Raw genomic sequence first — 72089 nt, forward strand, 5'->3', positions numbered from 1 at the left:
ACAGATTCTTGAGTGAAACAACAATTTTCTTTTATAGGCCAAGTTCATCCTTTATTTTTATTTTTATTTTTTTTAGACAAGCAGATGTTATGGCACATTTTGGCAATTTGAATTCTCTTCTTAACTTTGAAACACTTACAAAACTGTCATTTAGGTTCACCTCCTCATCTTACCTAAATTTATGTATAACTAGGTATGGACCCAAAGATTTATTTTTATCTTGGGTTAATTAGCTTATGTTGTGACATGTATCTTATTGTGATAACCAAGGAAATAATGTTTGTGAAATATATTAAAAAAACTGCAGCTATAACAGTTGCCATAGAAACAACATTGAAAAGGAGGAATAATGTAGAAACATAATAATTTCTGTACAAGGAAATGATAGTACTAAATACAGGACATTATATTAAAGAAAGACATAATACTTTTCCTACTTTGTTCCAGATAGTAACAACCAAGATAATGGGCTATTTTGTACTATTGTCTATGTAGCAATCTTCATCTTTGTATCTGTATTATTTTCAATCATTTGTAATTTAAAAATATTTCCTTTAGTACAAATCTTATCTTGAATTTTGCTATCAAAAGAATAGAAATATATGGTTGAGTTCCAAATAAAAACTCTACTGATACATCAATGAGCAGGTATAATATTCTTTGAAATCAAAGAACCTGATTTTTCACAGTTGGAGATAAAAATTTTGCACAAAGAAAATAGATTTTTTGTCCTATGAAAAGAATAACATTAATTTTATTTTAATTTCTTTTTGAAGGGAGAGAGGCTTCTCCTTGAGACTGTGAAAACATTTGGATTATACTTGAACATAATTTCTTTCCTTATTATATTTGAGGATCTCAGATGTTTTTGGTTTCAGGGGAGGGGGGAAATAAAAGTGCTTTCACAATCTGGATAAAATAATACAGTGGTTACAAATTAGTGGTAAATGTCTTGTGGGATTTCACTGTTTGCTTTTAATGAGAGAATAGTGTGCTAGAACTACACGAAACATACTAGGCAACCCTCAGTTCTCCAACTGTATTGAAACTGGAGATCTGATATTTCAAATTCCTTAGCAAGTGTCAAACTCTAACCTTATGATCAATTTCACTAAATTAGGAGACACTATTAATTAACTTAATTAGATATTTATACAATGTCTTCTGAACAGTATAAACACTTTATCATTTAAATATGAAACCAATATTTGAATTTAAGACTATATTTTTTGATTACTTTTTTGGATTCATTATGGGCTTTTAAAAAAATATTCTATTTTTTAATACTTCAGACAGTATTTTTAATATGTGGTGCATTTAGAAAACCAATTCTTTATCACATAGATCTCTACAATTCTTTAAAAGCACTCATCTTACTGATCTTACATCTGATATCTGATACAAGAACTCAGCATCATCACAAACTGAAGACAAAACCATAAAGAATCCAAACTATATATTTCACAAGGCAGTGAGGCAACTCTAATTGTCACAGAACAAAACTGATTTGACATTTATTCCGCTTTGCATCTCTTTTACTCCAAATAATTATATTTTTTTCATTGAATTAAACAGACACTTGTGGAGTAATGTTCTTGTGAAAAAGTGCAGTTGTGGACTATCTAATATTCCCTTTAAAAAAACTTTTAATCAGAAACCTTCAGATACCTTTTCTTGAGCTAAAGGTAGTTCAGGTACTACTTCAGAAACCTTTACTGTTACTTTTTTATGATAATTCAATATTTTAATCTGTAATGTGAATCTTTGTCTTCACAGCTGTAGACTTTTTCTCCAGCATAATGATAATTTTATATAAGAAACTTCTAGAGAGGGTGTCTAGAAAAGTTACCAAAAGACTAAAGTGTCTTTTGTATCTCAGAGTGCTTGGCTTTAACTTAAGCAAGTTAAGGTTTGAATAAACGTAATGTAAAGCCAATGTAAAAACCTAGTTTTAAGTTATTTTTACATGTTCATTCTGAGCATTCAGAGTGTCAGTTCAGTATTCAGTTCTCTGTATTGTGACTTAAACAGGGAAATGTTGAGCATTCATTCCAGAGTGAGATTTGTTAGAAACTTGGCTTAAACAACTGCAAAATAAAAGGAAACTTTGCACTTCAACTAAAAGTTCAGATTTCTCAAGTTTCTTCAGTCTAAGAATTATTGATCCTTCTCTATTCACAAAAGACATCTGGCAGTCATCCTATTTAAGGTGTTCTATTGGCTCCCGAAAGATAAATAAAATGTTATATTTCATGGGTCCTGTATTTGGAAAAGTAAATATATATACATATTAATTGCATTCAAGTTTGAAATTATTCTCATATTCACCAATATTGGGATTTCACTTCCCCAGTATCCTTTGCTGTATTACTTTTTGCTTTCTGCACAGAACATTTGAATTTTAGTTCTTGTCTTGCTCACCCAAGTACCCATATTCATTGTTTGTTCTTCAGAGTTACTGTAGATAACAAATGTTGTTGCACCCAGCAAATGAAAATAGATTTACTTGGTACTGCCATACATAAATTTCTTGATGACATTGGTTTTAATATACAGAAGGACTGTAGCAGCTTTGTCAGTCTGAGTATAGAACTAGTCATTACCTAAACCCTGATCTTAATGGTTTTAATGTTATCACCACCAAAATTCATAAATGTGTACACACATGCTCACGCACACACAGATTCTAGATTCCAACATGTAATTTTACATTCCAGTGACTTCAGTCCTGTGCAAGAACAAAAGGTCTGCCTCATTTTAATGACTAATTCTAGTTTCCACAGAAATATTTTGAAGTGGAAAACTCTCTAAATAACTGCCACTGGCTACTAAAAGGTAATGGAAAATGTCATGCATGAAATTATAAAATGGATGGAAGCAGTTACAAAACTGACAAAATGCCTAGAATGAGTTATTTGAAAGAACATGCAAATGATATTTTAAGGAGGAAAAGAAGTAAGAAAAAAAGTGATTTCTTTTTCCTGTGAACATTTTGCAGCACAAAATCTGTTAGGCAAGATAGCCACCAAGATAGTCAAGCAGATTTCACTGTTAAAAAGCTCTAAAAGTTTGGTTTAAATACATTTGTTAACATTTTAAGGTAAACATTCACCTGTTTCTTTTTATTTCATTATTTTATTTTATTTTATTTTATTTTATTTTATTTTATTTATTTTATTTTATTTTATTTTATTTTATTTTATTTTATTTATTTTATTTTATTTTATTTTATTTTATTTTATTTTATTTTATTTTGTTTTGTTTTGTTTTATTTTATTTTATTATTTTATTTTATTTTATTTTATTTATTTTATTATGCATTTTGTTTTGTTTTGTTTTTATTTGTTTGTTTGTTTCAGAGATGCTTATGATTTGATGACAGTTTTCTCTAAGGAGGGTCTCTTGATAATATGGAAGATTTAGACATAAAAATCTGGAGCACATGCCTCATGCTGCACTGCATCCAATGATGCTGGGTCTTCTAGGAGTCACTGCTCCCCCTGTTCCTCCTTTACAGTTAAGTATCTTTGAAAAGATAAACGTTGTCATACCGCCAAACTGTGAACTTCATTATCTGAATTTCAGTGAGAATATAAACAAAGTATTAAACAATTATTATATGAATATTAAAAATCAGAGTAGCCCAAAAGAAGAAAAAGAACTGCAAACCGGTCACAAGTCTAACTGCTTTCAGTTGCTTCCAAGTGCTTTTATAGCACCAAGGAAAATGTGTTGTTGCAAGCCAGATCTGCCCAGTGGATGCCAAACTCCACCTGGTAAGAAAAGCAGTACAAGAGAACATGTGAAATAGGCAAGGTTTTCTCTCCTGTACATGTAGCAAGCAACACTTTGGAAGTGCAAGAGCTATCACACTGCCATCTCTGGAAGAAGCTTCTGGAGTGTCCATCTTGTACCTTAAGTTAATACAGGCTTTGCAAGTTTTGTGTTGAATGTTAGTGTTAATAAGCAGCTTCTAGGTTGTCTTTTATTGACCCATAAAATCATATAATGTTTTAGGTTGGAAAGAACCTTAAGGATCATCTAGTTCCAATCCCCTGCCATGGGCAGGGATATCTTCCATTAGATCAGGATGTTCAAAGCCCCACCCATGCTTAATAAAAGTGTCAAAGATCTTACTCTTCAGTAATTATTTGAAAAAGCATAACAATTTGGTGTACTACCATCAATCAGAAGCTGACTCTTTATGTGAAAAAGGTCCTTTGACGGCTGTATCACAGGATTCCCATGATCATAGTTTTCCAGAAGAGCCTATGCTTATCATTTCAGATGAGCCTTAATATGTAAATTCCTACTAATCTTAGCTGGATTATTTTTTTTTTTTTCACAGAGATATTTTCTTGTTTGAACTGAAGTTACTGTGGAGAATTTTAAAACATAAATTTGTTCTGCTCTGTTTAATAGGATTGGTTTAAATTCTGGCAGCTGTCCTTAGTTTTGAGTTTCTTTAAGTATAAAAAGCCCAATCACACAGTGCAGGATTAATATAACAGTTAGCTCCAGTGATTTGTACAGACAGGAACACCACAATCAACCTCTTGAAAAGGTCTGACAGCAGCATCTTGATGAAACAATGATTCGAAGGACAAAACACGCTCATTAAAGTAAGACTTTATTGTTAAAACTAGCAGTCTTCAAAACAAGGCCTTGCAAATAAATTTCACAGTGAAGTTATGCTAATGAGGAAACAGTTTAACTTGTTTGTTATTGTAAAAGATAGTAGGCCTTTAAGTGAAAGTATTTAGGGAAGATGGATGCTGTGGGGTCCAGCTCCAGTATGGGGTCCCTCCCTTCAGGATGTAGACTGCTCCAGCATGGGTCCTTCCCTCAGGAACTGTTCTAGCATGGGTGCAGTCTTGCAGGAATGGAGTGTGCCAGCATGGGCTTCTGTCCATGGAGTCACAGTGCCTGCAAGGATTCTGCTCCTGCCTGGGCTTTCCATGGGTTGCAGCTTTTTTTCAGGGCATCTCCACCTGCTGTGATGTGGGGTTCACTACAAGCCATGGTGTGGATGTCTGCACCAATGTAGTCCTCCATGAGCTGCAGACAGTCACCTTGCTCCACCATTTTTCTCTCCACAGGCTGCAGGAGAATCCTGTCCTGGCTCCCGGAGCACCTCCTCTCTTTCCTTTGTCACCAACCATCATGGCTGCAGTGCTGTTTCTCTCACATTGTTTTCTCACTTTTCTCTCTCACAGCTGCATGGCAGCACTTTTTACATTTTTTAAAAAACATTTTCCAGGGGGTGCCACAACCTTGGCTGCCAGGCTTAGCTGTGTCCTGTGGTGGGGTCATTGGAGCTGGCTGGAACCGGCTGTGTCCAGCACAGGGCAGCCCCTGCTGCTCCTCATAGAGGCCACCCCGCAGCTTCCCCACCGCCAAAACTTTGCCAAGTAAATCCAACACAATAACTTATGAAAAAATAACAATTAGTCTGAAAATGTTTTAGAATTTGCCTTCTGCGATTAATCTGATGCTTTATCTCTCAGTATTTATGATATATGTGCAATCTAAGTGAGATTTCATTACAAACTGACATAATCTCATATCTTTCATGCATAGATGGTAAGAAAATTAATGAGGATTCTTGACCTTAATTTACATTAACCAAACTTTCAGTACTGAATAACGATAGCTAAAAATTGTTCAGCTGATACTGAAATAACAGTAGTAAACTTTTTTTTTTTTTCTATTTTGGTCTTTGTTTCACTTATGTTTTTAGTATCCCTTTCTTCTTGAGAATTTTGTTATGAAAGCTTCAAACAAATCAATCTGTACTGGAAGGGTCTGGATAGGCTGGACCGATGGGCTGAGGTCAACTGCATGAAGTTCAACAAGGCCAAGTGCTGGGTCCTGCACCTGGGGCGCAACAACCCCAAGCAGCGCTACAGGCTGGGAGATGAGTGGCTGGAAAGCTACCTGGCAGAGAAGGACCTGGGAGTACTGGTTGATAGTCGGCTGAATATGAGCCAGCAGTGTGCTCAGGTGGCCAAGAAGGCCAACAGCATCCTGGCTTGCATAAGAAGCAGTGTGGCCAGCAGGTCTAGGGAAGTGACTGTCCCCCTGTACTTGGCTCTGGTGAGGCAGCACCTCGAGTACTGTGTTCAGTTTTGGGCCCCTCACTACAAGAAAGATATTGAGGTGCTTGAGCGTGTCCAGAGAAGGGCAACGAAGCTGGTGAGGGGTCTGGAGAACAAGTCTTACGAGGAGCGGCTGAGGGAGCTGGGGTTGTTTAACCTGAAGAGGAGGAGTCTCAGGGACGACCTTATTGCTCTCTATAAGTACCTTAAAAGAGGCTGTAGAGAGGTGGGGGTTGGTCTATTCTCCCACGTGCCTGATGACAGGACGAGGGGGAATGGGCTAAAGTTGCGCCAGGGAGGTTTAGGTTGGATGTTAGGAAGAACTTCTTTACTGAAAGGGTCGTTAGGCATTGGAATGGGCTGCCCAGGGAAGTGGTTGAGTCACCATCCCTGGAGGTCTTTAAGAGTCGTTTAGATGTTGAACTTAGTGATATGGTTTATTGGAGGACTTGTTAGTGTTAGGTCAGAGGTTGGACTAGGTGATCTTGGAGGTCTCTTCCAACCTAGACGATTCTGTGATTCTGGAAAACCACTGATGCTCATCAAACACATAATTGATGTCAGTGTAAGTGGCACTTAAAGCTTTTCAGAATTTCCTTTTAAAGTTCATTAGAACAAGGATTTCCATAATGCAGGAGCTTCTGCAGACTGTTGCAATGTTATAAATTACAGTCTGTGTTTAAGGGCTACTGTCAAAAACAAACAAACAAACAAAAAAAAAACAACAAAAAAAAACACCCTACAACCATTAACAGCCAGTTAACATATCCCAGGAGGCCCCAGTAGGAAAGCACAGGCTACTTTTTGTCTGTGAAGGAGGATGTTGGATACGGCCATTAGACCAGCAAGTGCTGCTATTCTTACAACTAAAAATACCCAAATTCTATTTCATACCAAAAACGTTGTTATAATTAGATAGTAATAAAAAGTAGCTTAGAAGGTATTTTATATGTATGAGTATGTGTGTGTGTGTGGGGGGTGTATGCATGCATATATGCTTCTAAATACCGTTAGCATGTAAAGGGAGGTATCTACATTGTTATAAATTTAATTGACAATTACAATTAAATAAAACATCAAAGAAGGACAGTGAAAGGCCAGACTCTAGTATTATATGTTACCAAAACATAATGTATAGCAAGCTCTATCAAATAAATGCAAGCTTTTTTTATAACACTATTTTCTTCCATATGCCTGGTTCTATATGCATGTAGCTGAACAATATACTTCAGTATATGTAACAGCTTGTGAGAAACACTTTGTAGCCAATAACTTAGGCTCAGGCAAGGATCTCAGTGAAGTAGTAATTTATTCGCGATTGCAATGGTGGGCGTCCCACAAGCAGGAGCTCACCTACTAGTCACACAGTACAGTTTATATACTTTATTTCTGGATGACCGGGACCCACCCCTGTTTCCCCATTGACTGGGTAATCCAGGTTCACAACCTATCTGATGCTTCACAGACAATACATGGCCTTCAGTTACTGGCCTGTTAAATTTCAAATTTCTTTTGACTTTTTTACTGTTTGAAGTGGTAATGTTTCTTCACTTATCTGACTTGACTTGACACCATGATCTTCACCTAATTGTTCTAAGGAGTCTGTTTGTCTGCATTTTACAAGGTCACCTGCTAAGTTTTCTTATCACTGCAAGCATATCTCGATACCCCATTCCTTACCTTTAAACAATGTAACTCTGCAAAAACAACATTTTTATTCCCATAAGCTTATTTATGCATGTACCAGATTTGTCTACTTTCAGCAAAAAAGGAGTAGTTTAATCAGAAACTTTGCATCTGTATTCCTTGCTTCGTAGTACTCATGTTCCAACACGTCTTTGGTTCTAAACTCAGAATTCAAGCAAACATTGACAGTATTAAAAATGTATTCTTCTCTCATTTCTCTATTAATAAAAACAACATGTACTAATCCCCAAGGGTTCTGAGTTTTTCCCATAACAACAAAACAACCTATGTTTATAAGATTTAAGAACTGGTGATTTTCAGTGAGTAATAATATGAGCAGTAATGATATTAGCATGTATTTTTTTTTAGTGGCAAAAGACATCTTCCTCTTAAATATCTCCTATAGGAAAACTACCAGCACAGAATGTAGCAGTAAACTGTGACAGCGATGGTTTGATCAGAGTATTCTCTGCACTGTTTTAAATTCTGTAAGGTTATGTAGAAGGAGAATTTCTGCTCCTTTAAGGGTATTTGGTCAAGAAAATTCAATTCAACAAAGGGATAATAAAGAAAGGGATGAAGTTATGGGAAACAAACATGGGCAGAAAACAGAATGTGGAAATGTTGACTCAAACAAGGTTGTCTGAGTGAGGATCTCAGGATCAGAATGGGTGAAAAAAAAAAAAAAAAGGTGGAATGATAAGCAAAATGCTGAGACACAGACCTGACAAAGCAAAAATGGAGACAAAGACAAGAAAAAAAACTCCCAGTCACACTACTTGATGGCTATCAAACTACAGGTGGAAGAACAATCTGGAAGAACAATCTGTATTTTGCAGGTGATAAGACTGAGAAACAGGGGTGTGGAATGGGAGGTTGCAGGAAAGTGCATAGCTCTGCAAACCCATGGGGATGTGCAGGGTGGAGGTGGAGTGGGAGGAGCAGTAGGGAGAGAGGTAGAAAAGGGTATAAAAACACTGGTTGCATACAGCTGTCTGGCCAAGCCCTGAACCTGATCATTGCAGTCTCTTCTACCTTCCTATATCTTTTCTCATTAATTCTTTTCTCAGCTATTTCAATTTGCACTCCCTCTCCTGCATGTATGTGTACTGCAAGGACTATGCACCAGTTACTGGTGAGACCTGTGCGTGTGCAAGTGAAACTGGTGTCAGCTACTGGAGTCAGGCCAGGGGTGTAGGCACCCCGCAGACTGTGGTGATAGCTGCTGGGGCAAGTGGGTGTCCTGGCCTCAACATTTGGAGGGGCATAGCTCTACAGATCTGAAAGAATCCTACAGACTTTGTGCCCAGAGTGCCAGCTGCTGGGGGACTGGTTTGAGTGAACTGGGAGCCATCAAATGGTGTCAGACAGGGGTGTATGGACCCTTAGCCTGTGGTGTCAGCTACTGGAGTAAGTGGGATCCTAGCATCAGCTCCTGGAGTAAGTGGGGTCTTCTACACCCTGCCACAGAGGTGGGAGTGGTGTGTTACACAAATCAGCTACTGGGGAGTGGTGACTGGCATTGAGTAAGGCAAGTGTGGGCTCTGCTACAGCAGCTGGAGCAGTGCTGTGGGTCACAGCTCATGACTGGTGCCAGCTGCTGGTGGGGCTGAGTGTTTGTATCTGCCCCAAACCTGATGTGTGTGTATTCGCTAGCAGATTTTAAGCTAGACCAGCTGGCAGGTCGTGGGGTCCTGGTGTCTGAGCTGGGGTATCAGGCTGGCTGAGGGTCCATGCTATAATGCACAAGGGGACTTGCAAATGTGGTGTGCCTGAGGGTTGAGAGTGTGAGTGTGTGCGTGTTTGCAGCAAGCTGGACTAGCCAGCAAGCAGGCAACCTGTGAAGTGGGTGTGAGTGACCAGGATCTGGACAGGGGTCCTGGACAGATGATGGAAGGGCTGTGTCGGTACTCAGATGATCCACAGATGTGTGTGTGATTGTGAACCTAGAGAGTGCTGTGTGTGTGCCTGCATTAGGGAACTTTGATCTCTACCAGATGGAGAGAAGGAAGGGGTCTTAGCTGTCTGTATCTGTTTTACATGAGTCTTGCTGAAGGCAGCCCTTGGCTGGGCAGCCTGTGTGAATGGTCGTGTAAATGTCCTGTCTCTGTCTTTGTGTGTGTGTGTTAGTGCATCTCTGGTAAATGTGCTCAGCTTTGCTACTGGTTGAACCTGCAAAAGGGAATGAAGCAGCTGTCATCCCCACAGCCTGAGCAGAGATCCCTATGTCCTCAAGTACTGTACTCTGCTTAGCACAAGCAGCTAGGCAGTAGCAGTCCTGGGCTGGACTCTGCTCCTCACCTGACCTAAGTTCCTGTACCTTTGAATACACATTCCTTTCTCCTTCTGATTTGTCAGCCAAGCCATGCTTAACAAAATTTCCAGGGGAAATATCTGAAGAAAAGTATCTCAAAGGATAAAGTCAGATTAAAACACTTCTAATGAAATGAAAGTCATAGTCTGTGTTAGTGGATTTCTGAATTTTCAAGTAATAAGAACTTTTGTGTTGATATCTATCACGCTATGCAACAAAGGGTTTACAGAACACCTGGGCCATTGAAAATGAGTCATTATGATTTTAAAATTCATTGTCATTGACTTTAATTAATTTGCTGCCAATTGTTTTATACCGTAACAGTCAAATTAGCAAAGAAAGTGGTAGCTGAGATTTCCAGCTCATTTTATATCATATTGTTTGATTTGTCTGAAAATTATTACTGTAAAATATTGGGTAGCATTTTCATTTGTTCAGCATATGGAAAAGAAAATGTAATACAATTCTAAATCCTTAACATACATACTATGCCTGTCAATCATCTACAATGGAAATTCAGGGTACCTTTCACAAATTTCAATCTGTTTTGAATTATTAATTATATTTCTGTTGGACTCTATTCTAATTGAATTGTTAATGCAGACAAAAATGATTACATAAAAATGCATATTCCAGAGAGTAGTTGGTCAAATAAGGCCAGTAATATACTTGTATTCATATCAGTGACCCAATAAACTTATTAAATTTGGCATAGACTTTCTTCTACCTCTTTCTCCTTTGTCTAAATCAACACTATCTTTATGACAATTGCAGTTCGGCAAAAAAGTGTTAGTGGTGTACATTTGATGTGATCTGACATATTCTTACCAAAAAGGGGTATCGGAGATTATCCGTTTGTGTATCCTTGAAAAGCAGGAAGTCTCCTTTCAGTTACATTTTTGTAATTATAATCTAAAAGCTGCAGTTCCTGGATTCCTTATCCTTTATTATTCCTTTATTATCTAAAGAAATAAGCTAAGCAGCTGATTGCTAAAACCATAAGTTATAATGCATTTTAAAGAAGTCTGCATTTTAGGTAATTTAAAACTTATAGAATAAAAACGTTTCATGACAAAACATAACCGTTTTAGAGCATGACAGTGAAGCATTGGGGGAAATGGCATCACAAAAAAATAAACTCTCATTTGCAGTCATTATTGCCTAAAGGTTTCAGCTTGATGAAAGTAATCAAAAAAGAAAGATGTCCTTTTTTTTTTTTTTTTTTTTTTCTTAAATCAATCCTAATCATTACTACTAGAAAAGGGGGCAGTTGCCAGCATAGTTTATCATAAAAAGGTCTGTAATGACTAAAGTCATTACATTAACATTTTGCTAATAACTTCAGATATATCACTTCTATTTAATTCAAACAAAATGTGCCAAATAATGATACTGTAAAGTCTGCAATTTCAGCTTTATCTACAAGCCTCTGGTTTAGGCAACCAGTAGCTTCCAGGAAAAACAATGAATATTAATTAAGTCTTCAGCTTGTGTTGAGACTTTTAATACATTCTATGTTTTGGGGAGGTATCAGACTAGCACATTTATCGTCAATTAACAGAAATGTCAGTTGGTGGATAAAATGAGTATAATCTGATGCTTATCAAAATTTAATAATCCCTTCTTATTATAACAGATTCTCAGTAGGGAACAGAAATTCACCAGTCAGGTTGCTCAGCAAGAGAGTACTTTTGATTAGAGAAGTGATTTACTTAATATGCAAAATAAAGTTGAGGGTCAGCAGATTAATGTACCATTCAAACGCATAGCTATTCACTTTCAATTCTACAAAAGCTTCAAAATCTCACCGGAAATTTATAGGTTTAAAACCTACAGGAAATACACGTTAAAAAACAAAACAAAACAAAACAGAAATCACTTTTAATTTAAGAGCGGTTGGTTGGTTTGGCAAGTATTAGTGTAATACTTGGTAGGTTCTTAAGTGTAGAGCTTGACTTCACTTGACGTCTAAAATTTGTGGTCATATTTCTGTGGAGAAGAGAGTCCTGTTTCACACTGAGGTCAGATGCAACATTTGTGTTGACTTAACTGAGGAATACTGTAAATGAAAAGGTGTGTTTCCAGTAAATTTGTTTAAAAACTGTATTGGAATGTGGAATATGTAACTTTGAAAACTATGATTTGAAAATTTTATGCCATTTCATAAGATTAAAAAAGTGTTAAAGCATCATAACTGTAAGATAAAAGCTCTATTAGATTTCAGTTTGGACTCAAATATAAACATGTAACAGAATAGGAACATGGGAATAATGAATTTTGATCCAATAAACATTTCCTGATGAGCAATAGTATATAGTAAAATGATACTTACAAAAAGCTCTGCGGGCTGTCCCCCTTGGGTCTCCTTATCTCCAGTCTGAATATCTCCTTTTTCAGTTTCTACATGTAGTACCTCATCCTCTCATTATGCACTGATGTGAAGAGACTGGCTCCAACTCCTCAGACACTTTCCTGCAGGTGTTGAGGATGGCCCTGAAGCCATCTCTTCTCCATGGTGAATAAGTCCAGCTCCGCACCCTTTCCTCAAGAGGTAAGTGCTCCAGTGCCCTGAGTATCCTGAGGGGCCTCTGTTGAACTCACCACAGTTTATCAGTGCTTTTCCTGTCTTGGGGGCTCAATACTGAATGCAGTGTCCTAATGATTGCAGAGTAAGTGGAGATAATAATTTCCCTTAACTGTGCTCATATAACCCAGGATATTGTCGGCCTTCACTGCTCCCAAGGCATGCTGCTGTCTCTTGTGCAGCTTGGTGCCTACCAGGACATCACACACTTTTCCACAAAAGCTCCTGCATAAAATATAAAATTTAAAAAGTGCTGTGTCTATTATAACATTTAGTTTAGATCCAGTCAGTCAAACAGTTGTATATTTAGTTAAGTTTACACACCGAGTAGACCTATTTCATACATGGCTATGTGATATCTAATGTTTCTGTCTAAAGAATAGAGTTAGGAGTTTAATATGAGTGTATGCTGAACATTTCTCCCTTCCTGTGTAAAGTATATATTTTTCTAGTATCTGACTATAATATGTAAATTAGAAGCTTACCTAAAGTGCGATATTTTGCGCAATAAAATTTCTATTAATACACTTTAAACTTACCCAGTTTTAATTGCATAAAGAAATCCAAAACAGAGGAAGAGAAAAAGAGAAAAACAGTCAACATATCAAAAGTTAATTCAAGATTTGGAAAATTTAATGAACTGAAACTCATATAGTGGAATTTGTGAACTTAGAAGATTTGAATAGAAATCTGCAAGGCAGATTAAAGCCTAATACTTCTTCCTTTAAAGAATAAGATAAAAATTGACTGTTCTGTGTTCTGTTCTGTTTTTAGACTGAGAACACCTTCTTTATTAGATAGATAATGGCAATGATGAAACATTTACTAAACTTACAGAAATGTTTAGGATCCATGCTGAAAACACTGTAGGTTCTGTTTATTTAAAAGAACTTGATGAAACTTCTTGCAGTTACTAATCCAAAGCAATTAATTGCCACTGTACCTATTCCCAGTCAAAAGCGAGTTATACGCAACAGAAAATTAAACTGTTTAGATGTTTGTTCTGTGTTTTAAATGTAAAACCTATTGTAATCATAGTGTAAGATAAGAACGAAAGATATGCTCCTTACTGAGTAATGTTAAGCATTCATCAAAGGGAAGGGTGTTTCGTTCTTCTAGAAGACAAAAAATTGCTTACTCTTTAGGTACATGCAAAAGATAACTGTCAGAATGTTAGGGAAACAGCCTCTCTTAAGATAGCTTTCAATGGATTAAAGGAGATTCTTTTCTTTCTCCTAAAATACAGAATATAAGGATTTTTGGAAAAAAAAAATAAATTAGATGGTACCATCTAGAAGGTTTTGAAAGGGTGATTGGCTATAGGAGCTGAAAAGCGGAAGGCCTAGAGACTTAGCTGAAGATCTTCCACCTAGAGCGGAAGCAAAAAAAAACTTGACTACCTACCTATCAGGAGGGGCTATGAAGTGAACTGAATGGTGCTACATTACTGTTAGAAGGTTTATCATACTTTTAAAAATATCTTAAGAGATGTCTTTTGTAAGCATTTATAGCTGTTCTCAGTCATGAATGGTATGAATTGATACTTTTATTCGATTTTTCATTATTTCCCTAATGTACTATTTACCTCTTTTTGTAGGCCTCCACAGTACTCAAGACAGGCCATGTAGAAAGACATATGTCTCTCTTTCTAACATCACTCTTCTTTATATGACTTATTTCTTGCTAAAAAGTTCTGTCCGACATCACAATGGCTGACCATGATGATTAACTGAAATATGTTCCCTAGATATCCTTTGATGCAAAAGATATTAAAGCATCAATCCATCAGCTTTTAATTGTGATTTCTTACCCTTCAATGATTTTGGAGTCTTATTTTCTTTTCCTGTCATGAAACAACTGCTACAGATCCATTCCCTAAAATAAAACCTGTCCAATTCGCTTCTCTATTCAGCAAGCACATATGTTTAATGGCTTCTACTAGTAGTGCAGTTAGGATACCTAAAAATCACATTCTCTAAATTCTTTGCAGGGAACACAAATACAAATTTCTAATGCTTGGTGCCACACTGGATTTTCCTCCCTCCCTCCCTCCCTCCCTCCCTTCCTTCCTTCCTTCCTTCCTTCCTTCCTTCCTTCCTTCCTTCCTTCCTTCCTTCCTTCCATCCTCCTTGTAGATAACATTTTTATTTCCCTCATAACAGAAATTTTGCCTGTAAGTACATTTAAATTTTATTTTAATTCACAACCAACAAGAAAGTTAGAGAACTGCTGAATATTCATTTTTTTAAGGATATGCAAAAGTCTTATATAAAATATTGTAGGCTTTCAGCTCAGAAATCCCAGTCCTTCACTTGAAAAATTATAATTTTATTGTTCATATAGATTGTTTATATGTTGCTTATATCAATTGTCTATGACTTATATGAGATATTAACTCATCCAATGAAATCCATTAAAAACTTTTAACTGGTAGGAGTGAAAAGTTAGGAGTCCTTGACCTGATTTATCCCATCTTGCTTGAGGCATGTAATTAAGCTATCTAGGACAAAAACCTAAAGGCTCTAATATTCTTTAAAATATGGATTTTTGTAAAGCTTAATGTTTAAAATTACTCTGTATATTCATTGAATAAATTATATTGATAATAGCTGAGTATTCAAAACTTAAAGATTAGAAAATACCATTTATATTATTTGTTTTGTTTAGCATTAGTTGATGCAGTTTCAGTGAAGTTGAAAGCTGATGAAAGATTTATATTCTTCAAAAGTTGAAAAAATCACTTGAATTAGTTTTGGAATGATTTTGAAGCAGTTTGATGCTGAGAAAAGAATAGCAAAAAAATACATGGCAAGAGTTAGGAAAAAAAAACTAATTTATGATGATAGAAAAACTCTAAAAGCTTGCTGTGACATTGCTTTCTTTTCAAACCAAATACTTTCTTTATAAGCATGCTGAAAGTACCTAGCACATCACAACGCTGCAGAGATCATGCTTTCTCATAGAATCTGTAGCTTTTAACCTCCTTTAACAGAGCTTGTATTTATCGTTTCACATTTCACACTTTAATTATTATGTAACCCGAGAGAAAGGTGATCTACCATAACAAAGAGAAATTGGAGAGTTGGAAATTAAAATATTTTCCTTGCATAAACATCTTTGGGAAAGAAAGAAAGAAAAAAAGTGTTTAGCATAAACACTTTCTTCTCTTTAAGCACAACATTCAAGCCATCAATGGTTTGATTACCATTTCCTTGACCATAGTCAATGAAAGTAGATTAGAAGTGTGGGGAAAGAACACAATTTTCACTCTTTAATATGTAGGTGGTGAGGTTTCCTTAGAACAAGGTTTGCGTAATTAGTCATATAATGGTTACAGGGATGTGTCTTAGTAGGTGGAATGACACTAAAGTGTGCAGGGGGATCGTTGGAAGACAAATTTTCAGGCTTACAAAAAGTTATTTATATTAGACAGGGTTTGGGATTATGCTGGATATGTGAGCTACATTTACAAGACCAAGTGAACTTTTTCACCATTATTCAATAATGTTTTCACGCTATGTCCAGTCATGTTGCACAGGCAAAGACCTTGGATAGTCTGCAGCCCTGGGCCATGAAGTTGTTATCAGTATCTCTGGAAGGAAGGACTGTGAAGCTGGCAAAATAAATGAAGGATATAAAATGAGGAATAAGGGTATTAATAACAAAAATGCAAAATAAGGTCGATTTCTCATAAACATGGAAGAAATATGTAAGTTTTTTGGGGTTTAGTGTTTAATAAAACTATGTAGTAAAAAGTAACAAAACATACATAAACATTTTACTTATAAAACATTAAATTGGATAATAACATTTATAAAGGATACTTTGTTGAAGATTGTCAAAGTCAGAAAAAGAAAAAAAAAAGATGCTGCTCCAACTAATAATACATATTTTTATTTTCAGTGTTCTAGCCCTTCAGGACTAGAGTTGTCAAGCCAGTCAGTGTTCATGGTTACAATCCACGAGAATTCTTCTCTCTTAGTTTTTTTTTTTTTTTTTGACAGAATAATAGAAAGATATCTAGCTAAATATAGCTTTCCCCTATAATAATGATAGCTGTAAACTGAAAGACCACGAGTAGTTGAAGTGCTCCCCAAACAATTGTAATCTTTAAGTTTAATGTACTACTGTGCCAGACTGGTCTGTTGCACAAACTGGTGTTTCTACATGATGGTGCTAAATGATTTATAAACGTTGTTTTGATTATCATTTAGCTACATTTTATTTGAAATAAAATATTAGTGAGTAAATCCATGTTTTTATTTTTATGATTTTAATATATAAAACAATAAATATATTGCTTTAATGTTTAACAGTGTTCAAGGGAAAATGTAATACACTAACATATGATCAATATTTGCAATGATATGTTCAAATTATATGCATATATAATTTCCATTTTTTTTTTAGAAATGACAAGTCATGAAGTATTCAAGCTAATTTGCAGAATATTATGCATAAAAACAGAAGTATTTTTCAAGTTGCTTTAGCGTTCTAGTAAACATGGCTATGTATAGATGAAATCAGAAAACTTAGTGTGAACTGATCAGTCACAGTACCTGTGTTATTGACAAAGCTGAATAAAAACACTATAATTACCATTATGCATAACCATTTACACAGTTTATTAAATTAAGATTATTTTTTTTCCTGTTTTTGAAAATTATTCAATGAATGCTGTATTTGCCTATATACTTTCTGATACTAAGTTTTAGTAGCAATACCTAATGGCTAGAATATGAGATTTTGACTTAATTTTCTGCTAATAGTTTACAACAGATAGTTTTCCACCTGGACCACTGAGACTTGTCATTTTTCTTTTCTTCTCTGTTTCAGATACCCAACATGATACATTTTAAAATAGACATGATTTTCAGAAGGCCCACTGATTGATAATTAATAAGTTTCCTCACAAGTCTCAGAGCAACATGCAGCTTACAACTCTGCAAAGCAAAACGTGTTGTTAAGAGGTCATACAACAAAATCTCCAGGTCTACTTTCTCTCTACGCACCAGTATTATTCCAATTGAAAATGTCTATCAAATTAAATAAACAGTTAAACTTTTAATTGCCTAAGTCATTTAGATCATACAGAGCATATACTAAGAACTGAAGAAAAATTTCTGTAAAGTTTAGAATTTTGCTTTTTTCTCTTGATGAAGTCACCTCCATCAGTTCATAAAAATTCAGAATAGAAGCATTAAGAAAGAGACTGGAAAATAGTCATATGAACGTGGTTTTTATTGTTATTATTATTATTTTTTGTTATTGTTCCCAAAACTCCAATATGTGCTTGCAATTTATATTTATATTATTATTATTATTATTATTATCTCAAAATAGTACTGTATCTTCTGCTTTCTTCCTACAAACTAGGGTAGATTTTGTAGAGGTAACTGGCTACTGACTAAAAATGCAGGACTAAGAATATGTTTGTAACACAATAGCAAAGATCTATAAAAGGTACCGGTTTTCAGAGAATGCTGATGGATAGAGACTGAAATATACATTAGTTTTGATTTCAGTATTATGTCAGATTTTCAGGAATTCTATATCTTTCAACATAAAAAGGTGCAGAGGGTGGAGATGGCCCTTGAACTGATGGCAATTCTTACAAGGATCTCATTACTATTTAAAAAGTGACATATAAGAGTAGATAGTCTCGATAGTCTTCTACTGTTAGGTTACACACTGTCCCTGTTCTTTGCACTTTGAATGCTATTGCATGCAGTATATCTATTATTCATCTATTTTCTTGCTTTCCTATTTTCAAGCCAATAATGAAATCTACATGCAAGCAGCCTGGTCCAGGGAAAGGTGTCCCTGCCCATGGTAGGGGGGGTTGGGACTAGATGATCCTGAAGGGTCCCTTCTAACCCAAGCCATTCTGTTATTCTAGGATCCTATGATTCTATAAAGATACGTGTTGAGTGTTCAGTGCAGTTTAGTCATAGCAACATTTGTTCTGCTGAGTTACAGCAGGTGAGCATTGCTGCACTCATATTGTTGTTCCTCAACAAAGTGATAAACTGTCCAAGGTCACAAAGCAAGTATAATATCAGACTTGAAGGTACAAGTAATTTCTTGTAGAGTAAGGTGCAAGTATATTATTTCTGACAGGTGTTCAATATAATAACATTAGCATAAAGCTAAAATAATTTTCCAAGTGACTTTTATTTCTAATAAACGTGGAGAAATGTATCTTGTGTAAAACCTATGTTCATTTCATAATCTTAGTTTGATTTAATTACAGACATAAATACTTGTAAAATTTATAAAAGTACTAAAAAATGCACACGAAGTTTTGCATCAAATTACAAAATATGAGCCCAATTCTATTTTTAAGCCTATTTGGGGGAAGGTTCATAGGGATGTGGCTGAAGTACTAGTAGAAGTAAATACATGAAGTACCTTGGACATTGCATATGCTGTGCTGCCGGAACTGGGCTCATCTCTTTCTATCTACTGGGTGCAGTACCTAAAGGTATGAAGTGGTCTATGCCTGTTAGTTATGCATAATGAACCTACTGTACTGCAGCTCGTTATCTATGAAGTTGATACATTATGCTTAATACCTAGAACTAGAGGAGACAGCTGTACCCTAAAGAGACAATTCAATGTACATTTTATAATGTGTGAATTATAATAAAGGATAACCCCTATTAAAAACTTTTTGCTCTATGAGTATCAGAGGAAGGTGTATTAAATTAACCTATGTTAATTCTAAGATAACACTACTTAAAAATTAATGAGATCACTTTAGCAGATAATATCTCAATGTTTGCATTCATTATAAGTGTAAGAATAGTTGCAAAATGCGATTTCTGTACTCTGAAATAGTGGTTACTGAAGCAAGTGGTACCTTGATCAAGCTTTAAGAAATAAAAATAAAATCACTTGCTGAAAAATTGTTCCTGTCAGGTTTACCATATGTTTTAAGGAAACTGCTAGTAACACATATGATCAGTAAGCTAAAAAAGGGAGGATAAATCTAACAACCAAGGTGGCAGATGGTCCAGTGATTCATTACAAAACTAGGTCCAGAATTATTTCTTTGCCATTACCTTGACTAAAGCATGATGGAAACTCAGAAAATTTTTCAGCATATGTGAATCAATAACTGAAATGCTGCAAACATGGCCAAAACCTGTGAATTTGAAAATGCAATGGTAAAAATAGGCTAACTTTACAAAACTAATTTATTATCCCAGGTAATAAAGTGGAATGTTAATACAATTAATGAGCTGTAGAAGAGGTCTAGTTCAATGTTCATGAAGTCATGATGAATTAAAGAGCAAAAAAAAATTGCTGGACATCTGTGGGTTACAAATCATTTTTTTTTTTTTTTAATGCATTTATAGTCATTACCAGTAGCAAATCTCATATGAAATGTAAAGGAAATTATTTTTGTAGCCCAGTGTTTTTTGCTATCTTCTAGTGATGTCAGTCAGCAGAGTCGGTGATTAACACTCATTTGAAAAAAAGTCATCAGTCTCTCATTTCTCAGAGCACGTTTGCAGAATGTTATCACAATTCCATGCTCTGAAGTTGGACTTTATGTTATTTCACATGTGAAAAATCTTAGCTATGAGAGCACAGAAACTTCCAAATTTTTCCTCCTTTTTTTTGCAAGTCATAAATAATAGCAGGGGCAGTCCAATATACTGTCACCATACAAATGTAAATAAATAAGTTGTCCTGAAAACATGGTTCATGAACTTCCCTTCTCGAAGTCTAACATTTAACCCATCCTTTTCAACAGAGAACTGGGGTGTGACAAGAAAGATGAAGTTATACTCTCATTCAGTGGTTACAAAAACAATCATGATCTTCTGCAACAGAAATGCAGAGTATTAGATATGAGCATCCGATAAAGTAGCCTTTTATATTTTGAACTGATTGCAGTACTCCTTCGGTCTGCATTCACACACATGTAAATATTCTTCTCAACAGCCAAATAGTCTAGAAAAGCACATTTGAGAAATCTTGTCCTATGTATTAAATGATTGAGTAGGTGGAATTCAAATTATGTTATGTATTGCTTGTGAATTTCCCCCTCCTCTTTTTGTTTATATATGAAAAAAAAAAAAAAAAAAAAAAAAGCCTGGTCATACTGTGTTTTTATTGCCATTACATTAGGATGACAATTATATATTTAATCAAAACAGCTAAAAATAGAGACTCATAGAGAATTGTTAATGCTCAGGATCTGTGGTAAAATGACACTGTTTTCACCTAGGGCTCATACAATCTCAAAATATTCAAAAGGCAAACCGGAAAAGAGGCCTCTACCTGGTTATATAAATGTCTGTGACATATTATGTGAGAGACTGAGACAGAATTGAGGAATAAATCAATTTAAATAAATTATTTTTGGAACAAAATACATGTCCATTCCTTCATTAGCACTACATAGAAACACAGATGCATGAAAGCACTCCACAAAATTGTAGAACAGAACCTAAATCTTCACAAAGCTATTAACCCTTTCACCTTTCTTTATTCATCTTGAATTCAACATCCAGTTGTCAAGATATTTCCCTTTAGGTTTTATCTACAAAGAGATGTTTAGAGAAATTAATCTAAATCAGTTAATAAGTTTGATTTCCAGAGGACTAGTTAAACACTACTGGCTCCCTGTATAGACATTCAAAATCAAAAGTGAGTTAAATTGAAAGGGTTCTAACTCACCTGGAAAAGAAGTGAGTTAAATTAAATAAAGAATACTTTCCTTAGGAAGAAAAGAGTCTCCATAAATGTTTAATGTATTCTAATTAACCCTTTTAAAATGTACATTTTTGATTAATTTGAATGAGTTTTCTTGATTGTCTTTATAGACAATGACAGCTAATAAGCATGGATCATATATTAGACTAGTTTTTGAACTTCAATATGTTTATATCTAAGAAAGAAAGAAATTGTATCGGGGTTTCCTAATTAAAAGGAACACTTCAAAACACTAATTAAAATGATTAGGAGTGATAAAAAGCAGTGCCAGGATCTCTCCAAATATTATTTACAGTTAAATTATATTATCTGAGGAACAGAAATACATATTAAGTGTGTAAAAAAGATATACCATTTTGGATTAAATAATAAATTTTGAAAAAAAAAAGTCATTTCTTCTGTTTTATTTGTTGCATTTGTTATTGTATTTTTTCTTGTTTTACTTGTTGTTGTGTTTTTTTATTGTAACTGTATTTTTTCTTCTTTTTTTTTCTCCTGATTCCTTAGTCCTGCCTTCTATTAGCTAAATTGCAGCTTAGCTTCTAAACTTTAATTAATAATATTTTAAAATATTGCTATATTTTAATATATTAATATTTTAAAATATAATAATATGCTTTACCAAAATGAAAAACAACAACAACAACAACAACAAATGCCCTTTAAAGTTTATTTCAAGCCCACAAAAATAATAGAGAATATTTTCAGGAATTGTATGAATAGTAATTTTCCAAACTGCTTTTGAGTAACACTTTTTGTTGAGATTTGTGATCCACACAAATAAATTTATCTCTAGAGAAGGTTTGCCAACAGTCATTGCTACCTAATTCCAGTTTCATGATTAAGAAATTAGAATTCAGGATGTCCATGTTTTATTGAGATAATTCTCTTTCTTGGAGCTATTCTGCAATACTTTCGGGGGCTTTTCCCAGTTTTGTTTGTAGATTTAAAAATGTATATATATATTTAGGAGAGCTGAATATTTGTGGGGAATCTTGAGAATAATAGCCATTTTATTCCCATTGCTTCTTCTAGTCTTACAAGGCTTTTCATGAAAGGTCTGATAGTTCATCTAGTCAGTTTCCCACTTCATCATTATTCCCTGAGTTACAACTACTACAACTACTTTTTTTTTTTTTTCTAGTCACAAAGCACCCTTCCACACATACATCTCTATATATTTAATTTTATTTTTTTCCTATACCAGTAAACATGACACTATTTGAATATCTCATATCTTCATATAAATATATCCAATCACCAAAGTTAATCACTTTGACAAATAAGGAAGAAGACATGAAGAAATTATCCGTATGTGGTGCTAAAACCAATGTGTAGAATATAGAACAATAATAGGGAATGTTACTGGCATGTACAGGATTCATTGCTTCACTATAAGCATTTCCCATTATATGAAGTTTTTCTTCTTGAAAATATAAATTGATAAATTCCTTTCATACACTTAATAATTTACTTATCTTCTTAATTCACTGTTTTAAATAATCATGGACTAAATTAACAACAATTACAAAAACACAGCAGAATTAATGAAAATATACTACCTCCTTTCACTGATCAACTACTATATTCAATTATAGTGAAATATTTTACCACTTGTGCAGAATTCAAATATTCATAAATCTCCCAAATGCCAACAGATACTCTACATAACACTCCATTCAATAACAAATACCTAAATAAAGAAAATATGTCATTTAACACACCTTGACATCATTAATAAGAAGAGTATCTGGGCTATCAAATAAATAAATGTTGAATATGAGAAAAGGAAATAAGAAAGAAAAAAAAAATGGAAGGGCTTGGTTCTGATTTTATCAAACACAATATAGAATTTTGTGAAGTGAAAAGTGAAAGCAGAACTCACCACATCAGACTTTCCTGCACTTGGAGAGTGACAAACTAGTAAAGGGGATGACCAGAACAAACCTAACACAGAAACAATGTAGGTTTCCTTTCAAATAGACTTTTGCAATGACAAATAGCTGTAGACTATCATGGAACAACCTTTTTTTTTTTTTTTTTTTTTTTTAACATACTTCTCATTTCCTTAATCTAAAATTGCTTCTGCTTTGTTTTGTTCTAACGTTTTACATAGGTTTTGTTCTAACATTTGATTTCTGGAAGGATAGTTCAAATACAGTTAAAAAATAATTTAAGCAGACTGGCCTAACTATGCATGGTTCTTGCAGGTTTTACTGTCTTCTCTTACACAGTTTTAATTTTTCAAAAACGTATTAATTCATAGAATCATAGAATACCCTGAGTTGGAAGGGACCTAGAAGGATCATCAAGTCCAACTCTTGGCTTCACACAGGACAACCCCATAGAGCTTTGTTTAAATGCTTCCTGAACGCTGTCAGGCTTGGTGCCATGGCCACTTCCCTGGGGAACCTGTTCCAGTGCCTGACCACCCTCTCAGTGAAAAACCTTTTCCCAACATCCAGCCTGAACTGCCCCTGTTGCAGCTTCATGCCATTCTCTTGGGTCCTATTACCGGCACCAGAGAGTAGACCAGTGTCTGCCCTCTGTTCCAACTTTGTGAGGAATCTGTAGGCCACCATGGCACTGTACCTCAGTCTCCTCTTCTCTAGGCTGAACACACCAAGTGACCTCAGCTGCTCCTTATAAAGCTTCCCCTCTAGACCCTTAACCATCTTTGCAGCCCTCCTTTGGATGCTCTCCAATAGTATTATACGCTTCTTATATTGTGGCACCCAAAAATGCACACAGTGCTTGAGGTGAAATTGCACCTGAACAGAGCTGAGTTGGGTGGCCCTTCTAGCTTTAGGCTGCCAGGGCACGCTGTCGACTCATGTTCAACTTGCTGTCAACAAATCCCTAAAGCTAAAGAATTTTACAGAATCACATGCACCCTTTGACTCAGCAAATCTGAAGGGTCCCATTTCCTATGGTGTATTTAAATCTTTAAAATGTTTGCAGACAATTCTGGTAGGAAGCACAACCTGAGTGGCATTAAGAGCACAGGCCTCAGGCCAAGAGAAGTGATTATTCCCCTCTATTTCACACTTGTGATACTGAATCTGAAGTACTGTGTGCAATTTTGGGCTCCCCAAGAGGAGAACGAAAAAGGCAGGAAAGGCTGGAGACCTAGCTTTGTTTTACCAGCAGACTAGAAGACTGAAGGAAAATATAATTGCCTTCTTCAGTTCTGTATTTCCCAGTTATGGGAAAGTTGGAGCCAGACTTTTGTCAGAGATGCAGAGTGAAGCTGACGAAAAAGAAATTCCCATGAGGCTGAGGTAAAAGAGTTTTCCTCAGAGGAGTCTTTATTAGGGTGGGGGCCTAGAGAGGTTGTGGAAGTTCAGACCCTGGAGGGTCCTTAAGAAAACTTAACTGACATGGTCCTGGGCAACCTGCTCTAATATTACCTGACTTTTACCAGGCCTATGTATTAGACAACCTCCAGAGCTCCCTTCCAGCCTAAAGCATTCAATGGGTTTATGAATTCAAGAAGGACATGTAGGTTTCAGACTGGTTGTTGTATTTATTCATTTCTGCAAAACAAAACAAAATAAAGCAAAACAAAAACAAACAACCCCTCTCCCCCAACTAAAAATATACACTATATAATAATTCCGTGATCTTATTTATAGAACTCAGGGCATTTTATTCACAGACTTAATTCAATTTGTTAAAGTCAAATATTTTATTCTGAGTTTTTGGGTGGAGAAACTCTGTTCTGCTTATATGACTAAAAATGTTGTACAGTATAGTGAACCAGGTTTATGCAATTTCTATTAAATTTTAATAATTCAATGAAAACCTATGCTATTTCAACAACTCATCCTGGAGCATTATTCAAATTGTTCTCTATGATGAATGAGAAAATTAATAATTTCCCTATCTTTCTTAAAGCAATTCTTCTTCCTCTGTTTTGACCATTACTTTAAAAAATATATATATAAATAAATTTTTAAAATGAGCATTGAAATATATCTGGAGCTTTTTTTACTTGTCATAAAGTTTTATTTAAATGGAAAAGCATTGCAAAAGTACATAGTATGTTGCTTCAAAAGAAAGCAGATCAGAAAACAAATCATTGGAGGATGAATCTTTTAGAGTTTTAAAATAAAGGTGAAGTCTTTAATTTGGCATATATATATACATATATACATACAATATCAAAATAAGTTATAAAAAATGTTTGACTTTGACTACTAAAACCATCCTGAGAGTCTTTAAATAATTCAATTTTCTTTATTTTCCCTCTATGACTGAGGACTCACAACATCTTTTTATTTTTTATTTATTTATTTATTATTATTATTTAAGTTTTGATCAAGTGCATTGATATTTCTTTCTATCACAAACAGAACAAAACAATTGGAATACGGGCACATTAAGAAGTCCCCCAGAAATCTTTGGAATAGATTATCTTTTATTGCTGGCTACAGAGCAGAAGCTTTTAGTTAACTCTGTTTTTAATACTTTTATTTTATTTTATTTTATTTTATATTTTATTTTATTTTATTTTATTTTATTTTTATTTTAATTTAATTTAATTTTATTTTAATTATATTATATTATATATTTATTTATTTATTTATTGCCAAAATGCATGTTTTAAATATGGGAAAACAACTTTTCCTGTAGATTCTGTTAGCTTCTCTCATACTTTCAAATAAGCGCTAAGACCCGATACACTATTTTTAACAAGGATGATTTGCTCTCCTGTCATTTTATTTATTTATTTATGAAGTATCATGCTTACCTACAGTGCTAAAAAAGAAATTAACATTATATAATGAGTCATAGTGAAAAGCTGACATGCTCGATGTTATATGAATTCCAAATGGTCTTGATTTACAAATCTGGTTCATAACTTCCCTTCTAGTGATTAATCATACCCTACCTTTTACATACAGTTGTTATTAAAGGGGGTCTCAAAGCTCTTCACATCAAATATAGGCAACTATATCTGCTTTGCCAGTATCTTGAGATTTAGTATATACACTCACTATAAAAAAAGTGGTGAAAATGATAAAGGGAAGGTAGAAATGATGCTCAATATAACTGTCTTGAATGTTGACATGGCATTTTAGCTTATCTCAAATAATGACAAGGTATACAGTAGAAGTTAATGGCAACTGCAGTGTTCAGCTAAATCATCATTAATTTTTAAGGATATATATTTTTCCCATTATATCTTTGAGATAAAAGAATCGGTAATTTGTGAATAATTCATTCACATCACTGGCTTAATGTGTTGCTTCCCCTCCCTCCCCCCTTCCATCTTTTCCAAGCCTACTTTCTTTTTCTTCTCAATTTCAAATTAAATTTCTTACTGTTCTCTCTTTCTCTTCCTTTTTCTCTTTTGAGCATTAATTGTATATATCCACGCTAATAACTTGAGTCTGGAAGTAATATTATTCTCATGCTCCAGTTTACAGAGACTACTCAAAAATGAATTGTGTGTAAAATGAGGCGCCCCTTTCAATAAAATGGATTTTTTCATTATACTTGTATTGTATATCAATTCTGCACTATATGTGGCTATTGTTCAGGTGAAGTTCAATGTGCCTCATCTTAAAATCCATTAGTAATAGAAACAATAGAATGTCCTTAAGCTAAGTAGCTACTTAGTTAATGGAGACTTTGCTCACCTCCTCTGCCATACTGCCAAAATTTACACTGTCAGAGGTACTGGAGATGCTATTTCTGTGGTCCAGTTGAATGTACTGACAACAAATCTTTCCAGGCTACAGGTTCTGAAATTCACTCCCCTGTCTGCAGGTTGCATAAATCTAGTGATTTTAGAGGAAACTTGGAATTCTTTCCCTTTCTTAAATTTTTGAGGAAGACTTAAGTATCATTGGAAATCTATTTGTAAACAGAGAACTGAAACATATGATAACTTTACATATATATATATATATATTTTTTTTCCTTAACTAGTTTTGGTATCCTTGTTTATCCTTGCTTAAAATTGCAATATGGACAATATATAGTGTAGGTGTTATTTCCTGATGATTAAAAAAATCTAAGCCTTCCTTCCTAAAGTTTTACCCCTTCTCTCTTAAAGCAAGATATGTTAACTCTGTAGTCATACAATTGTTTTGTTTTGTTTTATTTTGTTTTCATGAGCTTGAGGTAGAAATAACTGAGGACTAAGCACCATGTGTTTCTGAACCCTAAGTCAGCAAAATTACAATCTGCAGAAAGTTCCAGTATAATACCTTTACAAAAAAAAATAAACCATAGGATATAATCATAGATTCATTAAGGTTGGAAAAGACCTTCAGGATCATCTAGTTCAATGTCTCCCTGCCACCAATATTACCTACTAAACCATGTCCCTAAACACCACATCCAACCTTTCCTTAAACACCCACAGGGACGGTGACTCCACCACTTCCAGCACCTGACTACTCTTTCTGAGAAGAAATTTCTCCTAATTTCCAACCAGAACTTCCCCTGGTGAAACTTGAGGCCATTCCCTCTAGTCCTATCACTAGTCATCCATGAGAAGAGGCCAACCCCCAGCTCACCACAGCTTCCTCTCAAGTAGTTGTAAAAAGCAATAAGGTCTTCCCTGAGCCTTCTCTTCTCCAGACTTTACAACGCCAGTTCCCTCAGCCGCTCCTCATAAGACTTGTGTTGAAGACCCTTCACCAGCTTTGTAGCCCTTCCCTGGACATGCTCCAGGGCCTCGATGTCTTTCTTGTAGTGAGGGGCCCAAAACTGAACCCAATACTGTGGTGGTTTTACTCAGCTGGGCAGCAGAGCTCCACCACAACCGCTCTCTCACTCCCCCTCCTTGAAGGAAAAGGGGATGAAAATATGATGAAAAGAGCTCAAGAGTTGAGATAAGGACAGGGAGATCACCCAACAATTATCGTCACGGGCAAAACAGGCTCAGTGTAGGGAGATCAGAGAAATTCATTGCCTATTACTAACAAGCTAGAGAACTGAGAAACAAAGAAAAACTAAAAACACCTTCCCCCCATCCACCCACTTCCACCTCTTCCCTCAAGCAGCACAGGGGAACGGGGGAATGCGGATCACAGTCAGTCTACAGCACTTTGCCTCCGCTGCTCCTTCATGGTCATTCTTTGCCCCTGCTCCAGCCTGGGGTCCCTCCCAGAGGATGCTGTCCTTCCCAAACAGGTCCTGTGTGGGCTTCCCACAGGCAGCAGCTCTTCAAGAACTGCTCCAAATATGAGTCTGTACCATGGGGACCATCCATCAGGAGCCAAGTGCTCTAACATGAGTCCCCCACAGATTGCAGCTCCTGCCAGGTCGCCTGCTCCTATGTAGGCCCCTCTCCACAGGCTACAGAGTCTGGGGTTCTCCACAGACCGCAGCCTCCTTAAGGTCAGATCCACCTTCTCCACCATGCACTCCTCCATGGGCTGCAGTGTAGAGATCTGCTCCGCCATGGTACATTATGGGCTGCAGGGAGACAGCCAGTTCCACCATGGTCCTCTCCATAGGCTTCAGGGGAACTTCAGCTCCAGTGCTGAAGTATGTTCTCCCCCTCCTTCTTCACTGATCTTCGTGTCTGGAAGGCTGTTTCTCACTCCTCACTCTCCCAGCTGCTGTTGTGCAGCAGTTTTATTCCCTTTCTTAAATCTGCTCTCACAGAGGCACAAACAACATCACTTATTGGCTTGTCAGTGGGCAATGGTGGGTCCCTTTGGAGCCAGATGAAACTGACACTTATCTAACATGGGGCAGCTTTTGGACTCTTCTCACCTGCAGCCACCCCCGCAGCCCTCCACTACCAAAACCTTTTCACATAAACCCACTACAAGTGCTTGAGGTGTGGCCTCACCAGAGTTGAGTTCAGGGGGACGATAACCTCCCTGGTCCTGCTGGCCACACTATTCCTGATACAAGCCAGGATGCCATTGGCCTTCTTTGCCACCTGGACACACTGCTGGCTCATGTTCAGACGAGCATCGACCAACATCCCCGGATCCTTCTCCTCTGCACAGCTTTCTAGCCACTCTCTCCCAAGCCTGTAGTGTTGCATGGGGTTGTTGTGACCAAAGTGCATGATCCAGCACTTAGCCATGTTGAACTCTTTGGCCTCTGCCTATCAATCCAACCTGTCCAGGTTCCTCTGCAGGGCCTTCCTACCCTCTGGCAGATTGATACTTCCCCCCCAACTTGGTGTCATCTATAAATTTACTGATGGTACACTCAATTCCCTCATCCAAACAGTCAATAAAGATATTCAAAAGGATGGGCCCCAATACGGACCTCTGGGGAACACCCTCAGCAAGTACACTGGGGGTATGCAAGAAGTTGAGAGAGCTCATATCTAACCTTGGATATCACAGGATGTGGTGGTTTTACCTTGCTGAGCAGCTGTACTCTACTGCAACCGCTTTCTTACCCCAACCCCCTCAATGAAAAAGGGGGAGAAAATATGATGGAAAGAGCTCAGGGGTCGTGATAAAGACAGGGAGATCACTCAGTGATTATCGTGACAGGTAAAACAGACTCAGCATCAGGAGATTCATAGAATTTATTGCCTACCACTAGTAGACTAGAACAGTGAGAAACTAAAAGCGAACTAAAACCACCTTCCTCCCCCTCCCACCCCCCACTGCTGTCCCACAGGTAGCAGCTCTTCATGAACTGCTCCAACATGGGTCCATACCACAGGGTCCATCCATCAGGAGCAAACTGCTCCAGCGCGGGTCCCCCAGAGCTGGCAGCTCCCCCCAGACCCCCTGCTCCTGCGTGGGCTCCTCTCCACGGGCTGCAGCTCTGGCCCGGGGCCTGCTCCTGCGGGGGCTCTCCATGGGCCGCTGCCTCCTCCAGGCCACATCCACCTGCTCCACCTGGGGCTCCTCCACGGGCTGCAGCATGGAGATCTGCTCCGTGTGGGACCCACGGGCTGCAGGGGGACAGCCTGCTCCAGCAGGGGCCTCTCCACAGGCTGCAGGGGAACTTCTGCTGCGTGCCTGGAGCACCTGCCCCCCTCCTTCTGCACTGACCTTGGTGTCTGCTCACACCTCCTTCCCAGCTGCTGTTGCCCAGATTTTTTTTTTCCCTTTCTTACATCTGCTCTCACAGAGGCGCAAAGAGCACTGCTTATACGCTTGGCTGTGGCCAGCGGCAGGTCCCTTTTGGAGACAGCTGGAGATGGCTCTATTCTGACATCACAGATGGCTCTGCTCACAGAGGCCACCCCTGCAGCCGCACTGCTACCAAGCCCTTGCCACATAAACCCAATACACAGGAACATCTTTGTAATGACTGTGCTGGCAGCCAGGTTCTAGAACCTCATGAGTTTTTTGACGCTCTGACACTTGCTAATTTTTGTACCTGTAGTGGTGTTTGCACAGCAAGTATTAATTTTATTTAATTCTGGCTAATGTTCTGAAAAGGAGCTGCTCTGGCTGCTCTGGAGCTCAGAACACTGATCCAAAACACTGAGAGGCTTGGTGGAACTGCTGTCAGGAATGCTGGCAGAAAGGTATATGAAGCACCATTTGTCTTTCCAGATAGCTGTTTGAAGCAATGAAGTTGCGTATCCTGCGGTGCAAGGGGAGTGAAGCCTGCTATTTTAGTTTAGGACTGAGAGTCAGGAATTGGACTTGATGATCATTGTGGGTCCCTTCTAACTTAGGTTATTCAATAATTCTATGATTCTAAGGTGCCATGCTTAGCAATAAAAGCTCAGGAAAGGGAGGATGAAGGGAGGATATTCAAGGCTATGTCGTTCATTTTCCCAAGTACCTGCTTTGTGTGTTGAGGCCCTGCATTAGCCCCAGTAGCCCCAGTTAGGCCCAGCATTCCCTGCTGATGGGAATTAGTGAAAATTCCTTAAATGGCTTTGCTTGCATGCACAGCTTTATTTAACCCATTAAACTGTGTTTACCCTGGCTCATGAGTTTTATAACTTTTGCACTTCTGATTCCCTCCCCCATCCTGCTGGGGAGTGCTGAGTAAGCAACACAGTAGGGGCTTAGAGGCTGGCTAGGATCAACCCACCCAGTGTCATTTTACAATCTATGTTTTGAAGTCTGAGCAGTTTATAAGACTGCAATGCTAGTATTCCTAGCACAGATATAAGCCAAGTATATACTAACGTATCTCCTCACTTCCCCAAAGCAAATGAAAAGCCTCTGTACTTTGAATAAGCTTCAGTAATTTAAACTTTCTTCAAATCTTAAGCAGGCTTAATCAAGGCGGATGAAGAAAGTTGTACTCTATGCATCACTGAAAATATCCAAGGGAAAGGGAAAAGAAATACCAGCTTATATAAAAAGACAACTTGGCCAGAAGAAGATATCAGGAACAATATCAGGAATCTTTCTGGAGCATTTCATAGAATTACATCAGAATCTGATATGGAAAGTTTTTTTTTATTCATTTTCTCTGTGTTAGATTTATTTTCTGGAATTCTGTCGAATGATAAAAAAAATACATTTTCTCTATTGTTTTGTTCTTATTTATAGAAGTCATTAAAATTTAAAAGGTTTGAAATTAATTAAAATTAATCAGATAGTTGAAGATCATTTAAAGACCTTTCTTGGAAGGGCACTTCAAATTGTGTCTGAACTACTTTGGCCTTTTCAATGATAATTTAGGAGCAAGAAGTAATATCCTTATGTTCCACTCCTAGATGGAATGTTAAACAGTGTCGTCTTGGGGAAGTAAAATACATCCTTTTTGTAGGAAATAAATTTTCTTTCAGGTAAGTAAAACTTTTAGATATGCATACGGATCGTGAAAACAACATTAAAGAGTACATTCTTTATTCTATTGTGAAGATATTTAGAGAAAATGAGCTACTTTTTCAGTGCCAAAACAATAATTCGTGTCTGCTTACTGTATTATTTAAATTATGCACCTTTTATTTTATATATATATATATATATTTATGGATAACATTCCACATACAAGTTATTCACTAGCTTCTGCTGTATTTATGGTACTGACAATGGGTTATTTTAGTATGTGTCCTTTGCAGAATGTAGTAAAGTTGTATCCACAACTGACTATGATAGAAGAATAAAACACAAAATTCTTACAGGTAATAAAACATAGTCTTGAACTAATGGCAATAAAAGGAACATAGAGAAATTAAAAGATGTGCTGCATAATTGCAGGCATACCATTCATGCCTGTCAGTCCAGATTTTTGTTCCTTCATTTAGTGAACAGAATTTGTTATTGCTATGGATTTCTGAAACATGCCAAATTTGGGGCATGCTAAAAAAGGATGAGGAAATCAGAAGAAGGAAGGAAGGAAGGAAGGAAGGAAGGAAGGAAGGAAAAGAGAAGAGAAGAGAAGAGAGAAGAGAAGAGAAGAGAAGAGAAGAGAAGAGAAGAGAAGAGAAGAGAAGAGAAGAGAAGAGAAGAGAAGAGAAGAGAAGAGAAGAGAAGAGAAGAGAAGAGAAGAGAAGAGAAGAGAAGAGAAGAGAAAAAGGAAAAGGAAAAGGAAAAGGAAAAGGAAAAGGAAAAGGAAAAGGAAAAGGAAAAGGAAAAGGAAAAGGAAAAGGAAAAGGGAAAGGAAAAGGAAAAGGAAAAGGAAAAGGAAAAGGAAAAGGAAAAGGAAAAGGAAAAAAAAGAAAAGAAAAAGAAAAAGAAAGAAAAAGAAAAAGAAAAAGAAGAAAAAGAAAAAGAAAAAGAAAAAGGAAAGGGAAAAGGAAAAGGAAAAGAAAAAAAAAGAAAAAGAAAAAGAAAGAAAAAGAAAAAGAAAAAGAAAAAAAGAAAAAGAAAAAGAAAAAGAAAAAGAAAAAGAAAAAGAAAAAGAAAAAGAAAAAGAAAAAGAAAAAGAAAAAGAAAAAGAAAAAGAAAAAGAAAAAGAAAAAGAAAAAGAAAAAAAAGAAAAAAAAAAAGGAAAAGGAAAAGGAAAGAAAAAAAAGAAAAAAAAAAGAAAAAGAAAAAGAAAAAAAGAAAAAAAGAAAAAAAGAAAAAGAAAAAGAAAAAGAAAAAGAAAAAGAAAGAAAAAGAAAAGAAAAAGGTGTTTAGAAAAGTAAAATGAGACAACATTAAATGTGTAGAAAAAATCAGAGAATAATTGAAAGGAAACAAAAAAGGAGATGTGGCTGATACACCAGAGATTTGTGCTGACATCCAAAGGGACCTCACCAGGCTGGAGAAATGGTCTGACAGGAACCTCAAAGTTCAACAAGGAGATAAAAAGAAGCTCTACACCTGGGGAGGAACAACCCCATGCACCAATACATGCTGGGAGCCATGTGTCTGGAAATCAGCCTGGCAGAAAAAGACCTAGAGGGTCCTGGTGGACACTACGTTGGACATTAGTCAGCCACTAAGAGCCCTTGCCACTGAGAAGACTAAAAGTATTCTGAGCTGCATCAGGCAAAGTATTGCCAGTGGTCAGGAGAGGTTATCCTTTCCCTCTGCCATGGTTTCAGCTGGGATAGATTTAATTTTCTTCCTAGTAGCTGGTATGATGCTGTGTTTTGGATTTAGGTTGAGAATAATGTTGGTTACACACCGATGTTTTAGTTGTTGAGCAGTGCTTACACTAAGTCAAGGACTTTTGGCTTTTTATACCGCCCTGAGGAGGCTGGGTGTGCCCAAGAAGCCGGGAGGGGACACAGCAAGGACAGCTGACTCAAACTGGCCAAAGGGATATTCAATAACATGTGGTGAAATGCTGAACAATGAAACTGGGGGAGTTGGCTAGGGGGTCTGCCATTGCTTGGGGACTGTCTGGGCATCAGTGGGTGGGTGGTGAGCAATTGCACTGTTCATCACTTGCCCTGTTTATTTTTATTTTTTTTTTCTTTCAATTCCTTTTTTTTTTTTTCTTTTTTATTAAACTGTCCTTATCTCAATTTTCACAAGTTCTTGCACATTTCATTTTTCTCCCCCATTCCACTGTGAGGGCTGGGGGGGGGAGCAAACAGCTGTGTGGTGTTTAGCTGTCTGCCAGGTTAAACTACAACACCCTCTGTTCAGCACTGGTGAGGCCACACCTGGAGTGCTATGTCCAGTTTGGGGCTCCACAATACAAGAGAGACATGGAGCTACTAGAGAGAGTCCAACAAAGGGTCACAATTAAAGTACTGGAGCAACTCTCCTATGAGGAAAGGCTGACACAACTGGGACTGTTCAGCCTGGAGAAGAAAAGGCTCAGGGAGGATGTTATCAAAGTGTATCAATACTGCAAGGGAGGGTGCAAACAGAAAAGGGTAAGACTCTTTTCAGTGGTGCCCAGTGACAGGACAAGAGGTACAGGCACAAAGTAAAACACAGGAAGTTCTGTCTGAACATCAGGAAAGACTTTTTCACTGTAAGGGGGCCTGAGCATTGGCACAGGTTTTGCAGAGAAGCTGTGGAGTCTCTAAGCCTGGAGATATTCTGTCTGTACATGGTCCTGAGCAACCCACACCAGGTGACCCTGATTCAGCAGGGGGCTTGGACCAGATATTCTCCAGAGGTCCCTTCTAAACTCAACCATCCTGTGATTCTGTGAAAAGTCATTAAATACACGAAAACATAAATAAAGGGGAAAACAAACAAACAGACAAAAAACAAGCAAACAAAAAAAAAACCAAACAGTTGAGTAGAAGAACAAAGTAGAAGAAATGATATAAAAGCTGACAATTGTAGCTGACAATAGTCAGTAAATTCTATTAATCTCCCTATGCTGAGTCTGTTTTGCCTGTGACAGTAATCGGTGAGTGATCTCCCTGTCCTTATCTCAATCCTTGAGACTTTTTTTTCATCATATTTTCTCACCTTTTTTCTTTGAGGAGTGGGAGTAAGAGAGCAGTGTGATGTTTAGCTAGCCATTAGTGTGAAACCACCACATCATGTGATTAATTTTCTCCTTTAATATTCTGTACAACTTAACAAGAACCTCAAAACAGACTTTTTCTTCTCTTGTTCTTGTCTTCATCTTTTTTTTCTGTGTGTGTGTGTGTGTGTGCCTAAACCTACAATATCTGTTTATCACGTAACATGCTTTCACTGTTATGTTCTTTATGAAAGCTCACTTCCATTGACATATACAGAATACTGATATTAGCTTTAAAACTGTCCAGTGAATTTATTCCCCAGATTCTTCAGTGTGTCCTTTTGACATCCTTGTTTTTAAGATTTTAAGTTCTTTGGGGCACAGATTGCAGTTGCTCACTGTGTGCAGCTGTTAATGTTTCCAGTTAGGAAACAATATTAGAGTCTGATTTCTGTTTTCTATTTTCATGCTAGGCATGCAACTAGACAAGAGAATTTATGTATTAGTATGAGGACAGGAATTAGTGCTCTCATTTTTTGATTGGCTAACAGCACTGTAGACTGATTTGTAAACCTGATTATACTTAATGATTGATAATGGTTAATTTATTTCTAAGACTAAAAGGAGAATCAGCCAACAAAAACATCACTTTATCATGCAGATAACTCTATCCATATTTTTTTTTTTCACTTTCAGCTGTATTAAAACATTTTAAAAATACAGTCCTTAAACAAAGAACATCATGGTGCTGATTCAAGGCTCTATTTAGCTGAAAATTATTCATACCCAATAGAAATGACATTTTAGTTTTAGACTGCCAAAGTGAACTTTATTAGTATGTCATTAATCATTGTCTTGGAGGTGACACCTAGGAAAAAAAGATTTAGTGGAGATTAGAGCACTCAAATGTAACACTGAAAATATCACATTTATTTCCAGCATCAATCAGTCAATGAAACACATATTAACAAAAAAAATGACATTTATGTATATTTAAATCTGCTCATAACAAAATGCCCTGCTTTCTATTCAGAAGCATTTTTTTCCACATTTTACATTGAGTTTATAGTTCAAAAATCTACTGTTATCAATGTGTTCAGTTTTAAAACTCTGTAATAAAATAAATTTGCAAGAATATAGAAATTGGAAAGTAGAAATAGAAACATTTGTTGGAAAAAAAAGCATTTAAAAAAAGAAAAAAGAAAAGAAAAAATCAACACCTCTATATTCTACAAGTGTTGCTGAAGACAATATTTAACTCCACAGATTTTAAATTCTTTTCACTTTCTCAGACTTTGCTAATGTTATAATAACACTAATGAGAAAAACAACAGCAAACAGAGAAACACACACAAAACAACACAGGTTTTATATCATGTGGGAATTATTCCATGAAACAGCTGGCATCAAAGTAAGGGTATACTTATTATCCTTTGAAGAACAATAACTTTTATATAGTTTCCATAAAGTCATATGACTTGACTAGACAGTAAAAAATTGCTTCTTAAATTGCTTTCTTTCTTTCCATTTCACCCTGTTAACACCTATTTTTATCCCATCTTTAAAAGACTCAGGGCGTCAAAATCTTATGGTAAACTTATGGTTTCTAAATTAACTTATTTCCCCTAATTCTCCCTAGGAATCCATTGTTAAAACTGCAAAAGTCAGGAAATCACACTTTTCTACATGAGGTGTTCTGATGGTTTGCAGTAGAGGAAGGCAAAATCAGCCGTTTCCTGCTCTTTAGTCTTTTTAGAATGAAATACTCTCCTGATAGAATTAATCAATCAATCAATAAATAAATCTGTTACTAAAAAATCAAATGTACCATTAGAATGATTTATGTCTTTCTGAAAGTTTAGGTCACTGCAATTTAAAAGCAAGCATATTTAGTAGTGATAACAGTTTTTATACATAAAGCTAGAAGTACTCAATATTAATATATGTTTTATTCTAAAGAGTTTTTATTTTTCTTCCATATTAATGAAAATTATTATCATCTGATTCTTAATGGAAATATTTTCCCAAAAAAATCTCAGTATGTTTTACTGTATATTAAAAGCACACAGTAAGAATTAGAGACCTTTAGAGATTTTTTTTCACCATTTCAGAGAAAAACTGAACTTGTTCATTTTCAAAATGGGTGGCTGCTACAGAATCTGGAAAACAAATACAATTCAGAACTCTTAGAATGCAGAGGCAGTTCAAGCAAGTGCAAATGAATTGGTGTCTATGACATCAATTTAAAAGGTACAGACAAAAAATAATAGCACCCATCTAGTTTCTCTAGTCAATAAAACATGAGCTCCCTAGAGCTGCTGGCAGTCCAGGTGTATTTGCTTCACTCAACAATAAGCATTGTCTCCATACATCAGCAATCCACAACAGGGAGAAAATATGAATAACTATGGCTACAAATAAAAAAAAATATATATATTTTACAAGCTAGTAATTTTTCTTAAATAAAGATAGATACTTGTAATCCACAAGCCTGTTTTTTTTCATGCTGGCAGCAATGGCACTGTGAGAAATAAACATTTTTGCCACAATAAGGGCTTTGGGAGTAGAAGATGAAAGACAATGAGAGAAAGTGTTAGAAACTGTAAAGAAAAAATGAATGACTTCAGAACTGAGTCATTAGGAGTAGAAGCTACAACCTGAAGTCTTATCTGATATGAAGCACATACTTCCTAAATGTAACTTTCACTCCTGCCTTTAAAAGAAGATTGTCCCTGTGCAGAGGCAACTTACTGCTGAGAGCTCAGCAATGTTTCAGGATAAGGTGAGGGCAGAGTAATTTCTGAGGAGCAGCAGCAGAGTGCAAAGCTAGATTTAGTTGTCTTTTCAACCAAACACAATCTTTTTATTGATAGACTATTTAGTCCTTCACCAGTCTAGAAAAGTCACAACTGCTCACAGAAGTAATGCCCTTTCCTTTACAGAGTGTTGCAGTATTTCCCTCCATTTGCTGCACAGAGCACACCTTGAACAAGTGATCCTCACTGTCCTGTGCCCCACTCTCCTCATTGATTATAAGAGAACTACAAAGTCTGTGAAGCGCAATGCTCTTAAGTAAAAGGTGATTTATTAACACACAGTAGAGCTCAGAATTATATAAAATGAGAAGTAACCCCAGGAAAAATGTTTTGTTTTCTTCAAACATATATGAACAGTGGTAACACCAAGCCCCTTTGGACCAATCGCTTGAATTTTTATAGTAGTACAGACTGATTATAAATTAAACCAAACAAAACAAAACTTAATTTAAGGCTCTGTGAAAGAATTTTGACATTAGTCACTGTATTTTGACCCTCATGAGAACATATTCGTACAGGAAAGAGCACATGCTACTAGCAGACAGAAACAACCCCTAAATAAATGATATGAATCAGGGATATCTCAAGGTACTACAAGTATTAATGTTTGGCAGAACCTATTTTTCTTCAGATAAAGGTCAGGAATTCATTTACAAAACCATTACTGCAAATATGAAATTTAGCATGGAAGGAAAGTCAAACTGCAGCTGGCTGCTATAGGTTGCTACAGCAACCTGTAAAGGTTGAAAACTATGTTCAATGAAGTCAAAAGTCAGGAAGTTGAAGTCAGAAGAGACTTCATTGTTCATTTTATGTTATTTTACTAGGCTAGTATATGCTTTATATTTTAAACACAGTCAAACCAGAAATGGTTGATTTATCTGTGTGATTTTGCTTTGGGAATATTTACTATTTAACACATCAAAATGTATTTTGTTATACTGGAAGCTGTGGTAACTTGTTATCATATCTTTAAAAGAAGAAACATAACTTTTTATTAGTGAAGCAGTAATGCCTCGGTTCCATGAATGGTAACTATACATTTATTGAGACATGGGAATACTAAATTAGCTTTTGAGTGAGTATTGAAGTTGAATGATGGTATGCAAAACAGAGAATATTTTGCCTTTAGGCTCTATGATTTTTTTGGTATTAATAAAATAAAATAAAATAAAATAAAATAAAATAAAATAAAATAAAATAAAATAAAATAAAATAAAATAAAATAAAATAAAATAAAATAAAATAGCTGCCCTGTTCATATGTGGATGAAGATTTGGTATAATATGGAGATAAATTATTTTCATAGACATTCCTGGATGGCAGGAGGTCTCTTCTAGGAGAGAGATTCCTATTAAAATGTACATTTTTTAAAAAAAATATACCTTACAATTTCACAAAATTTTAAAAATTCTTTGAGAGGCAATCTTTTCTGAGGTCCCTTTAATCAAGTTAACCAAAATTCCTGATAAGCATAGACTGCTAGGTCAATAAATAATGATGGAAAAATAACTTGTGGTTTGTTTCTTTTTTTTGTTTGTTTAGTACATCTAATAGTTACCTTTATAGAAGAACTTCAGGAAGTTCCACAAATACTCTTATTTTTAAGAAACTTGTCTTAAGAAAAAGGATTGTCCTAACACACCTAATCATTTTGATGATTAAAAGAGGCAGTTATTCCAATGACAGTAAATACTAGTAGTAGAGCAATCATAGTGAAAAGCCATAGTAATATGGCTTACATTTTTTTTTCCCCGAATTTCTTTTTAGGCATTTGTTTAGTTCTCATTTTGTTTTATTTTCAGAAAGTAATTATTAAATATGACTCAATCTACCATACTGTCACTGTTTGTTTTTCCAGCCTTCTCTGTTTGCATTACATGAAGAACAATAATTTTCACAAATGTCTTTTTATTCATTAGTCCCCTAAGATGAGACACTAGTGATGCCTCTCTCCTCTCTCTGCCTCTCTCAATAATGCTTTTTGTCCATTGGTCTAAATTATTACAGGCATCTCATATAATCCAATAACATCTGAATAAACCTTTTGCTGTTTTCATAAGTTTTGTCTGATATGGGCCCTGCTATCTTGGGAAAGTTATGGAGGGAACACAGAAGGCTTGTGAGACCTCAGAAGAAATGATTGTGAGTATGGAATTCATATTAAGATTGAATAGTAAGGTTAGTTTATATTAGTATGCAAAGAAATATATAAAAGGACACAAACATACACAAACCTTAGAAAACAAATGTTGCTTCATAAACATCCCAGGCCCTGATTCTTTTTTTTTTTTCTTTCTTATTTTTTACAGCCCGGGATTGCTTTCAACAGTGATTCTGATTTGGACTTCTGAAGTTATTGCTTTGTTTTCTCCAGCATCCATAGGTTAATGTCACTAGTACACTACCGAGAGCGTTCAGTCCTCTCAATAGAAATCTCATTTCCAAAACCTATTTCACATATCCAGCTGGGAGAGATCAACAGACATATCTTCACCACCATGTTTTTCTAAACGTGGGTTTCACTCAAATTTTCTGAATTTACTGGATGATATCTTGACAGGGTGATAACACTATCCTTTGGGTCAATAAACAAAGTTATCTGTATAATTTCTCAGAAAATTTGAGTAAGTTAGAGCTGATAGAAATGTATCTTACTTTTACATTTTTTCTCCCTAACTCCTTTTGTACCATTCTTTTCCCACATAAAAGTCATGAATCTTGTTTACTGAGAACAACCCCCCTCAGCGACTCTTATCTTTTTAAGTTTCAAAGTTGTAGAAAACTTTTGAAATGCAACAGATGAGTAAAATGTAAATTTATTATTGCCTTCCCACTCCTAATACTGTAATAGTCATAGCCATCTTTGACCCTCCCTATGGCTAGTAACATACTCTACACACTAAAAATGAGCTTTGCTAGTCTAAAAGTTGTATATTTGTATGACTAGAAACATAACAGAAAATGCCAAAAAGCCAGTTCGTGTACAGCCATGGTATAATGATCTTTATAACATATAATTATCTGTGTTATATAATTATCCAAAGGCCCTTTAAACTGAGACTCCAAGTTTGTACAAAATGTACCGAAATACGTAATGAAATCAATGAAATCACGTATTGCAAATAGTAAGAAAGAAGAAATCAAAAGAGAGGGAAGACAGGGAAAACAAACTGGAGTAATATGCCTAACGAATTATTCCTCTTTAAACTATTTTCAAATAATATATTATTTCCAATCAGAGTACAAACTCATTATTGGGAAAAAGAGATTTAGGGCTGGCTGAACCATTTCTCAGGGATTATTCAATCCCTATGACGGTAATAGCTTACTCATGTATTTGTTCATCCATATTGGAAAGCTCAAGTTCAACTCACTTTCTGTAGAGTAGCTTTTTTTTTTTTTTAAAAAAAAAAAAAAGTGAGTCTTTCCTGATCTTATGATATTTTTGTTGTCAAAATGAAATATATAGTGCATTTACCATTAAATTCTTCACATGGCTCTTGCACATCTAGCCTTTACTTAATAAGATCTGTGAATTGTATAGTCAAACTTCATAATATAGAAAATTCCATTAAGAGCATGTCTTTACAGTGGAAGTTGCAGGCAATTCTTGCTATGCAGATTCTTTCTCCTTCCACTTTCAGTTCTCAGTAAATGTAAACTGAAACTCAAGTCTGTAGGTTTAGATCAATAGAATAGCTCAAGGTTTTAAAAGAGTAGAAGCAGGTATAGTTTGGTTCACAGATCATATGCTTTATTTTATACACAAGTCAGAATTTGAAAACAAAATATGAGTACCTATAAGTAGTTTTTTTGTCCAATGTGGGTCATTTGACTTTAGTGGCTATTACTCTCCTACCCAGTATTTGATTAGTCCTGCTAGTTTAAAATTACAGGGAAAAAAATGTCATTGCAAACCAGGGACAAATTGAGGGTTTTACAGAAACTCATTTCTTTACTAGGTCTTGCATTTTTTATTTAATTTTTTTCATCCATGTTAACATCTACCAATTTTTTAAACTAGGGCATTTTTTCTCTAGAGTAAGCAAACTAATAAGGTATATCGAGCAATAGCACAAAAGAACACCTGTGCAGTAATGAGATAACAGATCTCCCAAATGAATATAGAAAAAGGAACATATTGCCTAACCAACCTCTTTACCTTTTTGAAAGAGATAAGAAATGATGACAATGGTAGCTGAGACGAGAACATTTACTGGGATTTTCTTAATCCTTTGGTAAATTATAGCAACATGTTTTGCATTGCTTTGGCAGCCAGAGTGAAAAAGGACAAAGGATGAAAAGCTGATTTTAAAAATATCATATGAAGACTTTTTTTGGCACAAATGGGAAGTTGCACTGTTCATTAGTGAAGATCCAAGTAGGTAGTGGTACATGGAAGAAATATGTCAAACACATGATAGAAAATCATTGCTCAAATCCTCTAATTATGTATAAATTTCCTGGCAGAAAAAACAGGTAACAACTTGTGGAATTTTCTGATCATTCAGAACTTTGAGGAAGTAGTAAGCAAAGACTGCATGCATCAAAAGGAGTTCAGATAGATAAGAGTCAACTGTATAATTGGCTTCACACATGACAAATGAAATCTAACATTAAAAAGCTTAAGGTATCACACATACAATTTCAAGAATATAACAAGTAGAAAATGAATAAGGCTGATCTGAGAGCAGGAGGCTTTGAAAAGTGCCTGTAAATTAAAATTGATGTCAAAAACTAAGCCTTGTTTTTGTGATTAAATGGATTCAGCAATGTAAGATGGGTAGAATATAAACCTCAGGGAGATCCATAACATCACTAGAATGAACATGAATATGGTAGTAGTGGACAGGATTGAGTGAAACTTTTTTAAAAGCTGTTTTACTACAGAAAACGGTGCAGTTTTGGTTTTATTTTTTCCTGTCACATGAAAATTCTCAGGATAAATTAGACCTTTACATAAAAAAAAAAAATCAGGGTTGATAATTTCCATTTTGGGGTTTTTCATTAAAAAGGATATCACAGGTAAAACCTATGGAAGTTATTTGAAAATTAATCCCTCCCTGTATCAGAATGGATTAAGTAATTTAATGAAACTGAAATGTCTTCTGGCTGAAAAGGGTAGATCTCTGCCTCAGCTCATCAGCACAAAATGCCTTAACAAGAAATTTAATCTTCATGTTATCAAACATTCAAGAGGCCTTAACAAAAAATGCAGTCTTAATATCATCAAGCATTCTTTAGTTATCTGTTGATGTCCTGTCTTGTAAGCAGAACTGATTGAATAATAGTTTATTCAATGAAAAACTGAAAACAAAAAAAATTATTACTTTTTACAGAATGTCTCACTTAAAGTGAAATTAATACATTGTAATATATGAAAAATATATGTATATATACAGTGTGTTACATAAGTGAGAATGACTTTGCAAAAGTAATACAACTTTAATATGTTATATATAGTTTAGTCTAAAAACCTCAATTTATAGTCTTGAAATATCTCTTTTGTCTGGCAATTTCAATGTTTTTTAAACATGGCTCAGGTCAGTCTCATCATCATTTACAGAGAAGGCAATTATTTGTTCTTCTTTCTAGCTTGTATGCAGAAGTCAGGATATATATTTCTAGCTTCTGATTAAGAATGATTATTAAGAGGCTTTTTAATTCCCAGCAAATCATTAACTGTGACCAGCAATATCGTCTCTTGATTCTATTGTGCAGTCTTGGGCTCCACAATATAAGGATAACAAAATATTAGAATGTGTTCAAAGGAGGGCAACAAAGATGGTGAAAAAAAATAATAAAAAAATAAATAGAAACCACACTAGTGGGCATGATATATGAGGATCCTTGGTTTCTTCAGTTTGGGAGAGGCTGAGGACTGACTTCATTGTTGTCTAACTCTTCCCCATGAAGGGGAGTAGAGACCAAAGTGCTGATCTCTTATCTCCGGTGACCAGGTAGGGCATGAGGGAATGGCTTAAAAACGTGGCAGGGGAAGTTACAATTGGATATGAAGATTTTTTATTATTATTATTATTATTTATTTATTTTTTTACCAAGAAGGTGATCAAGCAATGGAACAGGCTCCCCAGGGATGTGGTCATTACCTCAAGCCCAAACAGCATTTGGACAATGCTCATAGACACATGGTTTAACTCAAAGGTAGACTTGTGTGGAGTCAAGAATTGGACTCAATAACCCTCGTGGGTCCCTTCCAGCTCAGGATATTTTCCAATTCTGTGAGTCTATGATTCTAAGAATTAAAAGCACAATTTCAATTTTAGTAAAGCCAAAAGGAATTGCAGATTATTTCTATATACTACAAGGATTCTAAAGGGTTTTGATACCAGCTGAACTTGATGTCTTATTCTACATCTACTTAGGCAGATGCTGCATTCCATTGTGAGTATTAAAGTAATTCTGAAAAAAAAATTTGTGATTGTAGAAAAGGGTTCTGAAGATGAAAAGGATATGCTTTTTTTTTTTTGATTATGTGTATGCTATCTTTACATAAATCACAGTAAAGCATTATAGATGATTTTTAAGAACAGTGCAAGTCATCAGTGACTGAGTTCTTAGTATTTTCAGAGCACATTTTTCCATTCAATCTACAACACAGCAGCTTGAACTAAGATATTTTGTAATTTCTGTTTTTATTTGAAAAGATTATATAAGTCTGTTGTACCACCCTGAATGTATTTATGTTAAAATAACAAGACAGAAACCTATTCTTAAATTAGTTCAGAAAATAGGGGTAGAGTACACAGGGTGCTTTCCCCTCCTTCATTGAGTATAGAAGGCATTCATAGCCCAGATAACACAAATATTTAACTGAATATATTTGTGAGAATGAATAATAAAAGTCTAAGGGTTATTTCATTTGTATTTTTATAATACCCAGTAAAGTCCACTTGTAATTCACACACATGCACATTTATTAGAGCACTGCACAATATAGTCAGCTAAAATATGACTAAAATTGTTTTGTACAGGGTGCTCAAATTTATGGAATCAATGCACTCTGAACAATGGAGTGCAAAAAAAAGTGTTTTTTTGTTATATTTTACTTTTACTACTAAATTACATCAAGGAAAAAGTGAGAAAAAAAACAACACAGGTTTCTGACTTTTTTAGTACTTACTTGTACTACTATTTTTTTTTTTGTGTGTGTGTGTGAGAATACACTTTTTGAGGTATTTTCAAGAATAGAGTTTTTTTTCTGATCACTTTCAATACCCATTTCTTTGTAATTATGTTTTGACTTCATCTGTGGATAGAACACACACATGAATCTATTGTCTATCAGATGAACAGCAAAATGCATTTGCAAAGTCTGCTGGGCTGACCCAACAGGTCTACAGCAGATGTCATGTTCAATAATTCCAGCACTGCTGGACTGTTCTGAAAAACTGCTATGGACATTACTGGGGCCTTCTTAGAAAATTGTATACAAATATACATTTTCTCAGGTATCTGGACAAATTTACAAGGGAAATAAAACAAGTTGTGTTAGTTGCCATCATTTTTTTTTTTTGTCCTGCACAAAAATAAATCAGACTGTGTGACTTTCTTAGTGAAATTATAGAAGCACCAGAGATAGACATAGAAAATTTTAGTAGTGCCAGACTGTTTTGAAGTCAACTTAACATGTTCATAAACATATTTAACCACTTCTTCTGCAGGAAGAGATCATAAAATTATGGGTGTTTTATATAGCCATAAAGTTCCTGATTAATACAGTTTTTAACACTCAAAAATAAATAATTTATATTATGAGAACCTTCCCAATATTCTAAGAATGGAAGTAATTTTAATTCAGATATTCATCTGCTATTCAATATCATGATTAATGGAAAACAAGGCATTAGACATACCTTATACTTTTCATGATTTAATGGTGGACTTGGCAGTGCTAGGTGAAAGGTTGGAACAGATGATCTTAGAGGTCTTTTACACTCTAAATGATTATATGCTTCTATTCTATGATCCTAATGTTCACCAGCTAACAGTAAATTTAAATCTTCAGCTATGTTTACCATTCCTAACAAAATCATTACAATAATTACAATAACTGTACATTTTCTTGAAATCCACATGCATATCAATCCAGTATAATGCTGATTCTGAAAGACTGTTTACTAGCTTCAGAGCAATGACTTCCTGCTATAATAATCCCTTAGAATCAGAACAGACTTTTCTCAAGGTCTTCGTTTGTGACCCTTTTAAACATTTATACAATGTAATACAGTCCTCTTTCATCCTTGAAGAAAGAAGAGTAAACATATTCACCACTTGAAACCTTTTCTAATAGGACTTCTAATCCCCTACTAAGCCTTGTAGCCCCCACACACCTAACACCTTCTGTCCAAGGCTGCAAACAATGTGGTCTTCCCATAAATTGTATAATTGAACCATTATACTTTAAACATAATTAGTGCCTCTGCTTATGCACCTTAATCCTAGCCAGAATGTTTTGGGCCATCTTTATATATTCATTTTCTCCCATCACAGAACTATGCCATTATTTTATTACCCGTATTACCTGTTTTATTACAGCATTGCTTTTCTCATGTTCATTAACCTGAACAGGACATAATGGAGTAACATTAAATTTCCTTCACCTCTGTGATGGGTTAATCATGGTTAACAGCTCCCACCCAGCTGCTTGCATAGTCTCTGACTCAGAAGAACAAAGGAAGAAAATAGGAATAACCCAAGCAAGAAAGGTTGTGGGTCACGTTGAGACAGGCAGATCATTTTCCAGTTATGGCACTGTTGTGGGCAAAACAGACTCAATATGTAACTTCCTGCCAATTAAAAAACAAACAAATAAATAAATCAATAAATAATAATTTGTCCAGAGGGAAACAAAAAGACATACATTAAAGCAATGCCTTTCTTTTCCCCTTTCCCAGGCCCAGCTTCACTCCTGACTCCTCTACTCCGCCCTGAGCAGCAGGGGGGAATGTGTGTGTGTGGTGGGGTGGCAGTCAGTACATGGCAGTTTCTATATGGTGCTCCTTTCTCTGCGCACTTTTTAATCTACTGTGCTCTGGGGTGGGGTACTCTGCAAGCTGCAGCATGGATAGCTGCTCCCCTGTAGTACTCTCCGCAGGCTGCAAGGGAATCATCTCCTTCAGCTCCTTCTTCTCCAACGTTGATGTTCCCTCAGCTCTATCTCACTGTTTCATATCTGTTCTCCACTTTTACTCCAGTGTTGTGTGTTTTTTTTTTTTTTTTCCCTTTCATAAGTTTGTTTCCCCAGAGGTGCCACCACCTTGGTGGCCAAACTCAGCAGTGCCCTGCAGTATTGCTCATTGGAGCCAGCTGGCACCGTATGTGTCTGGCAAAGGGCAGCCCCTCCTCACAGGGGCCTCCCCTTACAGGGGCTGCACTGCAGCCCCTGCTGCCAGCACCAGGACACCGACATGCAGTGCAGCTGCAACATCTATAATCCCAGGACACCTCTAGGGCATTTTCACCTCTTTGATATAGTCCCTTTTTTACATTTTCCTTTCACAGGACCTCTATAGCTGTAGTTGTAGTTGCCATCCTTTACTAAGAGTTGAATTTTGCCATATTTTCATTGTTTGTCCACTTTCAGGACTTTCATTTGTATTCCTTCTAGAGGTGAAATACTTCTGCCAAGAAACCTATACAGCATTTGCTGTTCCACACAATAAAAGGTCTGATATTGTGGTGGTTTTACCGTGCTAGACAGCTGAACTCACCACAACTGCTCTCTCACTCCTTAGAAGAGGAGGGGAAGAAGTAAAGGAAAGAACAACTCACGGGTTGAGGTAAGGATAATTTAATTAAAGAGAAAATAATAATTATTAAGGAAAGATTATTATTAATTAAACAATTTAACTAAAGGGAAAAAAGGGAAAGGGGAAAAGGGAGGGGGAAAGGGAAAACAAAACAAAACAAAACAAAACAAGTAAAGGCTGTGTGGAAGTGCAGAGGAAAGAAATTACTCTCTACTTCCCACAAATGAGCGGTGCTTGACCATGTCCTTGAAGCAGGGCCTCAACGCACATAGCCGGTGTTCGGGACGAGAGACGTTTTCACAACAAGAGCCCACCCCTTCCCTCTTCTTCCTTTTTCCACCTTTTATTGCTGAGTGTGACATCATAATGGTATGGAATATCCCTTTGGTTGGTTTAGGTCAGCTGCCCTGGTGATGTTCCTTTCTCACTTTTTTGCCCACCCTCTAGGAGGGTTAGAGAGAGTCCTGATGCTGTGCCAGCGCTGCTCAGCAGCAGACACAACACTGATGTAATACCACACCTGTTCTAGCTACAAGTGCAGATCACAGCACTGTATGGGTTGCTGCAGGGAAAGTTAACATTCCAGCCAGACCCAGTACAGATATGTGATAGAAAATGTTATTTACTTAAGAAAGAAAATGAAGAAATGAAAATACAGAAAATATTATATAAAATATTTATTAATGCTTATGAAGCCATCTGTTTTTTCACCCATTGAAGAGTTCTGACCCGGGCTATACATTTATTGAGTGAGAACATATATATCATCCAACTATCATGTTTTATTTTTATTATTATTATTATTTTTTAAATACTGTTGGTGGATATAATATATTAGTGGATGAAAAAAAATAGAATAATAGAAATGTAAACATTAATGTTTAGGGAAAGACCTTGATTGGTCTCTGTGGATCAAATCATCTGTTATTCCCAACAGAACTAGTAATTTGAGGTTAGTGATTGTGGGAACTTGTGTGTTACTCCAACAACTTTCAAAGGAAATGCCTATTAAAGCTAGTTTATTTGGGTTTTCAAACTATTCTTCTTAAATTGTTCTTCTACAAGATGGATGAAAACAGATGGAAAATAATTGTCCATGTGGGGTGTGCATCCCTTCAATGCTGACTAGATTGAATGTGACAGGATGCTGGCAGTTGCTAATAAATTTCTATCATAAAAGACATGACTTCCTTTTAGGTTAAAAAAGACAAGTGATACAATAGTATTTTAATGCTAAATCTATGATTTTAGCCACCTATGTATATGCCAGGTTTCCATTGCTTATTAAGGCATGAAGATTTAACAAATATTGTGAAATTCTCTGAGGGGAGCTTCTATTTTTGGGGTTATAGAGTACCCTTGTACTTTAAGTTTGAAACCTGTGAGCAAATACTTATGATCTTGCATATACAGCTATGTTCAAATGATGACTAACTAGTAAGGTAAAAATATTCTTACATCAATATTTGTTACTAATTGATTTGAATATGAAAAAGGCCCTTTACTATAAACAAGCCTTTCTGTATGGTCATAACACTCCTATGCAATAATTTTCGTATTAGCCCCTATAGTAACATGGTGAAAATTTGCAGAATCCTTTCAGACTTCATATTTGAAATCTTAATTGTGAAATTTAGGCAACAGCCTAAATGCTGCCTAGAGCACCGCCTTTTCCTGGTATGAGGTATGTGATAAACATTAACATCTAACATAAAAAAGAGAGAGAGAGAGACAGAGAGAGAGACTGTAGACTTGTAGCTTACTGAATATGGTGCAGCCTTTACAGCAACAGCCCACAAGTCTTGTGTTATGCTAACAATGACAACCTCAGGGCTTGTGAGGCTTTACCTGGACTTGGATTACATGGAAGTTTCTTTAAGCTTGTTTAGCTTTAACAGCTGTCCTAACAAGGTGACTGTTATCTCATTTCCTTTAGCTTTTGCTTAGCTTTGATTGATTGCATGGTATGACATCTATTGCTATGTAAACAATTCTTTGTAAACAATAGGCAGCAATAGCAAGTGGTTATGCTGGGTGGAATGAACTATTTATGACCCTAGAATAAAAATGCAATGTAGAGGATTACAGGAGATTATAGCAGAGGTCTTGAAAGCACAGGCAGAAGAAGTTACCAGACAACTTAAATAATTTGCCAGTGGTTAAATATCGGTTATTGAATGATTGCATTCCTGGGACTTAAGTATAACCATTTCAGGGATAACAATGAATAAGTAGCTAACATGTAATATATACCATATATAGCAAATTTGGGGTTAAATCATGGAATTACATAGCAGTGAAGAAAGAGTAATTTCTAATGCGTAGTAGAAAATGTAGAAAAACAATCCTGAGTAGATCCCAGGGTGGAGCAGAAGAAATCTTCATTGTTAACATCAAATTCCTTCCAGAAAGGACTTTGGATCACCCAATGCAAAATTCCCCAAGACTGAGGTTATCTGAAGTTGAGAACTCAGAGGTGCAATGGGAAGGTCCAAAAAGTGTGCATAACACTTTTAACTGTGATATTGTTGGCACGTTTTATGTGATAGTAATATTTTCTTTCTTTTTCTGTAATAGTTAAATCTGGGCTGAAAACAACTGTTTAATTAGACTGTTTCAATTAGACTTGCAATAAATTCTTGTCTTTTAAAATAAGGTGTATTCATTTAACCTACAGAAACAGCCCAAGTTTAAGAGCAACAAGCTGATGAGAATTTAGGCAACTTGACATGTAGTCGGTGTACAATAAGAACAAACAATTAGTGTCAGACAGATTCAGACTTCAAATCTATGATGACTCTACATACCTGGAAACCCATCAAAAAGGTCGCTTTCTGATATTCTAAATTACTTACCAAATTCTGTTTCCATTTCTCCACAGTATATATGACATGAATTTTGTCTGGCCCTACTTGTTAAATAGTTAGCATTATGTAAAAAATAATGCTTACAAAACAAATGCAAAAAACAAACCCTACTGTAAGGTAAAGACACAAGAGAAGGCCGGAATTCTTCCACATTGCATGCTTGTCTTGTTCTTTCGTATTTATCATTTCAATTCAGTCCTACTTTGTGACAAATTCTAGAACTATTGAAGTGTTCAGACAGTGTAATGGATGTATTTATTCCTACTTCCTTCTATGCATTCTTCTTTAGTCTATTCTTTCACACACTGTTTGCAGTTTCAATCAGAAAAACTGAATGATTGGGAAACAGATTATCAGTATAGAGACTTTTTCTCTTTAATTGCTCCATGATGTTACAATTTAAAGGCAATGGATCCCTTCTATCTGGAGAGCAAGGCCAATAGCCCGCTGGAGTTACATGTGTAGGACAAAGAAGTACTTACACCCTGGAAAAAAAAAAAAAAAAAAAAAAGCTTAATTGGTGGTCACCAAAGTGTTCATCTTTATGATAGCAATAAAGCCAACTGATTCTCTCTTCCCAAAACTGAGTTGCACTGAGCTACTCAAAATTAATTAATTTTATTGTCCCTAAATCAAGCCAACATCCCAAAAGTCAATTATATGTTTATTGAAAGGTCTCCAGTGAAACCCATTTAAAGGTACAGACTACCATTAAAATATTAGATAGCAGGTTCAAGCACAATGAGCAACCCAAACAAATGTTGCAAATCCTGGGGATGTCTAACAGCTGAATTAACACCTTACGGTTAAACCAGTTGGAGGGGATAAGCCCATTTGGATTTAGTGAGGCACTATTCAGGCAAAATAGCGTGTTAGCCCAGAGATGAATATCCTTTTAGCAGAAGCAGACAAACTGAAAACTAGTGCATTTCACAACCTAAGTTCTTAATTACCATGTTTCAGTTTAGACTACTAAAGGCTTTGAAGTTCAGTGGCTGTCTGTGAACATACCTATTCATCCCATCCCCCCAAGGGTAGACACATTTTAAACTAAAGCATTGTAATACAGTATGAAATAATTTAACCAAAATGAACCCAGGCATGGTAGTATCATGACTACTAAGAATGCTTTTTCTATTTACATTTCAAAACAACAACAAAAAAATCATTTACAATGCCAGAGAACAATGGCTTACAAAGTTAACCATTCTAGAGAATATATATGTATATTTTTTTACAGTTGTATGAAAAACACACAGTATGATAAATCAGCAATGATGATAAACTTCAGTGTTTTACACTAATTATTTCTTTTTCTATTTTTCATTTGGTAAACTCCAATGGTATTGAAAATGCAGAATTGATCTCTCCTGGGCAGGCAAGTAATTGATACAGGCAGATTGGTAGCTTACAGCAGTCAATGCTTCTTTCATCACTTAGTCATGGCTGTGGTAGGAATACATTGTTACTTGTTTTCCACCTTACATTTATTCAGAAACATTGCAGTGATACTGCAGGGTATTTGTGGCAGCTTGGAAAATGTCAATGCAAAGTATGAGATTTTTTGTTGATTTCATGAAATTGTTAGATCAATGAATCGTATATTCACTACTTGCTGACACACCTGAAGTAGTGTCAGTACTAATTAATACCACTATCAATCTTTGCCTGAAAATGCTGCCATATTTCTTTGCTCAAGGACTAGGGCTAGGGATAGATAACAGACATATATACCTGGTGGCTTTTGAAATGGAGTAACGTGGAACTGCAGTGTGCAATTCTAGTAACTAAATGTCTTTTTCAGGTTATAACTTCTGTTTAGAGACTAAAGAGTAATAGGATTGTTCTGTAATTAGAGATATTTAATCAATTCCATACAGGTTTTGGAAGCAGAATATATTTTTTGACGTGAGGGAGAGGTCCAGATGTTTCTAACATTCCGCATCTGATGTGTTACAAATTGCATATAAGAAGGTTACCCTAAAAGGAAGTTACCTCAGTGCATAATAATTCTTAAATACATTACAAGAAAAAAAAAACACAACATATTTCATGACATATTGAGAGTACCTTCTGAAAAATTTGTTAGAGCTGTCTGAATGTGTAACAGATGAGAGAAAATGAAGCAAGATATCAAATCACTTTCATGTCAGAACTAGAAAGGCTCCTAACTGAGAACTGATTTGTTAGAGTTCTTGTCTTTTGTATTTCTTAATGTCCTTATAAATCTTATAATTAAGAAAAAATAAATAAATTTCCTAAACCAAAATACAGGAAACTTTCCTCCCCATGGGCCAATCGGTCTTCCCTATGGGAAAGAATTTAAAGCAGTGTTTGAGAGCCATGTCTTGAGGGGTTAATGAGATGCCTGCATGTCTGGTTTGATAAAGACTTAGAAATTAGCAGTTTTCATTTTCTGAAAATGTTTCAAAATATAGTGTAGTTTTAGGTTGTTTTCTTCAGTTAATCTTTTACACAAGTTACCATTTTTTTAATGCAATATCCTCTTATTAGATTGGCTGAACCTTGATCATGGTCTCTAAAAAGTAGGGAATTCTGATTAATTTTCTGTTTTAATTAATTATTTAATTAATTAATTAGTCAGTCTGCTTTTGGGCTTCTCATCCTCCTAGTCTCTGAACACAATAGTTTTCTTTGACGTTTTTCTTGTATTTTCCAAAAAAGAAAAAAGAAGAAAACTCAGGGTATCAAACTATTCAGTACATTATTTTGAAGCTTAATAAAGAAACCAAAATCTACTGAGGGGTCATTCTAGCTGTAATAGTTTTTTTTTTTCTTTTTTTTTTTCTCTGAGTTAGAAACATTTCTCTCTTTTCCTTTAACTTTGATCCTTTTATTTTAGACTGTATAAATAGTTTGCCTTGAAATAGAGTTCAAACACATCTTCTGTATACGCAAATGCTTTACAAAAGTAAAAGTTGTATGCCTGTTTGATGGGAGAGAGAATCTCAAAAACAAATGAGAATTGCATCAAATCAATTCTCATCTACAGAGAGCAATAGTAGTATTGTGTGTTATCACAGAATCATAGAATCATAGAATGGTTGTCATGGTTGGAAAAGACCTCAAAGATAATCTAGTTCCAACCCCCCTACCATGGACAGGGACGCCACCCACTAAATCAGGTTGCTCAGGGCCTCATTTAACCTGGTCTTGAACACCTCCAGGGATGGGGCATCCACAACCTCTCTGGACAACCTCTTCCAGTGCTTCACCACCCTCTGAATGAAAAATTTCCTCCTAACCTCTAATCTAAATCTTCCCTCTTTTATTTTAAAATCATTCCCACTCATCCTGTCATTATCCGATTGAACAAAGAGTTGCTCCCCATCTTTTTTATAATCACAGAATCATAGAATCATAGAAACAGAGAATATCCTGAGTTGGAAGGGACCCATAAGGATCATCAAGTCCAAGTCCTGGCACCACACAGGTCTACACAAAAATTCAGACCATATGACTAAGAGCACAGTCCAAATGCTTCTTAAACTGCGACAGGCTTGGTGCCATGACTACTTCCCTGGGGAGCCTGTTCCAGTGTGTGACAACCCTCTCAGTGAATAACCTCTTCCTGATATCCAGCCTGAACCTCCCTTGTTGCAGCTTGACACCATTGCCTCGGGTCCTATCACTGGTCACTAAAGAGAACAGATCGGTGCTTGCCCCACCACTCCCCCTTGTGAGGAAGCTGTAGACCATGATGAGGTCTCCCCTCAGACTCCTCTTTCCCAGGGTGAACAGGCCAAGTGACCTCAACCGCTCCTCATACGTTTTCCCCTCTAGGCCCTTCACCATCTTTGTAGCCCTCCTCTGGACACTCTCCAACAGTTTCACATCCTTTTTGTACTGTGGTGCGCAGAACTGCACACAGTACTAAAGGTGAGTACTTGAGGTAAGTCCCCTTCAAGTACTGAAAGGTTGCAATGAGGTCCCCCTGGAGCTTTTTCTTCTGTAGTCTGAACAGCCTCATCTCCCTCAGCCTTTCTATGTAGGAGAGGAGTTCCAGCCCCTTGATCGTCTTTGTGGCTCTCCTTTGGATTCACTCTAACAGATCAACATCCTTCTTGTCCTGGGGGCCACAGACCTGGACGCAGTACTTCAAGTGGGGCCTCAAAAGGGCAGAGTAGAGTGGGGCAATCACCTCCCTTGACTTGCTGGCTACTGCTCTTTTGTTGTAGCCCAAGAATTGTGGGCTGCAGTTGATGCAGTGTTGATACATAAATCAGCATTGTAAGTTTTGAAGATGCCAATAAAAATAAGCATAGAAGAAGTTCTAATGGAACTGAGACTTTTAAATTAAATCCAGGGATCTATTTCCTGTTGGTTAAAATCAGCAAAGACATCTCTTGTACCTCCATCTTTTACCTGGTCTACTGGGAGAATAAATAAATGAGGGATAATCAGAAAAAAGAAAGAACAAACAAACAAACAAACAAAAACAGTGTTCTCATATTCTGGGTTTTTGATGTCCCTTCCGTGTTCTACACAGGTGTTAGCCTGGTCTTCCACTAACTTCACTATTTGCAAAAGAAAGGATGTCATAGTTGCTGTTGCATGTATTTTGGTGGCCCCCTTCTCATTACATTTCTGCCAAATTACCAATTCCACGTCAAATTCTGTTTTCTCGGTCAATATTTAGGGTGAAAAAATATTAATAACATGCCCCAAATACATGGAAATATAAATTTATGCTTTAAAAATGAACAAATAATTGCATATTTCTCCATTCACGGCTTTTGAAGCTTTACTGAATATACTGTCATAGTGCCATCCTTTGATTTAGATTCCGGGATTAATTTTGTTAGAAAGGTTTTAGTACGAAGATATATTTTTACTTTTTTATTACTAAAAAATATGTAGGGAAAGGGTAAAATGGGTAATAACTAGACATGCATGAGAATCATTTTTGTTTCTGACCTTTATGCAAAGAGCACATTAGTGATGTGGTGCACCAGAGGTGTTCTCTATGGTTTAAATTTTCCTTGCATCTGTACTTTGAGTTTTGCAGCTGCTACCTGAGTGTAAAAATGGTGCTCTTGTGGACCCAAGGTTGAAGTCACACACAAAAACACCTGTATGCAAAGTCCTCTGGGAATTATCTTTCTATGCCTGTACAGAGAAAACCAAGGACCAGCAATAGGTGTTAAGCTCCTTTGCAGAAAATGTGGTACGTGGACTTGTCCTGAAACCATGAGAGGTTGTCAAAGGTCAACCTTGGCTGGCTGCCAGGTGCCCACTAAGCTGCTCGCTCACTCCACACACAGAACAGGATGGGAGGGGGGATGGGGGTAGGGACACAGTGAAAAAAACTTGTGGGTTGAGATAAGGACAGGGAGATCACTCAACAATTATTGTCACAGGCAAAATGGACTCAGTATAGGGAGATTAATATAATTTATTACCTATTACTAACGAGCTAGAGCAGTAAGAAACTATAAAAGCAAACTAAAAACACCTTCCCCCCATATATCACAGAATCACAGAATTGTAGGGATTGGAAGGGACCTCGAAAGATCAAAAGAACCTGCCAAAGCAGGTTCCTTAGAGCAGGCTGACCAGGTAGGCATCCAGACAGGCCTTGAATATCTCCAGAGAGGGAGACTCCACAACCTCCCTGGGCAGCCTGCTCCAGTGCTCGTCACCCTTACTGTGAAGAAGTTCCACCTTCAGGGTTGGAACCAGAAACCAACCCTGCAGCCCCCGTGCTGCCAAGCCCTTGCCACATAAACCCAATGCAGAAATACAGGTAAACTAAAAACACCTTGTCCCCACCACCCTTCTCAAGCCTTCTCTCCCCAGCTGGCACAGGGGGATGGGGAATGGAAGTCACAGTCCATTCATAATGCTAAATCTCTGCAGTCTCTTCGCCGACTCCAGCATAAAGTACATCCCGAGGGATAGTCTTTCATGAACTAACTTAATATGGACTTTGTACAAGATGCATTTCTTCAAGAACTGGTCAAGCATAGGCCTATATAATGTCTTAAAGTCCTTTAAGCGCCAGACTGCTCCAACGTAGGTTCCATATGGGTCACAAGCCCTGCCAGTTAATCTGCTCCAGCAAGAGATCATCTCTGAGGTGTTCTGTAGTGCCTGTTGGAAACCTGCTTCTGCATGGGCATTCAACAAGCTGGAGCTTCCTTCAGGCCATGTGCAGCTGCTTCAGCATGGGGTTTTCCAAGGGCTACAGCATGCATATTGTCTCTGAAGAGGTACTTGCAGGGGAGCAACCTGCGTAAACATGGTCTTTTACATGAGCTGCAGGGGAATCTGCCCGGCACTAGAAGCCCCTCTTCCTATTCCGTCTTTAAAGACCTGGGATTTTGTACCATTTTCAAAATTCCTTACTGATCTCCAAGAGCTGTTGCATAGCATATTTTATGTTACATGAAATAAATTATCAGGAAGGCACAACAAGTATCACTTATTGGCTCAGAATTGGCCAACTCTATCTCAAAACCCTAATTCTAATCCTAGAGAAGGCTCGGGTCTAAAAACACCCAACCTGTAGCTGCCATGAAAAAGTGTTGGCAAATGATAGATTTTGGTGAACTTCAACCATGTTTTAAAAGACTCCTTGAAACCGCAGTCACATAGGGGGCTCTGTGATTCCTCTCTCTGTAAACCCAAACCTTAGACCTAGACAGCACCCAGGTCCAACACCTGCCCCACCTAGGGCTCCCATGAAACAGTCAGTGCTTGCAACAGAAGTCTTTTGGTAGACCTCAACTTCCTTTGTCAGCCCTTTCACAACCCTACTCACAAGTGGAGTCTGTGCTTTCTCCAACGCTAACCCTAACCTTAGACAGTGCCGAGGTCCAATGCACACCCCACCTAGGGCTCCCACAGAAAAGTGCTCAAAACAGCAGCTTTTCAATAGATTCCTTTGGCATCTTTATGAGCATTTTGACCTCAACTTGCTTTGGCAGCCAGTCGGAAAACCCCGTGTCACAAGGGCTCTGCTCTTTCTCTCTCTCTAAACTGCAACACTAGCAATAGACAGTGCCCAAGTCAAATACTGACCACACCTAGGGATCCCATTAAAATTGCCAACAACTGAAAGTATTTTGTAGACTTGAAGTTTTGTTTTGTTTGTTGTTCTGTTTTGTTTCCAGCTCCTTTGCAATCCCAGTCATCCAGTGTATTCTGTAATTTCACGCTCCTTAAATCCTAAATTTTACCTTAACCCTAACCCTAGATACTTATCAGTTCCAGGAACTCTGCCTGCTAGTGTTGGTTTAGACACTGATATTTAAGAACATATAATAGCATATCATATTCACATTTTTATTTACATCTCTTGGATGTGAGGCTTATACAAGTTTTTTATTACTAAGTCTTCATACTAAGATGTGTTCCAGAGTATAAACGGAAGCCATGCTTTTATTATGGAAAAAGTATTTTTATAAGCAGTTTTCTTAATGGAATTATTAATAAAGTTAAATAATAGAGCAGAAATTGTTTACTTTAGGATGACTAGAATATTAAAGGTTATCTCTAGTTTTTAGGGAAGAACATACTGAGTGAAATAGAGATTTATCACAGTAATCCAGAACTGATGAATATGGGATTATCCATCAGAATAGATCTTTACCAATTTTTGATGAGTGATAATTACCACACTTCTGTTTTGCTTTTTTTAAAATTATTTTTAGTGTAAATTTGTCTGCTTTTCCTTTAACTTTACACTGCTGTTCTTTGAAGAGTGCCTCTATTTTTTCATGACTAGCCCCAAAAGTCAGTTCAAATTTAAAGAACAAGAGTTGTGACTGTTCTCTGCTTTTAGTTCCTTATTGTTTCTGTTCAACCATAGGTTCATTCACATCTAATAGCCTTTCTATAGTTCTGTGCTTGCAATCACATGCTAAAAGCAGGTCCACAGGTAGCTAGAGATTTTCCTCTTCCCTATTTCAAGCAGTATTGTCATTCTGGGTCCTAGTTTCACTCATGTTTTAGACTATTTCTGCATCTGTACCTGCTATAATGCATAATGTTTCTTTTACTTTATTTTTATTTATTTTTTATTTATTTTTTTAAAAATCCTTCTTTTTATTCTTAGTTTTGTACTGTGTGTCCTGATTTTCCAGGGCCTAGTTTTCTATCTGTAGTTTTTGTGTATTTTTTTTTTTTTTCATTTAAAGCTTTAACAAATTATGATTCCAATACCCCAGCTGGGCTGGAGTTTGTTCCTGCTGCTTAATGGGATTCTAGTTGTTTGCCCATACCAACTCCCAGTCTTGATGTTGAATTGATTCTCTCCTTTGTAATCACATCCATTATGTGATTTTTGGTTCTTTTCCTGGCTGACTGGATAGAACTGACCAATTATATATGACTTACTAAATCACTGAATGTCGAAAGCTATGTCTAGACTAAATTTCCAAATGCCACAACGCAATAGGGTTAGATTTAGCATGTGGTTGTTGTGAGAACCCAATACACACCTTGGATGCAATTTTGAGGCATTATTCCAGGTTAGATCTGGGCTAGTCATGTGAACTGAATGAACGCTCATTAGCAGTTAACGTGCAGAAGGCTTATCTATCATTTAATTTAGTGTCATCCAAAAATAGTATCATTTATGTGTTTTCAGGTGGCTCTGCAATGTGAACTAAAACACAGGAAGTGTATATGTTCAGAAAATACCTGCCTAAATAAACCTCTAATCAGAAAAAAAATGCTAATGTGTGTACACACTGAGTTCCTTTGTTTGTCCCCAGGAGCTGTTTTTTTTTTTTTTTTTTTTTTTTCTGGTGGTGGTGGTGGTTTTTTGTTTGTTCATTTGTTTGTTTGTTTTTAAATCATATCTCTTTTCATTTGAATTATAGATTTACTGAATAATTTAGAAAGGAAGAGATTTTTGAATCCAGTCAGATCCCTCAATCTCTCCTCATGCTCTCTGCTCCATACCCCCTGATAGTCGTGGCAGCTGCACTCTCACACTCACACTGCTGCACTCACTCCAGTTTGTCACTGCCTTTTTTTTTTTTTTTTTTTTTTGTAATGTGGAGCCCAAGACAGGCACTGTATTAAAGTTGTTTCACACATCCTACTTGGAGAAGAATAAACATTCCCCTCCAGCCTTATTAGTACAGCCCAGTATGTGTTTATCACTCATTGCTGCAAAGGTGTGCTTTGCTGTTGGCATGTATTGCAAATTTACCTCTTCGCATGAAGTGCCTATGAGACATGATCTTTTCCAGATGCTAGATACCTGTACCTCTTGTGTTTCTTCAGATTGCTTCTGACTGTGTTGGAGTTGAGTATTCTGTCCTTGGTTCTTCAACAGGGCCAGATCCCCTTCTGTGACTGGCAGTATTTCCATGCTACCACCGATTCCAGTTGTGCCAACCACATTGGGCCCAGGGCTGTGAAAACAAAGACCCGGTGTATTTACTTTTTGATCACAGTGAAAAGCATGATGGGGTGGTCAAATGCGTGTTAAGTTCTTCATGCCTTAATTTATTGAAACGCCACGGTTGGGGCCAAGGAGTACTCTGTTGTTTTGTTCATTAAAGCCACACAATCTGCAGCAGGAAGTAAAATAGAAATTCAAAACAAGAATTCTCAAGAAGGTAATCACTGTTTATAGATGGCAAAGTAAAATCAAAACTACACAGACTACTGACACTAATAAAAATTCAAAAAAAAATCTCTCTCATTTACTCACTCATTTTTTTCTCTCCCCAGTTCCCTGTGCCCTCTTCCTCTCCCCAAAGACTTCTTGTTCTTTCATGGGAGGTCTTATTCATGATTTCAGTCTCTGAGTGTATGTGGAATATTGGGATGGATCTGTTAGGAAAAATTCCTACATCCATCAGACAATTTACACATCAGACAAAAGTTGCCTAGCTCCATGTATAACTGTTGTGGTTTAAACTGGCCGGCAGCTAAGCACCACACAGCCGTTCTCTCACCCTCCCCCTCCTTCTCTGGGATGGGGGAGAGAAATAGGAAAATGAAGCCTGTGGGTTGAGACAGAGAGAGTTTATTAAGACAGGGAAGGGAAGGGAAGGGAAGGGAAGGGAAGGGGAGGGGAGGGGAGGGGAAGGGAGGGGAGGGGAGGGGAGGGGAGGGGAGGGGAGGGGAGGGGAGGGGAGGGGAGGGAGATAATAGTATTACTAATAACACAAAAATACATGAAACAAGTGATGCACAATGCAATTGCTCACCACCCGCTGACCGATGCCCAGCCTATCCCCGAGCAGCCGGCCCCCCACCCCGGCCAGCCACCCCTATCTATTGTTTAGCATGACGTCAGATGGTATGGAATACCCCTTTGGCCAGTTTGGGTCAGCTGTCCTGGGTCTGTCCCCTCCCAGCTCCTGCGGCACCCCTAGCCTGCCTGCTGGCAGGACAGAGCGAGGAGCTGAAAAGTCCTTGGCTTAGTCTAAGCACTGCTCTGCAACAACTAAAACATCAGTGTGTTATCAACACTCTTTTCATCCTAATCCAAAAGATAGCACCCTACCAGCTATGAGGAGGAAAATTAACTCTATCCTAGCTGAAACCAGGGCAGCTGTTTTCTGGCAGGTCATGGGAAGAAGATTGTCTGGCTTGGGGGAGCTTATGTACACAGGGCTTTTAGGCTGCAGCCAAAGTGCTCCTCTAGATCTGGAAGTTTGAAGATAGTTGCAGTCTCCAAGCTCAAAGCCAACCACATATCAGTCTGGCGCAACTGATTTTTGTGTTCCTTGCACTAGCCGTTCCTTCACCTCCTCTTCAGATACAAGGACACGCGTCTCTTTCATGCTCCTTTATTAGTAAAGAAGCCAGGATAGATTAAAGCCTCTTTCTTCAAGTCAGTAAGATACCTGTCTTCGGTTTCAGTGAGAATTCAGGCCCTAGCAACTGAAATTCCTTCTAGATAGTGTTTCTTCTGTATAGGATAATTTCATTTCCCTTTTGAAGACTTACAAGGATGTAGTAACAACAGCAAAGGCATGAAACAGTACCTGAGGCATAGGCTACTTTTCAGCCTGCAGCAGGCTATAGGTATGCTATTATCATTTCAGATAAATATGATCTACGTAATGTGAAGGGTTCCGGCATGCTTACAATCTGCCAAGGGCCAGAAAATGGGACCTTCATTTCTTCCCTATGAAGAAAGGCTGAGAGACCTGGGACTGTTCAGCCTGCAGAAAAGACGACTGAGAGGGGACCTCAACCATGTTTATAAATACCTGAGGTGTGGGAGACAGAGGGATTTGGCCAACCTCTTTTCAGTGGTTTGTGGGGACAGGACAAGGGGTGACAGCCACAAAATGGAGCACAGGAAGTTCCGCACCAACCTGCGAAAGAAATTCTCCACGGTGAGGGTGATGGAGCACTGGAAAAGGCTGCCCAGGGAGGTTGTGGAGTCTCCTTCTCTGGAGATATTCAAGGCCCGTCTGGACGCCTACCTGGGCAGCCTGCTCTAAGGAAACTGCTGTGGCAGGGGCATTGGACCCAATGATCTTTCGAGGTCCCTTTTAACCCCTACAATTCTGTGATTCATTTTAAGACTGTATGGAAAAGAACACAAGAACAACAACAACAGAGAAGGAACTTTTCCTTCGCCTAAATTTTATTATTATTTAGCAACTCCTTCAGGTGTCCACAAGGAATGTTGCCCCCTCCGCCCCCCCCCCCCAAAAAAAAAAATAAGAACAAAGACAGCGTGGAGAGAGGTATAATTTCAGTTCACACCAGAAGACATTCTTCTCACTGAAGTACAGTTAAGCCCCACAAAGTGCCAAAAAACCTGCCAAAAAGTAATGTATTTACAAGTTAATTTTTACATGTTGGAATTATTTACTTGTCTGATCTTGCATTCAGGGCTTGATCTATCTGGAGGGGAACATGTAATGGCGTGCAAGGTTGTTTGGTTGCTTGACTGACAACACGAATTAAAAATTTTGCACTGTTTGTGTAGAAGCAAAATACAGAAGAGTACACTATCCCCCAGGGAAACGTAGAAAACTACGTGTTGCTTCTCCGGTTTAAAAAGCTTCCCCTTAACAGATGTAAGCATCTGTTCAGGTGTAAGAAAAGGTGTAATCAGCTATTTGAGTACAATTCTTATGTATACGTGAATGTTTTCCTCTCCAATTTCCAACTTGGAGCACAACATTTTTCATCATACTCTTAGATCAGGATTCTGATTCTAACACTGGTTGCTAGTGCAAATTTCCAGAGAAGAGAGAAGCACACCAGTCCTCATTGCTTTGAACGGGATAGAGATAAGAAACAAATGTAAACGAAGAAAATAAACCTGTATGAAGTTTTCAAATAATTGTCATTGTCCAAAAGCTTTAAATTGGTTGAATCCTTGAAAGTTAATTAAGGCAAACTCAGGTTGCATCACTGAATTTGATGGAGTAAGATAGACTTGCACCTTTGCAGAGCCTCAGTCACCATTTAAATTGGCACTGCCTCTAACCTCGCAAGAATGAGAAGTATAAAGATGTCCTTTTCTCTTGTCAGCTACTGGCAGAGCTAGAGAGAAAAAGAAAAGCTGTTAAAATTAAAAAGTAAATGTTTTTTAGGACATTTCAACGAATATGTAATCTTTAGTCGTAAGAAAAGAAATGAAAGGAAAGAGAAAAGAGTAAAAGGTACTTGCATGGCCTTAAATAACTTGGTAATAGACAACAACCACAATCTGCAATGATTTATAAGTGCCATACTCCATTCAACCTTGAGACAGACTAATGGGATTCCCACATTATGTAAAGGGGAGCGCAATCCCTCTAAAATCGCAGAGTCTGGGCTACAGGACTAAGAACTGAAAAACTTAAGACTAGGCAGCACTGAACTCAACGAAGGAAGGAGGATAAGTCTCTGTGGATGTTCAAGTAACAGAACGGAAACTCAGATTATAGCCCTAAGCAACTATTTTCCGAGACAGGCTGGAGCTGACTCCTTTAAGCAGGGGACAATTTCAGAACCCTCAAAGGTAAAGAAATGGTAGAGTGCTCATCTGAATAATCTTCCTAGCAGAAAAAGTCTGGGGACCAGAGCTCGCTCTGGGGACCAGAGCTCAGGTTCCGCCCACCTGAAGTTGGAGTTCGAAGTTTCTCATAGAATTCCTCTCCCCCAATTTTTTTTTCTTGCCACTCACATACCCCTGCCTCAAGTGTCGAGTTTGATTTTCCGTCCTGTTTTCTCATATGTTCTCCGTGGTCACTCACGTCGGTATGGTGAGTGTAGGTACGCGTGTGTGTAGGTTCCACAGGGTACGACCACAGGTTGGCACAGGCTGTGTATGCGCTCTCTTGTCTTCCTCGCACAGAAGTGGGCTTACCCCCAATTGCTGAGATATTGCTTTGTACAGGTGTGGAGGAAGGTTAGTTCTCTTTATGTTGGTCGGGCTCTTCAGAATGTTTCTGTACAGCCGAGATGCAGGCCTGTAGGAAAGAGGAAAGACTGTCTTCGTACTGCCAGACCTGTTTAGCCACTTCATCCATTGCGGGTTCCTCATGGTCTCATGGTCTTTCCAGTGGAGGTGCGCCCTGCTCTAGGTACCTGCCCATATCCTCCCACTCTCCTTGCCACGCATAACTATCCTGCATCAGCACCGATCTCTGGATGACACTGAAGTATTTGTTTAACCTTAAACAAACCTCAAGTGCATTCAGGAGACATACTGATAAGAACACGCTGCTCTGAGCATTCCAAGTATAGTCGAAGTTTTGGAAAGCTACCGTAACTCATCTGGAGGAGAAGAAAGGGAGAGTGAACACGTGGGAAAACGCATCTTCCCCTGACCCTACCTCAGAAGCTATTAACAATTACACCTTTCACGCTTTTTCTTCAGGGAGCCAGTCTATGGAGGGGTCGGGGGAGATGGCCAACAATAACTTCTTTTAAAGAAAGAAGTTAATCTCCTTGAAACTATAACTTCTAGTAATTTAAAGGCTTTTGACTAGCATATTGTGAACACAGCATTTCTTTTATGAACAGCACATTCTCACAATTGCCACTTAGCAAAAGTAATGATAATGCCACCAGTATCTACCAGTATCAGTAGTACCAGTATCTACCCAAATCTGTTTCTACTTATCACAAGGCAAAATTTGAATTCACAGTAAGGCACCTTTTTCACACAGCTTGTTGTTCAAACACAGACTTAAGAACATTCTTCGAAGCCAGGCTTACCTGTATGCACTTAAGCTTCTGTGGTTTGTTTTTTTTTTTCTTCTCCTGCTAGGAAGGAAGCTTCAAATCCATGCAAGTAATTTCGCTGAAAACAGACAAGGTGAAGGAAGTACTCAAACTCCTCGACATTAAACAACTGTAGAACCCAGGAACACTTACCTGCCAGCTTCTGAACTTGAGTCACCTCCTAACTACTTCACAGTGAAGTAGTACCACCAGGGTTTTACTGTCCTGAGAAGGCACCACCAACGTAACTAGCTCATAGAGTCTCTAAAACTATTTCACAGAGACGGTAAAAAACATGAAGAAAAAGCAGCCTACTGGGGAACACTGAGTCCATTTCACTCTGGTAGAAAAGCACCCCAGATAACCTGAGCCTCAAACTCCCCTGGGGAGGCAATTCCCCCCAACTCCTCATGCTTCCTATATAGCAAAGGTCAAATGATCCACACCTGGCAGATTTCACCTAACAAGTGTGGAGCCAAGAGACCTTGTGGAATAGCCTCATCTACCTGGCTTCAATGTTTTAAGGTCAATTGCTCCTTATCACTGATAGAAGTAACCTGACAAGAGGCTTAGTGGTTAGAATTGACCTAATGAATTAGCTGCAAAAGGTGCATAAGGGTCATATTTCTGTTAGTCATTCTGTGAGGAAAATTAGTACAGAGCCTGTTAAAAAAATTAATACATAAAAATAAAGAAATAAATAAAAGAAAAAATAAAATGACCTTAAGGGAAAAATTGCTATCATAGATCTTCATCTGTCTAATCATGACAGATAAAGAATATAGCAATCAGAATTACTTTTCTTGACATTAAAGTTTTTTAAATTTGCTTTTCTGAGATCTCTTCTTTATGCAGGACTTTTCAAAATCTAGCCCCATGACCTCTGACTATAGTATTTACTTTGGCTGCATATAAACTCTCACGTATAAATGGCAGGATCCGGATCCTCACTCACTATTCAGGTCAAGGACTGGGCTGAAAGTTTTGGCTTTAAGTTGGTTACGTGACTACATTGCTGTTGTGGTTTAACTTGGCAGGCAGCTAAGCACCACAGAGCCGTTTGCTCACCCTCCCCCCTCCCTCTCTGGGATGGGGAGAGAAATAGGAAAACAAAGCCTGTGGGTTGAGACAGAGACAGTTTATTAAGACGGGAAAAAATACTAATGCTAATGATAATAGTACTACTACTACTACTGTGTACGAAACAAGTGATGCACAATGCAATTGCTCACCACCCGCTGACCGATGCCCAGCCTATCCCTGAGCAGACGGCCCCCCCATCCCAGCTAGCCACCCCTATCTATTGTTTAGCATGACGTCAGATGGTATGGAATACCCCTTTGGCCAGTTCGGGTCAGCTGTCCTGGGTCTGTCCCCTCCCAGCTCCTGCTGCACCCCTAGCCTGCCCGCTGGCAGGACAGAGCGAGGAGCTGAAAAGTCCTTGGCTTAGTGTAAGCACTGCTCTGCAACAACTAAATCATCAGTGTTATCAACACTCTTCTCATCCTAATCCAAAACATAGCACCCTACCAGCTACGAGGAGGAAAATTAACTCTATCCTTGCTGAAACTAGGACAATAGTAAGACAATTTTCAGTTCTTAAACACTGAATTATAATAAATTTCTATCAAAGGTTAAATGCATGTATAATTTCAGATCACTCGATTGGGTTTATGTGGCAAGGTTATGATAGCGGGAGTCTGCTGGAGCGGCTTCTGTGACAAGAATCCAGAAGCTGCCCCATGTGTGATAAGGGCCAGTTTCAGCTGGCCCCAAGGGAACCTGCCCCTGCCCAGTGCTGAGCTAGTAAGTGATGTTGTTTGCACCTCTGTAAGAGCAGATTTATGAAAGGGAAACCAATTGCTGTGCAACAGCAGCTTGGAGAGTGCAGAGTGAGAACCAGCCCTGCATACCCCAAGATCTTTGAAGAAGGATGGGAGGGCAGGGTTCCAGAGCCAAAGTTCCCCTGTGGCCTGTGGAGAGGCCCCTGGTGAAGCAGGGTGTCCCCCTGCAGCCCATTGTTTCCACAGCAGAGTAGATGTCCATGCTGCAGCCTGTGGTGGAGCCCCTGGTGAAGCAGGTGGGTCTGGCCTGAAGGATGTTGCAGCCTGTGGAGAAATCTTGCAGGAGCAGGCCCCAGGCTGGAGCTGCAGCCCATGTAGAAAAGCCCATGGAGTTGCTGCCCACAGGGGACCCATGCTGGAGCAGTTTGCTCCTGACAGAAGGACCCTGTGGTATGAACCCATATTTGGAGCAGTTCTTGAAGAACTGCTGCCTGTGGGAAGCCCCTTCAGGATCAGCTCAGGAAGGACAGTGTCCCGTGGGTGGGACCCCTCATGGAGCAGGGGCAGAGAGTGACCATGAAGGATCGGCAGAGGCGGAGCGTTAGGGACTGACTGCAGCCCCCATTCTCCTGTTCCTCCATGCTGCTCAGGGTGAGAAGGTGAAAGAGGGTGTACGGGGGGAAGATGTTTTTAATTTGTTTTCTTTGTTTCTTACTTCTCTAGCTTGTTAGTAATAGGCAATTACTTTATTTAATCTCCCTACACTGAGTCTGTTTTGCCTGTCACGATAATTGCTGGGCAATTTCCCTGTCCTTATCTCAACCCTTGAGCCCTTTCCATCATATTTTCTCCCCCTTTCCCTTAGAGGAGGGGGAGTGAGAGAGTGATTGTGGTGGAGCTTGGCTGTCCACCTGAGTAAAACCACCACAATCACCTGACAGATTACTCTTTATTAAAGGAAAGAACTACCGGCACATTGCATCTTTTTTCCTAATGCCTGAGAGCATTTTGTAACATCCACTACTGGACAACAAACATTAACATATCTTTTGGACCCTGTCTGTTTAAATTTGCTTGTGAACTGTGTTTATCTTTTCACAATTTTACAGCTATGTTATAGAGCGAAAGCAAATCCATTCAGTCTTCTAAATTCCAATATAGAGATTGGAGATTTGAGAAAGTGTATTGCAATTATGATTGCTAGCATTTTTACTAATTGTACTAAAAAGTTTCAGCTTCCAAGCCTTTAAAAGAATTATATAACTAATTATATGAATATAAGCCTGGTTTTTTAATTCTAATTAATAGTTGTCTAGATCTTTGTCATTTTATAATGACACATTATAAAATAGTGTTTATAACTCTGAGAAGATTTATCAGGTTAAAGGGGTGAAGCAAGATAGATATATACTTTTTATTATTATTTATTTATTTTTTAGTGCATTATAAGCTGGGATTTTTCAAGGCTATGAAAGGAGATTTTTATGTTGCTCATAACAGAGCACAGACACCAGAGTTAATAGTATTGTGTGCAGTTCTGGTACTGGGGCAATACAGCCACATGATGCTTACTCTATGCTTAGGCTAATTAGCTCTGTGGAGAAGTAAAGCCCATTCCTTTTTTTTTTTTTTTGATGCCATACTGCTGTAATGCAACTATGCAGATTTTAAGATTGATGGTTCAATATACTGCTCAATGCATAGCTATTGTGTTGTATCATGTGGCCATGTCAGCTTTCTGTAACACGACCTTTTATCAAGTCAAAAAAAAAAAAAAAAAAAGTGGCAGAGAGCACATTCTGTTCAAAGACACCATCCCCAGGACTGCAGGCACTTCTGAAAACCTCAGAATTTCTTACTCCAATGATACCTGTTCGCAGTAATTAATCCAAATATATTCCCAGTGAGACTAAGATGTTTGCATCCAATATTTAGGCATTGATGAAATCTGCGCAACACTGCTCAGTTGTTACCTAACCCTTAATTTGCCCATGAGCAATTTTTCCAGGTACCTGATGCTATTGATTTTGCTCAGAGTCCTAAATCTTGCTTAGCTCAGCTTTCTGTACCTGTAGGGTTTTTAGAAGACAGCTCTCTGTGAATTACATGAAGAGTCTAAACTCTGATGATTTTCAAAAAAGTAGCAGGAAACCAAGGTCTCTTTGCGGTTTTAGCTGTTGGAATTTCTGAGACACAGAAAAAGATGTTTTATTTTGTTTGATTGTTTGGTTTCCATTTCCTATATCTCAAGGAGCTGTTACATTGTTTATACTTGTGACATATCATCATCAGAGAACTTATATGATTAAACTATTGTTTATGTAAATGTATAGTGCTGTTTATAAGTACAAATAACATTATGTAATTATATTATATATGTACAAATAACATTATGTAATTATATTATGTATATATTATATTATGTATTATTATAACTCTATATGTTTCTACTATTTCAGAGGTTATAAAATCAACATTTTGAAAAATAATTCCTTCTTCTTTGAAAAATAATTCCTTCTTCTATGGCCAGATTTTGAATACAATCCACAACGTTTGGGTAGCTTGTGGTTTAGACATGTTTTCAGGCAGATTGGTTTTTAAAAAACATTGCAAAACAGAAGTCTTCTCCAGTATTTCATGCTGGCCATCTGCTCCCATGCCTCTGCTTTTTGTTTTTTTTTCCTTTGTTTTTAATACCCAGTTTGTAAGGTCCCCTGTGTCCCTTGAATTTTCTAGAATGTCTTTGTATGAATTTTTCCTTGCACTGTTACAACTTAAGTGACATTTTAAAAGTATTTCAATTTTTAATATAATAATACTAATTAATAATAATTATTCAGAAACACATGCAAACATAATCCAAATCCTTTTTCAAAAATTATATTTTCTTTGATTGTTATATTGCTTGAGAGAAAAAGGCTGAGTTATTTTTGCTGTTTTTTTGTTGTTTTTTTTTTTGGGGGGGGGAGTATTTTTTGGCATTTTTCACCTTTTTTTCAGCACTCTGGCATGTTACATTTGATCAAGGAAAGCAACCATCTAAAATAAGTTTCTATCACTTAAAATTAACAGTAACTGGAAGAACAAAGCTGTCATTCCTCATTTTTTTCATACTACAGTTTTGTAATAAAACTTTAGTCTGAATGGATGTAACCTAATTGTTATACTTTTAGTTTTTAACGTATGAAATCTTTTAAACTAAGATAGTGAATTTGTAATAGTATGTCAATAAATTTTATTATCTTTTGCAGTTTAATGAAATCTATTGATTTTTTCCTTGTTTGAAATTTTATAAAGAAATTAAAATTAAGGACTAATAATATAATCAGATGTGATGGAAGTATTACTTTGTGATGAATATGAGAAATAGGTCATGATTTTTACAGCTCTTAGTTCAAATCTGAAACACTAATGAACTGAAATATAAATCCAAAAGCTTCTGTTCTTTTTAAACCAATGTACTGTCCAATGTCACAGTACTTAGAATGTCACAGTACTGGCCAGATGAATCCCTGTTAAGCAAAGATTTTTCTAGTCCAGTCGTACTTAGGTAATTAGAAACTTCTCTTGGTTTTCATGACACTAGGCCAGTGAGCCATGAGATGTTATACTTACTATTTCCTAATTTAATTCTGAGAATTGATCAACAAGATGCTAAGACTAATTTAGGATTTCTGAACCTGAACTGTTCTTGTATAGATTCTAAAATGTGTAAGTCAAAGCTGGCAAAATGTTATGCTCAGAAGAGAAATCCCTTGCTGGGATAGTATTTCAATTTTTCCTATATAAAACTCATTTCTCTGCCACTGTTTGCCTGCCTGGCTGTTACTCTCATGGCTGCTCTTTTCTGTAAAATGGAAATACTGATACTTTGTAAAATTAGTACATCCTGACAAAAGGCACTGCTTCTGATCTTTATGGTACATCTCTCCACTCATGTTAAGTTTACTCGGGGTGCCTGTCAAGAGCATGCTGAATGTGAATCAGCAGTGTGAAACCTGGCAGCCAAGAGTATAAACTGGGGTATGTATTATACACAGCATAGGCAGCCAATCAAAAGAGGTAATTTTCCCCCTATATTTATCATTGGTGAGGTCTCATCTTAAGTATTTTTGTACAGTTCTGGGCTTCACAATATAAAGAGGATGTTAAGGTCCTTGAAAGCATCCAGAAGAGAGCACAAAGCTGGTAAAGGGTCTGGAAGGCATATCCTATGAGGAGAGACTGAGGAAACTTCCTGAGGAGAGGACAAGGAAAGGGAGATGCTGGTCTCTTCTCTGTGGTAACCAATGACAGGACACGTGGGAAAGACTCAAAGCTGCACCAGGGGAGGGGGAGATTCAGACTGGATATTAGGAAAAAATTCTTCACCGAGAGAGTGGTCAAACACTGGAACAAGCTTCCTAGTGATGTGGTTGATGCCCTATGCCTGACGGTGTTCATAGGCATTTGGACAATGCCCTCAATAATATTCTTTAGTTAGTTGGACTAGATGATCTCTGAAGGTCCCTTCCAACTGTTCTGTTCTGTTCTGTTCTATTCTACTCTACTCTACTCTACTCTACTAGCAGTACTCTACTCTAATATTCTACCTGATTGAAATAAGGTTTTGCTAAGAGGAGCTACAACACATTTCTTCACATTGTTGTAGTTTCATGTAGTAATACATTAACTTTGAAAGATTAGATGTTAGCATGATTATTTTGGTTAGTCAGATTTTCAACCAAGTGATTGTCACTCTGTACTCGGTTCTGGTGAGACCACACATCAAATACTGTGTTCAGTTTTGGGCCCCTGACTACAAGAAAGACACCGACGTGCTGGAGGGTGTCCAAAGAAGGGTAACAAAGCTGGTGAAGAGTCTAGAGAGCAAGTCTGATGAGGAGTGGCTGAGGGAGCTGGGGTTGTTTGGCCTGGAGAAAAGGAGACTTGGGGGAGACCTTATCGTGCTCTACAATTACCTTAAAGGAAATAGCAAGGTGGTGATTGGGCTCTTTTCCCAGTCACCAACTGATAACAAGGGGAAATGGCCTCAAGTATTGTCAGGGAAGGTTCAGGTTGGATATTAGGAGAAATTTCTTTACTGAAAGTGTTGTGAGGCATTGGAATAGGCTGCCCAAGGAAGTGGTTGAGGAAATCCCTGGTGGTCTTCAAGAAACGTGCAGATTTAGGACTTAGTAGTATGGTATAGTGATGGACTTTAGTACTAGGTAAAAGGTTGGACTAGATGATCTTAGAGGTCTTTTCCAACCTGAATGATTCTATGATTCTATAACAAGGTGGGGATTGGATTCTTCTCCCAAGCTCTAAGTGATAAGGCAAGAGGAAATTGCCTTAAGTTGTGCCAGGTGAGGTTCAGGTTGGACATTAGGAAAAATTTCTTCACTGAAAGGGTTCTGAGGTATTGGAACAGTCTGCCCAGGGAAGTAGCTGAGTCACATCCCTGAAGGTCTTCAAAAACTGGATAGATGTAGAGTTCAGTGGTTTGATGGTGGACTTGGCAGTGGTAGATTAAACATTGGACTAAATGATCTTAGAGGTCTTTTCCAACCTAA

At 37.2% G+C, this 72089-nt stretch overlaps 2 long non-coding RNA genes across 5 annotated transcripts; both read right to left on the minus strand.

The window, feature by feature from the left end:
* Nucleotides 1–12007: 12007 nt before the first annotated feature.
* On the minus strand, nt 12008–60567 carry LOC308189215. Of its 3 annotated transcripts, XR_013946144.1 has the most exons (4): nt 60276–60567; nt 59769–59973; nt 12431–12907; nt 12008–12157 (listed from the first exon to the last, which is right to left on the minus strand). It is a non-coding gene; the product is annotated as an uncharacterized lncRNA (long non-coding RNA). The 3 variants fall into 3 exon arrangements; XR_013946145.1 differs by lacking the exon at nt 12008–12157 and having other exon boundaries at nt 12308–12907; XR_013946146.1 differs by lacking the exons at nt 12008–12157; nt 12431–12907 and adding an exon at nt 51081–56836.
* A 1764-nt stretch (nt 60568–62331) lies between these two features.
* LOC308189213 lies at nt 62332–65199 on the minus strand. 2 transcript variants are annotated; one of them, XR_013946141.1, is made up of 4 exons: nt 64904–65199; nt 64745–64829; nt 63712–63993; nt 62332–63082 (listed from the first exon to the last, which is right to left on the minus strand). It is a non-coding gene; the product is annotated as an uncharacterized lncRNA (long non-coding RNA). The 2 variants fall into 2 exon arrangements; XR_013946142.1 differs by lacking the exon at nt 64745–64829 and having other exon boundaries at nt 64904–65169.
* Between the last annotated feature and the right edge of the window lie 6890 nt (nt 65200–72089).

This window comes from Anser brachyrhynchus, assembly GCF_964034855.1.
Source record: "Anser brachyrhynchus genome assembly, chromosome: 2".
NCBI lineage: Eukaryota > Metazoa > Chordata > Aves > Anseriformes > Anatidae > Anser > Anser brachyrhynchus.